This window comes from Podarcis raffonei, chromosome 4, assembly GCF_027172205.1.
Source record: "Podarcis raffonei isolate rPodRaf1 chromosome 4, rPodRaf1.pri, whole genome shotgun sequence".
Classification (NCBI taxonomy): domain Eukaryota; kingdom Metazoa; phylum Chordata; class Lepidosauria; order Squamata; family Lacertidae; genus Podarcis; species Podarcis raffonei.
In genome coordinates this window covers 13,826,892-13,897,270 of record NC_070605.1, presented here as the reverse complement: position 1 = coordinate 13,897,270, position 70,379 = coordinate 13,826,892, and the positions used below count along the sequence as shown (strand labels likewise).

At 45.0% G+C, this 70,379-nt stretch overlaps 3 protein-coding genes across 5 annotated transcripts; 1 reads left to right on the top strand and 2 right to left on the bottom strand.

Annotated features, from left to right (window-relative positions):
* Positions 1-9,957: 9,957 nt before the first annotated feature.
* On the top strand, positions 9,958-22,973 carry CCDC90B (coiled-coil domain containing 90B). Its single transcript, XM_053385474.1, has 9 exons — positions 9,958-10,104; positions 12,163-12,282; positions 12,737-12,840; positions 15,559-15,660; positions 18,519-18,560; positions 18,683-18,754; positions 18,862-18,915; positions 20,135-20,249; positions 21,456-22,973. The coding sequence occupies exons 1-9, from the start codon at positions 10,032-10,034 to the stop codon at positions 21,509-21,511; spliced, it is 738 nt and encodes a 245-aa protein (XP_053241449.1). The 5' UTR covers positions 9,958-10,031; the 3' UTR covers positions 21,512-22,973.
* Positions 22,974-24,676: 1,703 nt separating this feature from the next.
* Positions 24,677-45,114, bottom strand: ANKRD42 (ankyrin repeat domain 42). Its single transcript, XM_053385473.1, has 12 exons — positions 44,970-45,114; positions 43,118-43,284; positions 42,365-42,472; positions 40,531-40,650; positions 39,191-39,326; positions 37,270-37,470; positions 34,197-34,322; positions 33,453-33,558; positions 32,648-32,817; positions 30,349-30,475; positions 26,186-26,333; positions 24,677-24,900 (listed from the first exon to the last, which is right to left on the bottom strand). The coding sequence occupies exons 1-12, from the start codon at positions 44,992-44,994 to the stop codon at positions 24,751-24,753; spliced, it is 1,584 nt and encodes a 527-aa protein (XP_053241448.1). The 5' UTR covers positions 44,995-45,114; the 3' UTR covers positions 24,677-24,750.
* A 2,960-nt stretch (positions 45,115-48,074) lies between these two features.
* Positions 48,075-69,385, bottom strand: PCF11 (PCF11 cleavage and polyadenylation factor subunit). 3 transcript variants are annotated; one of them, XM_053385470.1, is made up of 16 exons: positions 68,746-69,385; positions 64,094-64,219; positions 62,219-62,407; positions 61,704-61,913; positions 59,187-60,244; positions 58,820-59,012; positions 58,282-58,732; positions 56,323-58,040; positions 55,167-55,290; positions 54,081-54,200; positions 53,048-53,162; positions 52,145-52,328; positions 50,984-51,139; positions 50,324-50,416; positions 49,619-49,654; positions 48,075-49,186 (listed from the first exon to the last, which is right to left on the bottom strand). In XM_053385470.1, exons 1-16 carry the CDS (start codon positions 68,989-68,991, stop codon positions 48,968-48,970), a joined length of 5,238 nt encoding a protein of 1,745 aa, XP_053241445.1. In that variant the 5' UTR covers positions 68,992-69,385; the 3' UTR covers positions 48,075-48,967. The 3 variants fall into 3 exon arrangements, with proteins under 3 accessions (XP_053241445.1, XP_053241446.1, XP_053241447.1); XM_053385471.1 differs by having other exon boundaries at positions 55,182-55,290; positions 68,746-69,384; XM_053385472.1 differs by lacking the exon at positions 61,704-61,913.
* Positions 69,386-70,379: the final 994 nt, after the last annotated feature.

Sequence of the window (70,379 nt, the reverse complement as noted above, 5' to 3'; positions counted from 1 at the left end):
CCCACATTTATTAGCCGATTCAAATGTCTTTTGTCTCATCTGCTTGATTTTCCATTCTACTTCCTGATTTATCATTTTCATGTATTGTACTTGATAGAATCTCTTGTGACTTTGGTTTCGCTCTTAATTTCTTCTCTCCTTCTTTTATTTTTCCCAAAATTTTGTCTTTTTTCTCATTTTGAATTCTCTTCTTTATTGCATTCTGTTGAATCAGAAACCCTCTTATGACCGCTTTACTTGCATCCCAGATTACTCTTTTTTCAACTGTAGTATTCAAATTTATCTCAAAATAGTCTCTCAAGGTTTTTTGGGCCTTCTTGATAACCTCTTGATCTCTAAATAAGGTGTCATTCATCCTCCATCTGAAGGAACCGGTTGATGTTAGTTTCATCTCCATCTTCACCGCATTATGGTCGGAGCAAGTCTTTGGGCAAATTTCCACTTTTCAAGTCTTAGGTGCCAGTCCTCTAGTTATCCATATTTGGTCAATTCTTGTCCATGTCACTTTGGCTTCAGAGAAGAATGTTCCCTCTCTTCCAAGGGGGTTCTTAGTTCTCCAGATGTCAATCAAGTCCATATTGTCAGTCAAGTTGAAAAAAGTTTTTGGTAGTCTGCCATCTTTAGTTACAACCTGTCTCTGCGACTTATCCATATTTGTAGATACCACTCCATTCATATCTCCCATCATAATAATGTTGCAGTCCATGTAATCTAACAATGTCTCATGCAATTTCTTAAAAAATTCAGATTTCCCCTCATTTGGTGCATAAACTCCTAAAATCAGAAATTTTTCTCCTTGTAATTGAATCTCAATTGCCACATATCTTCCTTGTTCATCTTTGAAAACAAATTTCGGTGATAGGCTCTCTTTGGCATAAATAACCACACCTCTCTTTTTAACCTTGTCCGATGAGGTAAACTCTTGACCCAGTCTTTTATTAATCAATAGTTTCCTATGTAGCCTTATCACATGTGTTTCTTGTAAACAAATTAAGTCCAATTGTTCCTTTTTTAATAAATGAAATACTTTATTCCTCTTCTCCGGGGAATTAAGTCCATGAATGTTCCAACTTAACAATTGCAGAGACATGGTGTGGTTGTTCTATTCTCCTCCAGCTGCTCCCAAAAGTTCTTCTTGTTCTAATGGTGGTATCACTTTTTGTAGTTTGTCCAGTCCCAAAGGTGGTGGTACTATGTCTAGTACTCCTGATCTTAAAGCTCTTAGCTCTTCTAGAGCTTCTTTTTGCAGGTCTTCTTCATGATCACTCAAGAATTTTTCCTTGTCTTCCACTGATCTTATTTTAAACTTTTTCCCTTTAAAGGTAAAGGATAGTCCCTGGGGGAATTCCCACCTAAAAACAATTATATTTCTTCTCAGTAGGGCCACCAGATCTCTGTAATTGGTTCTAAGATCCAATAGATGTTTCAGAATATCCTTAAAAATCTCCACTCTCGAATCGTTGATCTCCAAGGTCTTCTGGAAGTGCGCACTCAATATTTTGTCTCTCTCTTCTTTCGTTCGGAGGGTAACCAAACAGTCTCTCACCTTGTTTTTTTCCCCTCCTCTTCCAAGTCTGAACGCACTTACTATCCTAAAGTCTTGCTCCACCTCCAAATTCCAGAATTTCCCAAATTCCTGTGAAAGGTAGTCACCTAGGTTCTCTTTTTCAAGTTCCGGTACCGCCCTAATCCTCAGATTAGTCTGTTTCTCCCTCAGTTCAATCATAGACAAAAGTGACTGATGGTCCCCAATCTGCTTGCGCATCGGTTTTATTTCTTCCTCTACAGCCACTGCTTTTTCTTTTGCTTCCTCAGCTATTTTTCGATTAGACGCAGATTCTTCCAGTAGTTTTTCAATAGATTCTGTATTGGAGTTCACCTTCTGTCCCAAATTATTAATGCTGGCAGTGTTCCGGTCTATTTTAGTTGATTGTTCAGTAACTTGTCTACTTAGGCCATCCAATTTTTCATAAATTTTATTTAACATAGAAGTAAAATCCCCTTCTGAAGCCATTCCTTTTGACCCAGCTTGTGCAAAGTCTTCCCCCTGTGTCACAGGAGGGCCAGGAACAGATGGTCTGCGTTGCTGGGAAACTGTGCTGGGCTGCTGCACTCTAGCCTTGCCCGATCTTGTTGTTCTATCAGTCATCACACTTTTGTCTATGAGTCAAGGTCAATCCCACGGCCAAATCTTACCGTGGAAAATCCCCAGAGTCAAGAATGGAAAAATCCCCCAGCTGGATGTGCAATTTCAATGTTCCTCTAGGGGGACACTGTAACAGTCATTGAGGTTACAATAAAGAATTCTTTTCCAACTTTCCTGGACCCCCCTCAAGAAAGCAAGCAACAGTTTCAAATCCAGAGAAGATCTTCAACAAGTATCTCCTTTGCAGAGTTAGCTGTTAAAAAGTTACATTGTCTATAAATGGTACGACTCTCAGTGCAACAATTCTAATGGACCTAGCAGTCCGTTCCCAGGAGTAGGTAATTGTCTCTATTTTTTCCACGAGTGAAAGAATCACTTTTCCCTCTTCCCCCCCCCTCCAGTAGCCTGGGGGGGAGTTCTTTACTTTGATGTTCTGATTTGGAGCTTTTAACACACCGCTCTCTAGGTCTTTACCTTAAAGAGTCTTTGCTTTGAACTGTATACAAAGAACGGAAAGGCGGACTTCCTGTTTACACCTTTCCGCTTCAGTGCCAAATTTAATCCTTTTTTTCTCCTTTAAGTCCCAATTCTTAAAACTTCACCTACTCACGGGTAGTTGTTTAGCAGCCGAATTGTCACAGGAAAAAGGTCAGCGCTCTCCGGCAACAGCTGTGCGGCTTCACCCCATGGAAAGAGCGATCGACTCTCAGCACCGCGCCTTCCGTTGCGCTCCGGAGCCCCTTACGGGGTCCCTTCGCTAATCCGGGGGGCGCTACCGGTGCCCGCTGAGTTCCACGGTCACAGGCTTCTTCTGCCTGTGATTTCCACAAGGGTCTCTGCTTCGCCGTAGCGGACAGACCCGATTTCCGCGGAGCTTCCCCCTCCGAGCTAGAAGGAGACCGCCATTGCCATTGGCACCGCCTCCGGAAGTCCCCCTTCTAGGAATTTTGGATCGGAAGATGTGGGAGAGTCCCTCCTGTAGACAAATTGCTCATCAGTGGCAACCACTTCAGATTGCAGAGCAAGGGGAGTTGTATGACAGAATACTCAACCACTGGAGGTGAGGAGTGGAGAATCCTTGCTTATGCTTTCTGAACACAATTCAGAGTGTTGGTGCTGACCTTTAAAGCCTTAAACGGCCTCGGTCCTGTATACCTGAAGGAGTGTCTCCACCACCATCGCTCAGCCCGGACACTGAGGCTCAGGGCCGAGGGCCTTCTGGCGGTTCCCTCACTGCGAGAAGCCAGGTTACAGGGAACCAGGCAGAGGGCCTTCTCGGTAGTGGCACCCACCCTGTGAAACGCCCTCCAACCAGATGTCAAAGAGAACAACAACTACCAGACTTTTAGAAGACATCTGAAGGCAGCCCTGTTTAGGGAAGCTTTTAATGTTTAATAGGTTATTGTATTTTAATATTCTGTTGGAAGCCGCCCAGAGTGGCTGGGGAAACCCAGCCAGATGGGCGGGGTATAAATAAATGATGATGATGATGATGATGATGATGATGATGATGATGCAGAAACCTAGGGATCTGGGTAAGTCCCAGATCCAGTAGAATTAATCTGAACCTTGAAAAGCACTTAGACCTGAGGGGGAAGTGGGAAAGAACATCACTTTTCAAATTTCCTCCGTCAGATTCAAGAGAGAAAAAGATAACCATTCTCACCATTTCTTGGCCAAGCAGGCAGTGGGACTGGGACTCCACAAGCTCAAGGAGAATATCTTAGGGGGGTTGTTGCATCCATGGCCACTGAACTGGTGGCTCCTATCATAGAAAGTGCCCCCAAATACAGTGGTACCTCGGGTTACATACACTTCAGGTTACATACACTTCAGGTTACAGACTCCACTAACCCAGAAATATTACCTCGGGTTAAGAACTTTGCTTCAGGATGAGAACAGAAATCGTGCTCTGGCGGCACAGCGGCAGCGGGAGGCCCCATTAGCCAAAGTGGTGCTTCAGGTTAAGAACAGTTTCAGGTTAAGAACGGACCTCCAGAACGAATTAAGTACTTAACCCGAGGTACCACCGTAGTCAGGAATAGGCTCAGAAGGCTGCTGCAGAACAAAGTCTGGCGTAACATTTGCAAACGTTATAGAGGCACGTCACCGCAGACTGCAGGATGGGAGCTCAACTGTTTTGACAAGGATGAGTGGAATCAGACCAAGATCCCCGTAGAATTTTAGGCACACGTTCTACAAGCCTGTCATTGGCACACACAACATGCAAACAGAAGGTTTTGGCGGGCTTCGTTTTTTGCTGCAATGTGCAAAGGCAAGAGATAGGCTGTGTAAACATGCAATCCTGGCCTGCCTTGTCGAGCTGGGTTTTAATTTGTCAAGAACTCCTATGGGATGCTGTTTGCCAAGGAAGAGTAGGCACGTACTTTATCTGAACGACTTTTAAAAGTCTTCTGCTGTTGAGGACAAGTTATCCCAGGAACGTATAAATCAGGGGCCGCCAATCTTTTCGGGCCAGTGGGCACATGTCGAATTTTGAGAGCGCGCTGGGGGGCCCATTCACGAAATAGCAATGAGGGCGGGAGCAATGCAAAACGGTTGCCAGGGGGTGCATAGCACACCTACCCTGAAAAACCTTATGTTTACAATGGAAGTTAGTTATTTCTGACTGGTCCCAATGGTGGAGATCACACAATATTGATTTTACATGCACACACACGGATGCTGCTGCTGCAGTCCTCAGTTCCAGGAAAAATATACGTGGCGGTGACCACACCACACTCATTGAAATCACTTATGTTATGTACCGAGTTGAATAGCATCCGGAATGCAGCAGTCTGATTGGTCCTAGAACAATAGGATTCAGAATGCAGCAGTCTGATTGGTCCAAGAACAACAGGATCCAGAATGCAGCAGTCTGATTGGTCCTAGAACAATAGGATTCAGAATGCAGCAGTCTGATTGGTCCTAGAACAACAAGATCCAGAATGCAGCAGTCTGATTGGTCCCAGAACAACAGGATCCAGAATGGAGCAGTCTGATTGGTCCCAGAACAACAGGATCCAGAATGCAGCAGTCTGATTGGTCCGCAGGAGCCACCCAATCCAACTCCAGGTGGAAGTGAATCCACAACCTGATTGGCCTACAGGAGAATCCCAGAATTAGCCAATCACATGGGGCCCATTGTGTAAATAGTATATACAAAGCAGACTTTTCGGGGAAACTGGCATTCCTCACTACTATGAGCTGAATAAAGAGCATGAAATCCACACTTGACTCCGAGTATATTTCAACTTAGCAGATACCTGCATGTTTAGCCCCAGAGCTTTCTTTCTATGTATGAGGGCAACGTGAAGAATATGCCCATAGGCATGATTGCCACAGCTCTCTGCCCACTTTTGGTTCGCAGTCACTGGTGTTGACTGGCATACTGCATTCCCTAAGCAGTAATAATTTGGGGAACCTGTGGACTGGGTTCAGCTCCAAAAGTGGACAAGACCATCACATTTCCCTCCGGTCTCTCTCTTTCCTGCCACCCCACTCTCTCTTTTATCTCTCTCTCTCTCTCTCTCTCTCTCTCTCTCTCTCTCTTCTGCCACTCACTTCTCCCTTTCTCCTGACACCCCATCTCTTCTGCCACCTGCTTATTCTCTATCCTGCCACCCCTTTCTCCCTCCCTCCCCACTGCTGTGCCCCACCTCAGAACTTATCCTACGCTGAGGGATTCATCCCATTCCTGACCTCTGCCCTGTTTCAACTTCCCTCTCTCACATTTCCACACTCTCCTTCCCTGGCTTTTCCTGACAGAACAGAAATATGCCAAGGCCCGCTGAGGGCCACAGTTCCTCCGCTCCTGCTTTAAGTCATTGCCGCAGTCCTGTGCTGCCAGCCACAGCGGAGTTCAGTGGAAGGAGAAGCCAGCCAACCAGCCAGGTCTCAGGGGAGTCCTTGCCTAGAGGCAGAGTCCATATATATGGTATGGTCAGGTCCAGTCCAGTGCTAAGGCCAGGAGTATCTCAGTTCACGTAGTCAGACAATCCGGGGGTCAAGACAGCCAAGGGTCCAAGGCCACCAGAAACAAGAAGCAGTACTGTATGCTCAGGAATGATGAATGCTGTTTCCAGCAACTTCCTGAGGCTGGAAACCCTGTTTAAGAAAGCTGGACCAAGCTGCTTCTCATGAAGAGGAAGAAGGCTGATCAGCAGCAGGTGGAGTCTGTTCGTCTTCTGCTCCTTCAGGCTGCTGCTCGGCAGGTGAAGCCGACTCCTGGCCGGCTCATGACAGTCATCCTCTCGCCATGATTGGGAAGCAAATAAGAAGGGTAGGTAAAACGCAGGTTTGCACAGGAAGTTTGAAAAGCACTGTGCTGGTGTGGTGTAGTGGCTAGAGCAGGGGTCAGCAAACTTTTTCAGACCTTGTAGGGTGGCCAGACTATATTTGGGGGGGGGGGAATAGAACAAATTCCTATGCTCCACAAATAACCCAGAGATGCATTTTAAATAAAAGCACACATTCTGCTCATGTAAAAACACCAGGCAGGCCCTACAAATAACCCAGAGATGCATTTTAAATAAAAGCACACGTTCTACTCATGTAAAAACAAGTTGATTCCCTGACCGTCCGTGGGCTGGATTTAGAAGGCGATTGGGCCGCATTCGGCCCCCAGGCCTTAGTTTGCCTACCCATGCGTTAGAGCATTGGACCAAGACCTAGATTCTCACTGAATGAACTAGGGCCCAGCTACTGTCTCTCAGCCTAGCCTGCCTCCCAGGGCTGTTTTCAGGATAGAACGGGGATGTGGAGAACCACGTGTGCTACCTTGGGCTCCTTGAAAGAAAAGCTGGGATAAAAGTGTAACCAATAATAACAAATGCAGCACATGGATAACAGGAGAGACCGTCAGAAGATAGCGGCATGACCAGGAAATGTTCCAAGTGAGAATGCGCCTCCCTTGCCATTCGCTCCATTCCGGAGCATCCCTCTCTGTCAGTCTTAATGGCAAATTGCGCCTCTCTCTCCCCAGGCCCCTGAGATTTGTCAAATTAAATTTTTGAGAGGCGTTTGCGTGAACTTGTAAGGAAATCTATTCTCTGCATTTCAAGCTCATAAATAGTTGACCGGTTTGCAGGAGGGAGGGGTGGAGGAGTTCTTAATCCTGTTATAATCTATTCAGGCAAAGAAAAATCTGTGAAAGTAACAGCCAGCAAGCTGTTTCTGCAGTACATAGCTTGGGGCTGGGGGTGGGGGCAGGGAAGCGCAGAGATGGCTGCAGCTTGCATTAAAATTCACGGCGTCCCTGGGTTTCCAAGGCCGTTTTAGCAGTGGTGTTAAAGCAGTAGGTAGAGGGAGGTGAAGGAAATCTTCTCCGGCTCCCTGTTCAAAATTTTCTAGCAACTTTTTAGGCCACTCAGAACTCTTCCCATCTGCAAGAAACCAAACAACTGCGGCCATTTTGACGGGGTAAGTTGGATGCTGCAAAAAAAAAGTTGCAGCGGAGCCTGCTCCACTTCCGAGTTCCAGCCAGTCATAATCTTTTCCAGGATACCCCATTTCACTCCACCTCTTCTCATTACTCTCTCATTACTCCCTTCTCCTTTCTCAGCGTTCACTCAGTATTCTATAGTCACTGAGCATGCTCAGTCCAGCTGCCTTAAGGTTTTCCGTCTGTAATTGTTCCGTTTGGGTTTCCCTAGCCACTCTGGGCGGCTTACAGCACCTATAAAAACATAGTTATAGGTTGGTTGGTTGGTTGGTTGGGGGGGTGCTTATTCTTCTGTAAAGCTCAGAGTTCCCCCAAACCTACCTATGAAGAAAGTTTGCAGCGTTTGGGACTTCCTCGTTCAGAGAAAATGTTATGTACTGAAGTTCTCACCCCGGGCCAGCAGGGGGATACTGTAGATAGTTTTCACTCAGGTCTACGTATGCAAATAAGGAATTGAAAGTGACGTTCAGTGATTGGATAGTTACAGAAAGTTGTTACTGTTGCGTTGTAGTGGAGCTCTATATAAGCAGGCTGGCTGAACCTTTCAGCTCAGTTCTGTTCTGGCCTGTGAATAAACAAGAGCTGTCTGAAGAATCATTGTGTTGTCTGATATGTTCACCCACAACTTAACAGAGAAGGTGAGCAAGAGATGACATCACAGAAGTTTTAAAAAATTATACATGGCCCAGAGGATGTGGTTACAGAATGGGGCTCATCCACCTGAGAAGGTAGGCCATCCTAAACCTCTGCTGCCTTGCAGAATATCTTCGGTAGAAGAAAAGGCTAAGATCTGGAGCTAAATCCCTAAGATGGTTGGATGGCGCCTTGTACCCTTCCTTCCAGCAACTCCTGCAGCCAAGCTGGTGCCAAACGTCTTGCTCTGCTTTCCTTTGGGTTACAATAGCCAGGCCATCTGGGAAGCCCAGGACCTCCATACACACTTGCCCAGGCCTGCAACCCAGGGAGGCCACTTCTGGTGCTGCTAAGACAGCAAAAACAATGCTGGAGGCAGCAGTTAGGAGTTACCAGTTTCTGCAGCCACAGCAGGTGCTGTGATTCTCCAGTAGTCTCCCCAGTGGCACACTCCATTGTCTCTCAGGAAGGCTGTCAATAATCCCGACGTTGAAGAACAGCTCCTACCAGAGCCTGAGGGTAGGTGGATACAGGGCAGAGAAGGAAACGGAGCGTTATTCCTATAATTGCAAAAATGGATGGATGGGGAGACAAACCTTCATCCTGAGATACTAGGTTGTGTGCTCCCTCCTGCCCAGTGTCTTGACAAATCTAAAAGGCTAATATTTATTGCATGCGTTTGTCAGGTTTCTGCGGTAGACTGCTGCCCTCTGATGGCCACAGGCATAAATTATGACCTTGATCCTCTTTTAAAGCCAACCAAGTTTGTGGACTTTGTGGGAGCAAATTCCAGTTTAGCCATTTGTTTCTTTTTGTCTGTCCTGAGTCTTCCAACATTCTGCTTTGCTAGATATCCCTGAGCCCTAGTGTTAGAGAATAGGGAGAAAAACCTTTCCTCTTTCCATGTTCTCCTTGCCAATGCATAACTCCTGTTACGGAACCTCTTCCCTTTTCTAAACAAATGCAGCAACCTTTCGTCATAAGTGAGTCGCTCTATGTAACTGCACTGGGAAACAAAGGAGGAGATTGAAAAGGACGTGCTGAAAAGGTTTTCAGCAAATCCAAGAACACTTCTTTTAGTTTAGATTTTTTTTAAAAGATGGGAAAAGGCGTGTTCTTTGTCATTTTGCAAAATATACTTGCTATATACTTGCACACCCTGATCTTGATTTAAATTTAACTTCCTAGTTTCCAAAGGACTGAAGATTTTCTGAGCACTTGGGGTCAAAAGAAAGTAATTTGAAAGTTGAGACATCCCAAATTTGCTTGACAGAGCCAGGCAGGGGATGATAATATGGGGTCCTGCCCTCAGCCCAACATAAATCCTGGCTACACCCATGTATAGCCATGGGCGTCGCCAAGTTGCGGGGTGCAGGGGAGGCAGCTGCCCCCCTAAATCAGTAAAAATCAATACAAATCTGGGGTTCTGCCCTCTCTAACAAAAACCCTGGCTATGCCCATGTCCCCAAATGTGACCTTGTTGTTCTACTTTGCTTATTTGTTATGATTCTACGATTGACGGGCACTGCATAAGAAAGTCTGCGGTTAAAAAGAAAAGAAAGAAAGACAGTGCCCTCGTTCATTGGTTCATTCACTCTGCTCTGCAAGTGGCTTTCCACGCCCCAGGTTTAACCGCGCTGCATACATTTCCCAGAAGACTTTGAGGCAGCAGGAGGAGGAACAACTGAGGAGTTCCCATGTGCCCAGAAAAAACTACATTTCCCAGCAACCCGTTGGGCTCCAGGCCGGAAGTGGGAATCCCCAGTGCGGCTTCTCTTTCCATGAGTCGTGCGCGGAGACGCTAGGAAGATGTTGGGCTTTAGAGGGCGAGGTGCGAGGCTCCTGGTCCGGTGGAGCAATGGATCCTCGGCACCGCAGAGAGGTATTTGGGAGTAAGACCCAGGGGATCCAGTCGGGCTTGTTTCTGAGTGTTGCCCTGCGTCCTGTTCCCACGATCCGTTTTTCAACAGCGCACCCTCAAGTCGTTGTGTTTTTGAAGTGCTGTCCTAAAAAAGGAAAAGAGGCGATAGGAGCACAGGGAGCTGCCTGGCACAGAGTCAGGCCATGTAGTTCAGTGTTGCCTACACTGGCTGGCAGCTGCTCCCCAGGATCTCAGAAAGGGGTCTTCTTCATGCAAAGCAAATGAGCTATAACCCTTCCCCCGAAATACTTTGATTTGGAAACGTGTGTGCCTTGCACATTTGCTTTTATCGTGTTTTATATGTGGTTTTGTCTTGTATTTTTATGCTGTGAACCACCCCTGAGATCTGCGGTTGAAGGGCGGTTTACTAATTTAAAAAATAATAATACTACCCCACCGCTGTTTCCTTCTCTATTTTGCTGTGCTGCGTTTAATATTATATTGTAAGCTGCTTGGGGCAGGGGCTTGGCTGAAGTGCTATGCAGCTGCAGGTCAGCTGACGCCGACCAAGGACTCCCCACATCACTACCATCTTGCTCAGTATTTATCCAGAGGCCGCTACCTCTGGCCCTGACCCCATGAGCCATCACTGCATAGACCAGAGGTCGGCAAACTTTTTCAGCAGGGGGCCGGTCCACTGTCCCTCAGACCTTGTGGGGGGCCGGACTATATTTGGGGGGGAGGGAATGAACAAATTCCTATGCCCCACAAATAACCCAGAGATGCATTTTAAATAAAAGCACACATTCTACTCATGTAAAAACACCAGGCAGGCCCCACAAGTAACCCAGAGATGCCTTTTTTAAAAAAGGACACATCTACTCATGTAAAAACACACTGATTCCCAGACCGTCTGCAGGTCGGATTTAGAAGGTGATTGGGCCGGATCTGGCCCCCGGGCCTTAGTTTGCCTACCCATGGCATAGACCATACTATGCGAGGTGGGCAAATAATCTCCAGTACAAAGCATACTGTAGGGAAGGAGACATAGGCCCACCGGTAGAGCAATGTCATTTGCTTGCAGAAGGTTCAGTCCCCGGCATCTCCAACTAAGTCTGGCAAAGACACCAGTCTGAAGCCCTACCAGTCAGTGTAGGCAATAGCTGACATCCCTCTTTCTGGAGAGGCACACCTTTGTAGAATTACAGTGACTGGAGGAGAGGCAGTAGTGTGGTAAAACCGCTAGCACGTTTGCAAAGCTAAGCAGGGTCCAGTATGGTTTCAAATTGGATGGGGAAATGCATGTTAAGATTCCTGCATTGCAAGGGTTGGACTAGACCCTTGGGGTTCCCTTCCAACTCTGTGATTCTAGGAATACTGAGCTAAATGGACCAGTGGCCTGATGTTGCATAAGGCAGGTTCCTGTGTTGCTGCCTCACCCGCTAATTAACTGCTGGGAAATCATACTACTTCCTGCTCTTAAAAGTTCAGCTGTTTTGAATGCTGAAAGCAAGGTGGCCTCCAGTTTGTAGGCAACTCTCAGAAATTTTGGGAAGTTTGGGTTAAAGTATACTGACTTTTTTTTTAAAAGGATGTTGGAATTGATGCTTTGGTGTGTGTGCTTGGAAAATTCCTGGGGCTGAAAAGATTTAAGCTGTCATCTTATAGATGCTGTTTGGGAAGTACCGTATTTTTTGCTCTATAAGACTCACTTTTCCCCTCCTAAAAAGTAAGGGGAAATGTGTGTGCGTCTTATGGAGTGAATGCAGGCTGCGCAGCTATCCCAGGAGCCAGAACAGCAAGAGGGATTGCTGCTTTCACTGCATAGCGATCCCTCTTGCTATTCTAGCTTCTGAGATTCAGAAATATTTTTCTTCTTCTTTTCCTTCTCCAAAAACTAGGTGCGTCTTGTGGTCTGGTGCGTCTTATAGAGTGAAAAATACGGTAAGTCCTACCGAACACAGTAGGACTTGCTTTCAAGGCAAGATTGCACCACTGGGCTTTTTTAGGGGTACCATGGAATGCTCTTAAACTGTTTGGAAATATAAGCAGAGGTTTAAAACTCCTTGTTCTATTCAGGTTTTGCTGCCACTGCTCCAGTGAAGTCATACGACATGAGAAGAGTCGAAATAACACCACTGGAGCAAAGAAAACTCACTTTTGACACCCATAATCTAGTGCGTGATCTAGAGTCACACGGTAAGCAAAGGGCGTGATCGAACAACAGTGCAAATTGAACAATGCTGCTTGAACCTACAAGGATTCCTCAAATCAGTTTCCCTGAATGTCTAGCTTTCTGTGTGCAGGGATCTTTTGTGCATGAAGGAGCAATTGGTTTCACCAGCTGCTCCTTTTCTGCAGCCTGAATTGGTACAAACTTCTCAGTAGAAACTGAACCAAAGGCGCCAGCATGGAAGTCAGGTTTTGCCTCTACCCCAGGTTTATCTGAAGGCAGGAATATTTGATCTAGAGCTGAGATGGGGGAGCCTTTTGCAGCCTGGGGGACACATTTTCTTCTGGGAAGCCTTCAAGCCAACATGGCCCATGATCAGATGAGAGATGTAGTACAATGCCCAGAGGACCACTAGATTCCCCAACCTTTCCTTATGTAAAGTCCCCCTTTTACATGTTGTGCTTTTATCTACCCTTGCAGGGTTTGGGAAAGAACAGGCCGAAACCATTGTGGCGGCGTTAACGTCTTTGTCCACTCTCAGCTTGGATACAGTCTACAAAGATATGGTGACCCAGGCTCAGCAGGTGAGAAGAGGTCTTTGCCCCATTCCCTGCCCTGGCACTGAGAAGATGTCAGGGAAGATTCTGCAGGCAGACCTTGCTAGGGAAAAGGTGTTCTGCAAACAGGGAGCTGCAACAGAGAAGTCCCTCTCCCTTGTCATCAACACTCTCCAAGCCTCTTGCAATATATATAGATATAGATATGAATAAAATATAGTTTCTGGAAATCTTGCCTTCTTCCCAGTATAATAATAGGGGTTATAAAAGAAACAGGTCAGCGTTGTCCCTTTTTTGTTCAGATTTCACAGATTCCTACGGGACCGCCTCTCCTGGTATGTCCCACAGAGAAAATTACGGTCTTCAAATAAAAACATCTTGAAGGTCCCAGGCCACAGAGAGGTTAGGCTGGCCTTAACTAGAGCCAGGGTTTTTTTTGGCTGTGGCTCCAATCTGGTGGAACACTTTGTCACAAGAGACTAGGGCCCTGCGGGACTTGACATCTTTCTGCAGGGCCTGCAAGACAGAGCTGTTCCACCAGGCCTTTAGCCAGGACACAGCCTGACTCCCTCCTTCGGCAATCTTCGCGGAGCTCTGAATTAATTTTATAATGAATGATTTTAGAGTGTTGTGTTGTGTTGTGTTGTACTGTTTTAGTGTTGTTAGCCACCCTGAGCTCGGCTTCGGCTGGGGAGGGCGGGATATAAATAAAAAATTATTATTATTATTGTTATTATTATTATTATTATTATACATTGGGCACACTTAAATAAAAGCTTTCTAGGATCTGTCCAAATACATACATGGTAGAAGGATCTGGAAGTTTCCTTTCTGTTTGCAAACGCTTTTCTGTTTGTTTGCAAACTACTCCTAAGTGAACATGCCTTACTGGGTTCTGACACAGAGCAACAGTTTTGGAGGAAACTTCGCAAGAGCCCTGAACCAGGCGTGAATTCTTAAACATTGTTATTCCACAAGCATGAATTTATTTCTCAACCCAAACTAGGAAGCCCTGCAAGGTTGCAGTTCTAACAAGCTTTTACCAGGATTTTTAAAAATTCATGACAGAAAAAGGAATGCCGCACTCGTTTTGGAATTGTTGTTGTTATTTGAGAAGCAAAGGCCCAAAGCCAACAGTGAGACTTCTCTGTGCTTTTCCTTAGGCGGGGGAAGTGGAACATTTGGTAGAATTGAGAAGGCTACATTCACACTATAAAGCTGAAGCGGTCATAGCATTTAAGCTGTCATGGCTTCCTTGAAATAATTCTGGGAGCTGTAGTTTGCAAGGACGCTGAGGGTTGTTAGGAGACACCCTGTTCCCCCTCACAGAGCTACAATGCCCAGAGCGTCCTGTGAAAAGGAATAGATTGTTAAACTGCTTTGGGAACTGTAGCTCTGAGAGGAATAAGGGTCTGAGGGGAATTTGAGCAGCGAAGGTGGAAAGCTGACAGTGAGGCCTTGCTGTGCTTTTTCTTTTTTATATATAAAACCAACAAAGAAAGTAGGAATGCTTGAATTGACCAAGCTACATTCAAACTATACATTAAAGCCGTCATGGCGTCCCCAAAATAATTCTGGGAGTTGTAGTTTGCAAGGACGCTGAGGGTTGTTAGGAGACACCCTGTTCCCCCTCACAGAGCTACAGTTCCCAGAGCTCCCTGTGAAGAGGGACTGATTGTTAAACCGCTCTGGGAATCCTAGATCTGAGAGGAATAGGGGTCTGCTAGCAACTCTCAGCACCCTTAACAAACTACAGCTCCCAGAATTCTCTGGGGGAAGCCATGACTGTTCAAAGTAGTATCATGGTGCTTTACATGTGTGGCGTGACTGACCTAGACTTTCCTTCTCCCTTCAAGTGGAGTGGTGCTGTGTATCATTCTGCGACCTGCCTTTTGACACCCAGTAGTCTAGGCCTGAGGGACGCGGGCGCTGTGGGTTAAACCACAGAGCCTAGGGCTTGCCGATCAGAAGGTCGGCGGTTCGAATCCCCGCGACAGGGTGAGCTCCTGTTGCTCGGTCCCTGCTCCTGCCAACCTAGCAGTTCGAAAGCACGTCAAAAGTGCAAGTAGATAAATAGGTACCGCTCCGGTGGGAAGGTAAATGGTGTTTCCGTGCGCTGCTCTGGTTTGCCAGAAGCGGCTTAGTCATGCTGGCCACATGACCCGGAAGCTGTACGCTGGATCCCTCGGCAAATAAAGCAAGATGAGTGCCACAACAACATGTCGGCCACGACTGGACCTAATGGTCAGGGGTCCCTTTACCCTTTTAGTCTAGGCCTGAGATTTAAAGTCCTGCTTTCAGTGCATACTTTCAGCGCATAGCTCCAAACGTCTCCTTGGCAACAACTTTTGAAGGGTTTCCCAGTTTCCGGGGTAATTTCATACGAATGTGGGAAGCCGCCATGTCCTCAAGTCAGACCAATGGTCCCTCAAGCTCCATATTGTCTTACAGCAGGGGTAGCCAATGGGATGCCTTCCAGAGGTTGCTGGACTACAACTCACATCATGCTTTTAATGCTCACGGAGGGTGATGGGAGTTGTAGCACAACAAAGCCCTGGCCTCAAACGGAAATGCAGGCTGCCCACCCCCAAAGTTATAAACCGAGTTAATGGGTGATCTTTGCCGAGAAAACTCTGGGCCAAAGATCCCTACCCCTGAAATAAAATTTAATTTTCTACGAAAAGAATTGGAAGTGTTTCAAAAAGCCTTGGGTCATCTGTGTGGGTCTTATTTTTCTCTATTTAGGAAATAACTCTGCAGCAGTTAATGGCTCATCTCGACTCCATCCGAAAAGACATGGTCATTCTTGAGAAGAGTGAGTTTGCCAACTTGAGAGCAGAGAATGAGGTAATTTCCTCCAATAAACCAATTTACTCTGTCACCCTTCCTTTCTCTTCATTTACTTAAGGCTGCTCATCTGCAAAGAAAATGCAGCGATTCGCCTTGTTGTGTTTTAGTAGCAACATTTAGTTCTTCAGAAATCACAAATTATATGGGGAGCCCACAACTTACATTCTGGGGGTCATGCCTAAAGCCAAAATCGAATATAGTCAAAACCCAGAGGGTTTCAACCTTTCTGAGTCCACGGCTCCCTTGACCAACTACATTCTCTTTTTTTTTCTGTTATAAATTTTTATTGGTTTTTCACAATTTTATACATTTTAACTTTAACCATTTCAAACATTAAAATAAAAGCTTCTTTTGAACCTTCAGGCCTCCTCCCCTCCCTCCACGGGTTCTATATTTAAGATTAAATTTTCTGCATCTTTTACCATTATCCCTCTGTTGTCTATCCATAGTTACCATCATGAATACCACAAGTGTCACTACATCCCTGCCCATGATTTTAACTGTTTACAGTGGTCTTTTAAATAAAATTAATCCAGTCTTTTAAAAATACTTGATCTTCCTGGTTTCGGATCTTCCCGTCAGTTTCGCCATCTCTGCATACTCCATCAGTTTTGTCTGCCATTCTTCTTTTGTTGCTGCTTCTCCTTTCTTCCATCTCTGGGCCAACTACATTCTTTCTTTGGCACCCCTGTGGGGTTCAGGAGCCCAGTAATGTCTGTCCATTAAACTTTAATTAGTTTAATGTTAAGTAAACGTCCAGTGCGCTTCCAACGCCATAAATCTTATCTCAGCAGAGAATTTCGTGCAGCGGTTTAAGAAGGCAGGAGAGTCAGTACCTTTCAATGAAGAATCCTGGAGCAAGCACTTTGGAACTCAGGAAAAATCTTTATTTACAAAAGAAACCCTGGCGATAAAGCACACATGCTTTTATCTCCGGCATAAAGAAAACTTTACTCTAAACCTAACTCATATCAGCCCACTGGCCACAAACTGAGTGAACTGACTATTTATACAAACTAACTCACATTATTGGATGCTTAATGACTTCCAGCTGCTCAGTGATTAGAGCGACTTGTTACCTCTTAACCCTTTAGTACCAACAATGTCACCCCTTGCCTGCAGAGCTGGCAGCCTCTCACCCTTTTTCGGACGCCCTCCCTTGGGGAGTGTTCCCTCAGCCTCCTCTCCTCTCCCCTCTCCTTGGGAGTCCTCTGGGCAGCTGCTGCCGCCACCCCTGGTCACTGAGCTATCCTCCCCCCTCCCATTATTATTATTATTATTATTATTATTATTATTATTATTATTTATTATTTATACCCCTCCCATCTGGCTGAGTTTCCCCAGCCACTCTGGGCGGCTCCCAATCGAGTGTTAAAAACAATACAGCATTAAATATAAAAAAACTTCCCTAAACTGGGCTGCCTTCAGATGTCTTTTAAAGATAAGATAGCTGCTTATTTCCTTCACATCTGAAGGGTGTTCCACAGGGTGGGCGCCACTACCGAGAAGGCCCTCTGCCTGGTTCCCTGTAACCTCACTTTTTGCAATGAGGGAACCGTCAGAAGGCCCTCGGTGCTGGATCTCAGTGTCTGGGCTGAACGATGAGGGTGGAGACTGTTGCTATGGCAATGCTTCAGGAATGTCAACAACCAGACATTCAACAACCAGCTCCTTCAGATATACAGGACCGAGGCCTCTTCACCAAAGAGAGGTGCCTCTTCACACTGCCCCACAGGTGCCTGCTGTTGTCCATTCCCAACAGCAAGGGCTGGCGGACTGGCAACCAGCACCCCCTGGCAAGCCCCAGAGGCACCATTCGCCTTGACAGCTTGTAGCCAGAGCTGATGCAACAAACAGCCATGCAAGCCTTTGGGAGGCAGAGACGTGAGAGGGCATCAGTGGAGGGAGGGAGGGAAGGAAAGAGGAACAGAGGCCAGTGTTGCCTGCGGCACCCTAGGGTACCACGGCACACTGGTTAAAATCCACTGGTCAAACCTATTGGGTTCAATTGCCAAAGTCATTTTTCCCAGAACTCCACCTACTTTCCGACTCTTTTAAATTGGTTAAGGGGTTTTTTTTTTGCCATACACATAAAGCTGAATGTGCACAAGTTAAATTGGGGATTCCTGTTTAGCAAAAGACGTGTTATAAAATGCAACCTCTCCTTCTGCAGTGACAATTTTACGGATCCTTTTGCAAGTTACACACTTCTTGGTGAAGGGACTGGTCTTATGCTTTTACAGTCATATCTCAGGTTGAATATGCTTCATGTTGAGCGCATTCAAGTTGCGCTCCGCGGCAACCCGGAAGTAACATGCGCAGATGCTCAAAATGACATCATGCACAGAAGCAGCAAAAAGCGATGCGCATGTGCCGTCGCTAGTTACGTTTGCTTCTGGATGCGAACAGGGCTCCAGAACGGATCCTGTTCGCATCCCGAGGTACCACTGTATGGTGTTCCTAATAAGATGCATGGTTCGTCGTTTTCTGGTGTTTTCATCACACCAGTCCATAACAAACGGGGCCCTTTCCTTAATAGATTATCAATTTTGTCTCCCTTCTCTAAATCAGTTTTACCCTTTGGATGCTACCCCATATTCTTACGGTCACAAGAAGCCAGCCATCCTATATATACACTGTCATGGGAGTTAATTCCAATGAATTGCTTATGAGTTTTGCCTTTATGCTTTCATAATTTGATGTCTTCCACGCAACATGGAATGTTGTTGCCAAATCTTCACCCACACACACCCATTGCTATAAGCATTTTACTTTTCATTTTTCTTAATTAAGCATCTGCTGACCTGGGATGTTTTCTTCTCCCTCCCTCCACCCCAATCTTTCTTGATACCCAGAAAATGAAGATTGAATTGGATCAAGTTAAACAGCAGCTAATGGTAAGTGGGCAAGCTTCTGGAGTGGGAGGGAGGATAATATGCAATTTCTGAGACATTCTGGTCCCACGATCCCTCAGGACTTCTTCTTTTTAAGGGTGCTTTTTGGTGTCTTTCCTTTTAAGAATGAAACCAGTCATATCCGAGCTGAAAACAAGCTGGACATAAACTTGGAAAGAAGCAGAGTGACCGACATGGTGGGCAATTATTTTCATTATTGCACCCCTTCCTTCTTTCTTGGCTCCAGTTTTTTTGAGAATTGACAATTTCATATATTGCTCTTTTTCTTTTTAAAACGTTTCAGTTCACAGATCAGGAGAAAAAGCTCATGGAAGCCACAACAGAGTTTCATAAAAAGGCAAGTCTTTGAGGTCTCTTTCTCTTTCTCTTTCTCTCCCCCCCCCCTCTCTTTCTGTGTGTACACACTTAAATTGTGCCTTCCATTGAAATCTCTCAGGTTTCCAGAGGTCTCCCATCCAGACATTGATCTGAGCCACCTCAGCATAATTCCGGCATCAGAAGCTTGCAGACCATTCACTGAGCCATCTAAAAACCAGCCTGTGTGTTACCTTGGAGCCAGTGAAGGCTGGACCATTAGGACAAAGAAACCACTGCCCCACCAGTCTCAGTCTGCCCACAGCCATGACCCACTTTCCTGCTTTCTTACTCACATCCAGCCCAGAGGGTGGTCCTCACTGTCGGTTTCCTCCACCTTAAGTCTCAGTGTCACCCTTGAAGAACTCAGCAGGGAAGAGGATGTGGGGGGAGACAGAAGTTGGGTACCACCTACTTCTGACCCGACCTCCCTGCCTTACGCCAATAATAATAATAATAATAATAGTAATAATTTTTTATTTATAACCTGCCCTTCCCTGTTCAAAAACCGGGATCAGGGTGGCTAACAACAAATTTAAAACACTTAATTATAAAAGCAGCATAAAATACAGCATAAAAACATGAATAACAATAAAAATCAAAAATCAAGCATTAGATAATCCCCAGGGCTAGCTGGCTGAATTGGTCCTAACTTAGGCCAGCGAGGAGGCCTGGGGAGAATTAGCTGTGGGGTCTCAGAGTGGGTGATCTTCATAAAAGGGGAGGGGAAGGGAAATAAAAGATCAGGCTGAATTCAAATTAAAAGCCAGGTGGAATAGCTCTGTCTTACAGGCCCGACGGAAGGAGGTTAAATCCTGAAGGGCCCTAGTCTCATGGGACAGCGCATTCCACCAGGTCGGAGCCATCACTGAAAAGGCCCTGGCCCTGGTGCAGCTGCATTTTTGGAGCTCCTGAGACAACTTTTTATTTTCTGAAAGCAGTTGCAGGGGGGCAGTTTGCACCAGGGCGAGCACAGCCCAGAAGGGTAAAGGCCTGCCATGTTTTGTTTTGTTTTAATATATTTAAAAGACAAATACGATAAAAGTGGTTTTTTTGCCTGGCCCGAAAAGGATAACAAACGTTGGCACCAGGTGGGTTTCGCAGGGGAAAGAATTGTACAAATGGGGCCAACACTGAAAAGGCTCTCTCTCTCTCTGGCCTTATCTCCAATGGAAAGCATTGCTTGCCTTGTTCCCTTCTAGGATTCAAGCACCAACAGCTCCGTTACGGAAGTCAGCAATAAAATCGATGCCGAGATTGCAGCCCTGAAAACACTCATGGAATCGAACAAGCTAGAAACGATACGTTATTTGGCAGGTATGTGGCTGGGCTGTTGAAAAATCACGTTCCAGAAGAGTAAAACGTATAAAGCCAGGATGCCTAAAAGCCTTGTCCCACCCTTATGCACCCAGCCCAACACAGTTATTTTCTCAGGAGGCCGATCTTGCATGATGTAGGAACCGAGCCTTTCTTGTGGTGGCCCCTGCCTTTGGAGCTGCCTCCCATTACACCTCAAACAGGCACCTTCTCTGCTGCCTTTTTGGCACCCACTGAAGATCTTTTAGGTGGAGATCTTTGTCCTGGTCTCTATTGGGTTTGAAATTGCTTTTAACATACAAAATGTTCTTTTAATTGTTTTTTGTAAATGGAGTTGCTTTTCTTGTTGGTGTTTTTGCAGTAAAAGCACTTAGCTGTGATTCCTGCATTGCAGGGGTTGGACTAAATGGCCCTTGGGTGTCCCTTCCAGCTCTGCAGTTCCATGATTCTATTATTTTGCTTTCTGGGAAGCCAGCCAGCTACCTGTAGCCACTTGGAGCCTCTGCTTAAATCACTATGGAGGTTTCGAGATTCCTTTTTAAAGTTTTAAGTGGCGTTTACATTCAGTTAATCAATTAATTAATAGGAGATGTTGCGAGGAGTCGGACTATGAACCATTTACAGTTGAACCTCGGTTTTCGAACGTCTCAGAAGTTTAATGTTTCGGCTTTCTAACGCCGAAAACCCGGAAGTAACTGCTTCGGTTTTTGAACGCTTTTTGGAAGCCGAACGTGCCACACGGCTTCCGTATTGAGTTTCCCGTAAGCAAATGCTTCCGGAAATGCCTTCTTCGATTTTCAAATGTTTTGGAAGTCGAACGGTCTTCCAGAACGGATTACAGTGGTACCTCGGGTTACAAACACTTCTGGTTACAGACTCCACTAACCCGGAAGTAGTACCTCAGGTTAAGAACTTTACCTCAGGATGAGAACAGAAATCACGCAGTGGTGGCAGCAGCGGCAAGCCCCATTAGCTAAAGTGGTACCTCAGGTTAAGAACAGTTTCAGGTTAAGAATGAACCTCCGGAACGAATTAAGTTCTTAACCTGAGGTACCACTGTATGTCAAAAACGGAGGCTCCACTGTAATATTTTGGTGAGTAGCAAAAAACAGCAACTTGTGCATAGCTTAAAACCCTTTCAAGATGCTTGGCACAAACTTACTCTTTTCTTTTTCTCTGTGTGTGGCTTTTTGTATTTATTTACAGCCTCTGTATTCACTTGTCTTGCCATCGCCCTGGGATTCTACCGATTCTGGAAATGAAAAAGCCAGCCTCCGGGAACAAGGGACAGAACAAGCGCTTTTCTGATTTGAATCGACACCATGCTTGGCTGACACATCTCCGACAGACTCTTTCAAAGCCTTTTGTGTTGGGTATTGGTTTTTAAACACATAACCGGGGTGGGGGGAGTGTTTTCTACAGGCAGAGCAGTCTGAGCAAAACCTGACCTAGTTTGCATCTCTCAGGGCTGGTTTGGTGCTCCCACATACTGAAAGCCAAAAGATATATGGGTGGGGCATTTAAAAAAAAAAAAAGAAAACCAAAAAAGAAGACGCTTATTTGATGGAGAGATTGCTATGCCCCTTGTCATCATTATGTATGTTTTTCTGACACCCTCCCAGGTGGAAGGACTATAGCTCAGCGGTAGAGATTCCGCTTTGCATGCAGAAGGTTCCAGGTTCAATCCTCGACAGTTAGGGCTAGAAAAAGCTCCCCTGCCTGTAACTTTGAACAGCCACTGCCGGTCAGTGTGGGCAGTATTGGGCTACGGGGCCCAAACAGTCTGACTCAGTAGGTATAGCTTTCTGTGTTCCTATGAGGTGGCTCCCGCTAGTTCCTCTTGGCCTGAGCAGTAGAGAAACGATCTTGCAACCCAATTTGATGGGGAACCTACTGTCAGGAGCTGGAGTCAGGGGCAGGTCAGCAAAAATATTGGTGTGGTGTGAAGTTAACTCTTCATTCAAAGAAACCAAAACAGCACAGGCCTAGTGATGCTAGCAACTCTTCCCAGTAGCAACTCAATGAGGCAGTTGCGAGGACTAAAGGTCCCCACAGCTGCCTATGTCCCCTTCGCTCCTGGGTTTTTCCCCAAGCAACTGGAAATGGCGTCTGCGCACAACCAATCTCTCCTCTTTTCCTTTCTCTGTGTGTTCTGGGAGACCAAGGGAGAGGGGATCTGGTCAAAGCAGGAGGGGAAAAACCCCTGGATTCTTCAGCAGCCTGCCTCATCTCTGCCTCCTGCCCTCAGTCCTCTCCAACCTCTGCTTCGGCCTCTGAGCCCGGACTGCTCTCTGCCACAGCCTCTTCCTGCTCACTAAAGCCTGTGCCCCTTCAGCTTCCAACATTTGACACTCCCTCCAAGCCTTGCACTGCCTTCCCAAAGCCAAGTAAGCAAGGCGCTGGGCCAGGGGTCGGCAACCTAAGGTCCATTGGCCGCAAGCAGCCCATGGGGGTCATTTAACTGGCCCATGGACCCCTGCCACCCTCTCGGTCGGCTCCCGTGCACCGCGCTGAACCGGTGCGGAGCAGAGCAGGGACTGCCTTCCGTGCCGCTGGCTGGCTTCCCATTGGCTCACGGGCTCTGACAGGCAGCTAGAGTCTTCCCACCTCCTTCCCAAAGCATAGCTTTCAGTTTCTCATTTTGGATGTCGGAGGAGCGGGCCTGTATAAAGCTTTACTTTTTCTTCTAAATAACGGAAAAAATAAAGGCATACTCAACCGCAAGACATTGACTATTGCATTTTTTAGCTCTGTAAAACTCTCTCAGGCTGCATTTCCCCCTACGGAATGCTTGAAACCTTGTTGTGCTTTTGGTGTTAAACACCTCAAATTTATTGAGTTTGGGTTTGTGGTGCTCTCAAGAGACCACAGCTGGGATCACTTCCTGGCTAGAATTCTGCCAGCACTGAATGCTTGCATTTTGCAGTTATTTTTAAAGTCCTTTTCTGCTGGTGTGGGCTGCTGCATCCATAACTGTAAGTCAAAGGTTGGTGCAATGCAAATAGCAGCTTTGGGGAGGCATATGGGAGCTTCTAACTGCAGCTCTTGTGTTTTGGGGGAGGAAAGCTATTCTTTCCTAATACTGGGGTTGAATTATCATCCTAGGCCACACCAATGCATACTCAGAAGTGGGCTACACACACACAGCTTTGTACAAGAGCTTCAGGTGAGGCTGAGAACCATGTAGCCCTCCAGTTCTTGCTGGACTGCAACTCCCCATCCCCCCGTCTGTTGACCATGCTGACTGAGGCTGATGGGAACTGGAGTCCAGGAACATCTGGAGGGCCACAGGTTCCCCATTCCAATGTAAGGCATGGTGTAAGTGTGTGCCTACAGTGCAAGCATGGGCTTGAGTGTGTGCAAGGTGTGGAAGGGAGCCTGATGCTTGTCACATTCATTGGCTGTTGCTGGACTCCAACTCCCATCAGCACCAGCCAGCATGGCCAATGTTCGGGGAGGATGATGAAGAAGAGAAGAGTTTGGATTTGATATCCCGCTTTATCACTACCCGAAGGAGTCTCAAAGCAGCTAACATTCTCCTTTCCCTTCCTCCCCCACAAGGTGAGTGGGGCTGAGAGACTTCAGAGAAGTGTGACTAGCCCAAGGTCACCCAGCAGCTGCATGTGGAGGAGCAGGGAATCAAACCCAGTTCACCAGATTACGAGTCCACCGCTCTTAACCACTACACCACACTTGGAGTCCATCAACATCCAGGTTCCACATCCCTGATACAATGGTTCAAAAGAGCTGCCTGCATTTTGGGGGCTCTCTTGTGGGGGCATAGAGTCTTTGCAGGCTGTCTTGTTGAACTGCGATTCAAACATTTACCACTGCCAATGTCTGCTTTATTCAGCGATAGGCTAGCATTGATAACAGTTAACTGGAACTCCAGCAGTTGCAGGATGTGATGGGTACTTTTCTTAACGATCTCAGTCTGTTTAGCTGGCTTTATTGTGCATGTTATTACTGTGCATAACACTGAACCGCTTTCTGTGGTTGAGAGCCACTTTAGGAATCTTGGCTGAGAAATAAGGTGGATATTAGATTTATTTATATATATATATACACATATAAAGAGAGAGAGTTTAATGAAGTGCTAATGTCTCTTAATTAGCAATACATCTCAGTGGGGTCTTCTCCTGTAATGGCAACCTGCCTGCTACCACGTGCCTCTAGGGGAGACCTGTGCCCCTCCAGATATTGCTGGACTACAACTCCCATCACCCCGACTGAGATGCTGTTTGGGGAGGGCAGATGGGGAGTTGGAGTCCAAAGCTTGAGGAGGGGCATGGGGGTCTTCATCCCTGCTCTAAGCTTATATGAAAACTGGCATTTGTACCAGATGAATTGATGGAGAAGATATTTTCAGTTCAGTGAAGGAAGTGCATTTGCTTTGGGTAGCTGAGAGCCTAGATAGAGCACTGGCAGAACCTGCATTTTTCAGCCAAACTCTTTCCCCTCTCATTCCAGCAAGAGGCCAGGAAGACCCTTTGCTCTCCTGTTAGTACAGTCTCACAAACACTCCGCTGGAGCTGCAGAAGGGCTTTTTCTTCAATTTCTTTTTCTCCTTTGCGACTTCAGGGGCTGCTGTACTGGTGTCGGGGACTGCTTTATCATAATCGGAGGGCGCTTTGCTCAGATCACCATCCCCCTGCAGAAGCAACGTTGAAAGTGTTAACCCACTGCCATGCTAACTGAAGAGGGGGGGAATGGAAGGTCTTAAACATCAGGAAAGCACAGCGGTTTGCCTAGTTTGCACATAATACTAAACCATGGTTTACTAAAGCATGGCTTTGCACTACGGGTGAACCTGGCCCAGCAGCTCAGTTTATGGGTAAAGGTCATTCATTGACCAAGGTTGGCATATAAGCCTTTGTTAACATTATAGCTTAGCATTACCTGGTAACTTGGACTTCCTCCTTAACTATGGTTAAGGACCAGGCACCACCCAAAAGCTCCAGAACCACCAGTGAGAGCAGCAAAAAATTCAAGCCATTTATTAACTGTGGCTTATTTTCATGGGCGAAGGAGGCCAAGGTTGGGTATTGAACTAGGGATGTAAACAATAGTGCAATTGAAGCCTCCTCTATGTATGTAGCTTCCAGAGGAGCAATAGCCACTTGCTTTTCTAATATTTCTTTGGTGTGCTGGTTTATCACATCTGGCGTTGTCAAGTGTGGAAGCACTTCTTGACCTCTGCAGCTTCAGGCTGTGGATCAGGAAGTAATCTGCAAGGGGCTGGGCATGGTGGAAGAGATTAAAGGCTCCCTGTACACAGAAAGATCGCATTACTGCCGTATGCCATCAGCTACTGTGAAAGTCCTAGGCAGGGATGGGGGATCTGTAGTCCAGCTACACCCAGAGAGTCACAACTCCTACCATCCCTGGCTATGGTTGATAAGGCGTGAAGACCAACCACATATTAATGTTCCTCACCCTTCTTTCACCCAGGATAAATACAGTGGTACCTTGGTTTTCGGACATCTCCATCTCTTTGCTTTTCGAACGCCGAAAACCCGGAAGTAAATGCTCCGGTTTTTGAACATGCCTCGGAAGTCTAACTTCCTAGGCGGCCTCCTGTTTGAGTTTTCCATATTGAGTTTTTGGTTTTCAAACATTTCAGAAGTCGAGCGGTTTTCCAGAACAGATTGTGTTCAAAAACTGAGGTACCACTGTAGAGTTGTACCTTGGTTCTCAAACGTAATCCATTCCGGAAGTCCGTTCGACTTCCAAAAACATTGGATAACCAAGGCGCGGCTTCCAATTGGCTGCAGGAGCTTCCTGAACTCATGCAGAAACCACGTCGGACGTTCGGTCCAGGACAGGCGTCAGCTGTCAACGGTCCACTGTTTGAGTGTTTGGGGCTGCAGCATCTGCTTCCACTGGCCTTGCTTTGCATTATCTGAAGAAACTGTAAGCAGCACAAGGAGACTTACTGCTGTGATAGCGGGTGTGGGGATCTGGGTTTTCTCCTGCTGCTCTGTGAGTTTCCCAATCTCTTCCCGGCACTGATCCAGCTCTGCCTCCAGCTTCTCCCGTCGTAGCCGCTCGTACTCCAGCTGCTCCTGCAGATCACCAATGGTCCTGCAATCATAGGATTGTAGCGTTGGAAGGGGCGCCGGGGGTCATCATAATCCAACCCCTGGCAATGCAGGAATCTCAACTAAAGAATCCATGGCAGGTGGCTACTCAAACTCTGCTTTAAAACCTCCAAGGAAGGAGAAACCCACCAACTTCCGAGGGAGTCAGTTCCACCGTCTCCCACTTTTACCTGCAGAAAACCAAGACGGCGCTGAGAAGACTGGAGAGCAGGGTTTGAATCCCCACTCAGCCAGGAAGTTCACTGGGTGACCTTGAACCGATCACCATCTCTTAGCCAAACTACATCACAGGCTTGTTGTGAGGGTGCAATGGGGAGGAAGAGAAAAACCATGTACACCAGAAAAAGGTGGTATAGAAATGTAATTTTTAAACACCCTAATAAAGTCTGCTTCCACTCCACCCACTGAGAAGCACAAGGGCTGCCAAGGTTGTGCCCGAAGGTGCCCATGAAGTCTTCCCTGGTCCTCTGAAGTCTCTTAGCTCCACCTCTCTCATTTTCCCCTTGGTCATGAGTTGATGCAGGTGGTTTTCTTTTCTCTTTCTTGAAAAGTACATGGAGCTGGAGGAGGAAGTCAGAAGAGTGGCGCTCTTTCCCACTTCCTCTTTCAGCTCTATGGCCTTTTCAAGGCTCAGATTGATCCCACTGGGTCCTATTTTACCCAGCTCCATTGGAGGATTGAAGTTTGTTTGTGCGCATCAAATTCAAATTCAAAAATCCTTTATTAGGCATAGCACACCACACATTAACAAACCAACATCATATACAGACTGTATAAAATACGGGCTCAGCGAACACAATTTATCCCAGTCCTATTCTTAACTCCAAGAAATAGATCGATGTACATAGATAATATAATATAATACAACACAGCAACATCACCTACCATTAAAAACCACTAAGTCTCTTTATCATGGCCCATTCTTTCTTCATGGACAGCACTTAAAAATTCAGCCGCTATTAAAGTAATTTGATCATCGCTGTCCGCCAGCAGGTCCTGAACAGTTGGTTGTGTAAAAATCTATCTATTAAATTTTAGGGCCTCAAATGTTTGTGCACATCGTTGGAGGTTGATCTGTTAGAGCAAACAGGGCACTGCCCCACCAGCCTGCCCTCAGCCAGCCCCCATCTGCCTCTTTACAGCTTACAACCAGTCCGTAGGGTAGCACTGCCTATCCATGTAGAACAAAGCAAGGAAGAGAAGGATGGGGACAAAACCAGAATTGGTTGGCTCAACCTGTCACTGGCACTGACTCCATCTGCCGTTTGGGTTCCCTGCCTTCTGCCTTGCCAGTTCCAATGGGCACCAGCCACCACTGGTGCACAATGCATGCATACATACGCACTCTTTCTGACGCTTGGGGTAGGATTCTGATCCAAAGCAGGCCAGTGAAAAGGGACCAGAGTAGGTGGCACCTATGCACACTCTCATGAATCCAAACATGCCCTGGGAACTAAAAAGGTTGGTGACCCCTGGTATCAAAAACCCCAAATGACACCTATAAGCCACTGTTCTGGCTGCAGAAGACACGCAGCAATCTATGTGGCAAAGACCTTTGGCCACACGAACCAAATTAAACCCACTTTTGGTCGTCCAACAAAGCCTTGGCAGCTTATCAAGCGAGTGTTGTGTGTGGCTGGTCTCCCATGCACAACAGCCGGCAGAGGGCAGCAAAGCAACAAAGTTTTAAGCAAGATCTTAAAATTTCTATGGACAAGGGACAGGGCAGACGAATACCTGCAATCTACCAAACGGGGCCTTTCAGCACTGCCATCTCTCCAAAGTCCCGTTCCTCCAACACACACATTCATGCCCAGAGGTGCCAACATACTGGTTATTGTTTCTCATTTGTTTTTGAGTTATATATTGTCATTCCTTATGAATGTTGAGAGGCACTTTGGGCACCATTTTGTGGAAAAGGACCTTGACCATTAGGTCCAGTCGTGACCGACTCTGGGGTTGCAGCGCTCATCTCGCTTTACTGGCCGAGGGAGCATGTGGCCAGCATGACTAAGCCGATTCTGGCCAACCAGAGCAGTGCACAGAAATACCGTTTACCTTCCCGCCGGAGTGGTACCTATTTATCTACTTGCACTTTGACGTGCTTTCGAACTGCTAGGTTGGCAGGAGCAAGGACCGAGCAACAGGAACTCACCCCGTCATGGGGATTTGAACCGCCGACCTACTGATCGGCAAGCCCTAGGCTCTGTGGTTTAACCCACAGCGCCACCCGCGTCCATATAAATAGATGGTGGTGAAGCCACACGAGCCATTGATACATGTGGCAACTTGAGTGCTTAATACCCACTCTGCTTTTGCAAGACCTTCATCGTTTTGTGCAGCAGCACCTTAACTTTGGAACTCCCTGCCTATTGAGATCAAGCAGGCGCCTTCGCTATACTATTCTCAGTGCCTACTGAAAACATTCTTGTTTAGACAAGGCTACCCAGGTGCTTAGAAAGTCGAGTTGATTTTAACCAGCTTTAGTATTTTAACTTTTGCATGTTTTAAAATACAGCTGCATTTTTTTCCCCTCCTTGATTTTATTGTCTTATATTTGTGTAAATGGCGTTTGGGTGTCTTCTTTTTTAAAACGATCAAGAAGTGCATAAATTTTACAGGGTGGGGGAGTTGTTACAGCACCACTGTGGTGATCACACAGGATCCCTGGACGTTTAACAGTCTATTGAGCCCTGTGCCACCACTGTGCTCGCTTCCCCGCTACCACCAACCAGTTACTCTCTGGCACAACACTGAGTCCAGTCAGTTGTTAAAAGTGAACCAAAAAAAAACAAGTTTATTTTACAAACATTAACAAGTTTATGGTTTCTCAGATAATATTCCTGTCAGTATCTTAACTTTAGTTTCTTTACTGGCCTATACCTTCCTAATACCTTCTGACTGATTATCTCAGCTGTTTGACTGACTCCTCTTAACAGATTCTCTCACACCAGACTACCCCAGCCCACCGACTTATCTTCTCTCTCTCTTCTAACTCCAGACTGTCTTCTCAACAACTCTAACTCCCTAAAAAACCTCTGTGCTTAAACCTTATACACAGTTAACTCTGCCCCTTTGGTTCCCATTAGATAATCATTTTATAACTAGTTAACCCTTTCCCTATGAACCCAGTATGATGTCACACACCTAGGAGGGCAAACGCCACAACCACCTTCCCTCAGCACTGTGAACCCCGAGAGTTTCATGAAAACCAGAGTTTCACGTGTAGCAGGAACCCCCCCACCCCAATCATTCTGTTTGTACAAACTTCACACACACACACACACACACTCACACACTACATACGCCACATTTCTGTTATAAATTCATAGAAAATCAACCATACATCGGATTTGCACTGTTCCATTTTATTTTACTCCATATGACAAGAACTATCAAAGGGGGGTGGCTTGGTCCTGGTCAGCCATAATCCCTTCACCGTCTCAGCACATCCACAGGAGCCCTGCCCAGTTGCTATGCCAACCCTGATGATCCCAGACAGAAGACAATCAAGATCACAAAGAACTTGCATATGGGAGTGGATTCAGCATGGACTGAAACAAAGGACAATGATCAGATCTTCCCTCAGGGGGCAGGAAACTGCAAACTCCCCTTTGTCTCCTGGAAGTGACTCATGGGGAGGGGGGAAAGGAGGAACCAGCCAGGTGACAAGACACTCAGGTTACCACCAACTCCTCCCTCAACCCCTCCTTTCTGTAATGTATGCATGATGTTTCTGGGGGTGGGCTTGACCTAGAGGAGGGGAATTTCAAAAAGTTTTTATAAGACCTTGCACACTATTTTTCTGGGTCTTTCCTCTCACCTGCAAGTGAGGGGAGCACCCTGTCGCGACAGTCTTTCTTCAATAAAGACCAAGCCTACAGGCTGCTGATTTGCTTCAATTTACTCTGGTTGGTGTCTTTACTTTTTGTCCAAGGGAGCCCTCAGATTTTTCCGGTAACACACGAAAACCACAGGCCGTGTTGCAAAGCTCTTACCTGAGAAGCTGCCTCTCTTTAATCTTGATCTGCCTCTCCTCGGGGGTGATCCCTCCCAGCTGTTTGTAATCGCTGGTGGCGATTTCCAGGAGATTCTTCAGCTCTTCCATTTTCTGATAGGCTCTTTCTGCAAGAGATCACAGAACGTCAGCAGAGCCGGCTGGACCAGCCGAAACCCCATCTTGCCTAGCACTCTGTTCCCACAGCGTGTCCGAGGGGAAACTTCAAGCAACACCTGAGTGCAACAGCGCTCTCCCTCCACCCTTCTCCACAGCTGGTATCTGGAGGCTTTCTGCCTCCAACAGCAGAGGGAGAACTAAAAAGATGTTGAAATATACATTTATTAAGAAACCAGAAGCATTTTTACTTGGCATTGTAGGAGATGATATTAATAGACAGGATTGCAAGTTGTTTTTATATGCAATGACGGCAGCAAGAATATTATTGGCACAAAAATGGAAGCAAGAAGAATTACTGACGAAAGAAGAACGGCAGGTGAAATTAATGGACTATGCAGAATTGGATAAATTAACAGGAAGGATTCGAAACCTGCGGGACCAGAGATTCTTAGAAGACTGGAGTAAATATTTGAACTATTTGAAAAGCAATTGTAATGAACAGATTACGCTAGTAGGACTTGTGATAGGAATTTTATGGTCTTAGATATATGGCAATGTTCATAACCACACGTACATAGATCAGCACAGGAAAGCCAACCTGGAACCATTTTGATTCCTAAACTGAGCAAATGTTTCTCTGCATGGTCAAAATGGAAAAGCCTCCCCATTGTCTCTTCCTTCACAAATCCTGTCTTAATCTGTGTTTGAATAAGGGTGTGAGCCTTATCATTACAAAAGACTGCCCAGGCTCCCCAAGAAATCCAATCAAGTAACCTGCCAGACAGGAAATAAACAAAGCGACAGGAGAAAACAACATGCAAATGTTCTGTTTTAGACCGCCTTATCTGAGGGGTGGTCTTAGGTTACACCCCTTCTGTGATGAATGCATAATGTTTCTGGGGGTGGTCTTGATCTAGAGGATGGGAATTTCAAAAGTCTTTATAAGCCCTTGCGCAGCATTTTTGGGGGTCCTCTTCCTCTCCTGCGTGTGAGGGGAGTACCCTGTTGCAACAGATCAATAAAGATCAAGCTTACTAGCTGCTTTGCTTCTCAATATTCTCTGGTTGGCCTCTGTTATTTTCTCCTACCAATAGGGAACCTATGTAAGGACTCTAAATGGGCTCTTGGATACCCCATAAGGGAAAAGGGCATATTTTTATTTAAAACAGACTGCAAGAAGTTCTGTAAGGAGGACTATTGGAAATATTGCAAGAAAGACTATGAAGAGAATTGCTAGTTAACGATAATTAAGAGTAAGAGAGAAATTAAGAAATTCAGAATAAGTGATAAAGAACGGAAAATCATCAGAGGTTGTTGACGGAAGTCTAAAATGCTGTATAAGATAAGAAGTTATGTTAAATGATTGTTGGAAATGATATGTAAAAAACCAATAAAAATGTATTAAAAAAAACAGTGGAGGGAGAACTTTGATAGCCTTCATCTTCTTTTTAAAGCCATCCAAGTTGACAGCCATCACTGCTTCTGGTTGAAGCAAACCCCACAGCTTAACCGTGTACTGTGTGAAGGAATTGTTTTGTCTGTCCTGAACCTTCCGACACTGAGCTTCATTGGGTGGCCCCAAGTTCTAGTGATTTCTCTCTAGGTATCTGGCCCAAACCAGGAGGTATCGTCCCCGACGCCTGTTCGCTAGGAAAACCACCTCTGAAAGAGAAGGGTTATTAGGCAATGCAGGGAGAAGGGGTCTATCAGTGGCCGTTGGCTATTGTGACTATTTGGATCCAGCAAGGCTCTTCCTACACCATTTGGGCGGGGGGCTCCAGAACTTCCATCTGCGTGCAGCTGTCATGAACTGGCTGGATGCAGAGGAGTGGTGGCAGGCAACAGCTGGGGAACCCCCAGGGGAAGAAGGCTCAGAGCCAGGGAAGGTGGGATGATGATGAGTGGTCAGAGGGAGCAGACTGGGAGGAGGAGGTGTCGGAAGCTAAAGGGGCAACAGTGTTTAGTGAGCAGGAAGAGACTGTGGCAGAGAGCAGCCCAGAAGCAGAGGCAGAAGCAGAGGCTGGAGAGGAGAAGGCCCACAATCCTGGCTACAGGCCCATCAAATATGGCTGCCCACCTGCCAGCTGATGCCGGGCAGGTGTCCACCTGCTGGACTTCCTACCCTTCTGTCCTTAGCCCTTTCTTTCCCCTAAACAGAGAGAGGAGGGCCCACAACTCACCGCGACTATCTGCTCGGTCCTGTTTCTTGCTATACACGTCGCTCTTGCTGTCGGTGCTCCCTTCCACGCCATGACTTTCAAAGAACCGTGGGTCTTCGACATCAATCTCCTCATCAGAGTCGTTCCCCATCTTTTGCCTTAGGTACTCCACAGTGGCCAGCTGGGCAAACCTACGCGGATCAGATTCCCGTTAGGAGGTCATTGGGGAACGTGAGACGGCAACCGGGGTTTCCGCCACCGATGGCAATTTGTGTTCCCTCCAGTTTAGTGGCAGCTCCCACTTAGAATCACAGAATTGCAGTGATGACCCCAGGGGTTATGTGGTCCAGCTCCCTGCAATGCAGGAATCACAGGTGGCCACCCAAACTCTGTTCAAAAACCTCCAACAAAGGAGAGTTCACCACTTGGAGAACATCCTCCCCCCAGAGTCACGCAGTTAATTGATTGGAGGATTGGAGGATCATAAAGGGTTTAGACCCTTGGTTCTTCTGGCTGCACAGCACAGCCTACACTGGCTGGCAGTGACTCACATAACTTTCCCAGCCTTAGCTGAAGATGCCAGGCATGTCGCGTGCTGACAGCTTCTAGGAGCCACAAGTGAGAGCTGAGTGGAGGGTGGGGACCAAAAGTGTACAAGCTCCCCCAGAATATGTCTCCCAGCAGAGCTTTGCAAACTAGATCTTCAATGTGGCAGAGTTAAATCAACCCTGGCGCTTTGGCCTGAACGGAAGCCCAGTGAGATTTAGTCCAGATTAGCCAGGACAAATCCCAAGAGAATCCCCAGCCAAGTGTTATAAATGGACACCTCTTGGCAACGTCTTTGGGTGTTTCTCCGGCGTCGTTGGGAATGTTGCAGTCTGCTTCCCTGTTGATCAGCCACTCCAGGACATGCAAATGACCTTGTCCAGCAGCTACAGGGTAAAAGAGAAGGAAATAAAACGTTAAAGGCGGCCATTTCCATTGGGTGCAGCCATGTTCGTCTGCGTGGCAGCAAAGCAACAAAGAATGTTGTGGCACTTTGAATTTGCTGCATCGTAAGCTTTTTAGGGCCGTGGGTGGCGCTGTGTGCTAAACCACAGAGCCTAGGACTTGCTGATCAGAAGGTTGGCGGTTCGAATCCCTGCGACGGGGTGAGCTCTCGTTTCTCGGTCCCTGCTCTTGCCAACCTAGCAGTTCAAAAGCACATCAAAGTGCAAGTAGATAAATAGGTACCGCTCCAGCGGGAAGGTAAACGGCGTTTCCGTGCACTGCTCTGGTTCGCCAGAAGCGGTTTAGTCATCCTGGCCACATGACCCGGAAGCTGTACGCCGGCTCCCTCGGCCAGGTCCCCTTCACCTTTAAGCTTTTTGTAGACCACAAGCCCCTGTTACCAGATGCATGAAGCATTCTCCTATACTGGCAAGCATTTAATACACATAGAAGGATGTGAGCAAGTGGGAACAGAGGGAAATTAAATGCAAGAAGGGCAGAAAGGCAGCCGCTTTGAAAACAGGAGTGAATGATTTTGGTAGGAAGAGAATAGCAATATGAAAACACGACACTCACTAACCTTTGTGCAAGAGTGTGGATCCCTGATCGTCCCTTTCATTAACAGTGATGATACGGTTTTCCAGCAATGTTCTTAATGTGTCCACGTCCCCTCTGAAAGCAGCATCGTGGCCTGGAAATGCTAAATCTATGCAGAGAGACAACAGAAGGAGGTGTAGCAGCCCTCCGAATAGCAGTTTAAGAGCTCCACTAGGTAGGGGACGCGGGTGGCGCTGTGGGTTAAACCACAGAGCCCCTAGGGCTTGCCGATCAGAAGGTCGGCGGTTCGAATCCCCGTAACGGGGTGAGCTCCCGTTGCTCGGTCCCAGCTCCTGCCAACCTAGCAGTTCGAAAGCATGCCAGTGCAAGTAGATAAATAGGTACCGCTCCGGCAGGAAGGTAAACGGCGTTTCCATGCGATGCTCTGGTTCGCCAGAAGCGGCTTAGTCATGCTGGCCACATGACCCGGAAGCTGTACACCGGCTCCCTCGGCCAATAAAGCGAGATGAGTGCCGCAACCCCAGAGTCGGCCACGACTGTACCTAATGGTCGGGGGTCCCTTTACCTTTAGGTTGGGAAAAGGAGTTCTAGAAAGCCAAACATTTCAACCGAGAGTGATGGAGCCCGGGCAATCCATGAAAGGCTGGACTCTCTGATCTGTGCATAAGCAAGTTGATCAGTTTTCACTGGGAGGGTGTGATTTAGTCAGGCCTCCAAGGTGAATATGGCTTAGAATACCATCTGAATCAATGGCTGCTAGTCACAATTGCTATATTCTACCTCCATCGTCAGAGGTAGTGTGCCTCTGAATCCCACTTGCCAGAAATAAAAAAGTGGGGAGAGTTCCTGTGGAACTCAGGTCCTGTTTGAAGGCTTTCTTTAGCCCACATTATCAGGTCTTTCTTATGTTCTTAATATTCAGTCACCCTCAATGCAAACACACAGCAGTCTCAGAGGAGACTGTATTGCCACATCCCAGCATGAAACCACATTGCATACTTCCTCTTATTTTGCAGAACGTAATCAACAGTTTTCACTGTTTATTCTCAATTTGCTAATCACTGGGAGTCACTGAAGGACTTTGAAGACTTGACTCCTCCTGGTCAATGGATAAGCGACCCAGCTTGTGTCTTCAAGAGCATCACTCACCCACTTCCAAGTGCATCTTTGCATAAGGACTAGAAAAATGCTCCTCTTTTAAACTCCTTTGAAGACAGATTCCGAGCCTAGTATTCAAGCTCAGTCCCATGGAATCACAGCATGGCCCTGCTTATGGGACAGCCTTCTCATCTCCATGGGTAGAAAGGGCCCTTATTTCTGGTCACCTCTTGTTGAAGCATCCTTAACAAACTGCAATTTTCTGATTTGCCTCAGGTGGCAAAATGTCATGAACCAGCCCTGGGCTGCACTCAGGGCACTTCTGGTTCTTAAGACCAATTGAGGAAGATGATTCATAACAAGGACTAACAGTCTCGAGGATCCCTTCTCAGGGCTTTCAGCTAACCCTCTTTTCTCTTCCAAATGCATGGAAGGAATGGTTGATAAAAATTATTAGCTGAGAGGGCCAAATTAATGTGTTTAAGAGAAAAATTGTTGATATTTATTAAGGATTAGATACTTCAAATGGAGCTTTTACGTGGCAGAGAAAATGAGATTGAAAAAAGATTGGCTTATAGAAAATAGAATAGTTAATGTGTGAACACTGTATTTAGCTGACAGACAGAGAACCGAAAGCCTTTTTATCCTTTCCCCTTTTCTTTTCTTTTCTTTTCTTTTCTTTTCTTTTCTTTTCTTTTCTTTTCTTTTCTTTTCCTTTCCCCCCTTTCTTTTCCTTTTTCCTTCCCCCCTCTCTTTGTTCCTGCTCCTTTTTAGATTAGATTTTTAAAGTATTTGTTTTATTTTAGTGTATTATTTTAAAAAATACTTTGTATTTGGTATTGTATTGATAAGTACAGTTGTACCTTGGTTGTCGAACGGGATCCCTTCTGGAAGTCCGTTCGACTTCCAAAAATGTTCAACAACCAAGGCGTGGCTTTTGATTGGCTGCAGAAGCTTCCTGCACACAATCAGAAGCCACAGAAGCCGTGCCAGACGTTTGGGTTCCAAAGAATGTTTGCAAACCAGAACACCCACTTCTGGGTTTGTGGCATTTGGAAACCAAAACGTTCGAGTCGCAAGGCGTTTGGGATCCAAGGTACAACTGTATCAATAAAATAGGCCTAAAAATAATACAGTGGTACCTCAGGTTACATACGCTTCAGGTTACAGACTCTGCTAACCCAGAAATAGTACCTCAGGTTAAGAACTTTGCTTCAGGATGAGAACAGAAATCGCGCGGCGGCAACGGCGGGAGGCCCCATTAGCTAAAGTGATACCTCAGGTTAAGAACAGTTTCAGGTTAATAACAGACCTCCAGAACGAATTAAGTTCTTAACCCAAGGTACCACTGTAATTTTAAAAACCTCATGGTGGACTGGGACCAGAAAGAGAGACTTTTCAGTGTCCATTCAAAAACCCCCAAAAACTCTGAAACTCCATTTTAAAATACACTATACTATAGAAACCCCTTATGCTGCGTTTAGACCCAGAATTGCATTTGCGTAGAAACTATTTCTCAGGCGGCTAGTCCTGGCCTTTATAACCCTATACCTTCTCCCAGAAGGCAGAAGCTGAAAGAGATCATTTCCGGGGTGCGTACAATCCTGCGCTATCTCTGCCACTTTCTTATGGCACCTGGCAGCATTTGATCTAGGGTGGGAAAAGTGCACCCAGTTATTCTCTCTGCAGTCTTTACAACCCTGGATAGCATTGTTTTTTCCCTGGCCGTGCAGCTCCCAAACCACACACACAGACCATAAGTTAATATGCTCTCCACAGTGCAATGGTAAAATGCCATCAACAGGTCCTTTGAGAGATTGTTTTTCCGGAGGATTCTCAGAAAATATAACCTCTGCTGTGCTGTCTTATGACCTTACATATAATGATTATCTAAAGTGTGTGTGTTGGCTGTCAGGGATTGAACCTGGAACCTTGTGCATACAAGGCAAATGCTCCACCACTGAGCTATGGCCCATCCCTCGCAACCAGGTACTCACAGTCCCCCTTTTGCAATTCGCCTTTCTGTTTCTCCAGATCATCAATGTAGTTGACCACGCTGTCCTTGTAGAACCTCTCTGCCAGGTCTCCTGGGGTGTCCCCATGGTCGTTTTTGGCTTTCAAGGCATGGAGGAGTGTGGGCATGTTGCTCACCAGGAACTTGAAGCAATGCAAGTGACCCTCCACTGCCGCCAGGTGAACTATTAGGAAGATTGTTTTGACTGTTAATATACTTCACACAAAAATACTTCTTTTGTACTGCTTTTCTGAGCAGCGAGGCTTCTCAAGGTGCTTTACAAGTTAAAAACCCGCAGATTTTTTTTAAAATGCAGTCAACTAAATAGCAACGTTAAACGTTCTCTTTCAACACAAACAAATAAAAAAAACCCCACCTCTGTGACAGTAACAACTACAATTAGCACTGTTACACAGTGGAAAGTAGAATGAGGAACATATTGGTGCAGAGTTCTGCAGATTAGATGCAAAAATGCATTTAACCTTATGTGTAGTTTGTCCCACACACCAGCAAACTAACAATATTCAAACAGAAAATTTCTTCTCCAGCACCTGGATACAATTTATGGGATTTTTCCCAGTGGCAGCAATAACATCCACCTATAAATTGAATGGGGTGTTAGGGGAAGGATAGTATCCTGGTGGGGGGACACATCATGCTCCTTCTGGGGTAGTTTGTCCACCTTTGGTCCCCACCCTGCACTCAGATCTCACCTGTGGCCCCTAGATGCTATCAGCATGCGACAATAACCACACCCCAGGAAACGGCTCTGACTGGCCGGCTAAACCAGGTGAGGGTAGCCGATGGGTCTCAAACACTCGGGGAGTTAGGGGGTTCCCCTGCATGCAAAGATAGGCTCTGGTGGGTTGAGTTGACAAGACCAATAGTAGGTTCAACGGTTATGAAGCCAGTTTCTGCACAAGCAGAAATGAGGGGCAGGTGAGGCTCATCAACCTGGGAAGGGACTCCATCTAGGAGAAGGAAAACTGATCCTAAACCTCTGCTGCCTTGTGGGGTGGGGTATCTTCAGGAAAAGAAAAGGCTAAGGATCAAACCCTGCACAAATCCAGAGCCAAGTCCCTAAGACGGTTGGTTAGTGTCAGTGCTTGTAAAAAGCAAAAAAAGGTTCTGACCTCCCTTTGTTGCCTCAGCCTGGTCCTCGGACCCTTGTCAGCATAAAAGAGTCCACGAGAAGAGTATCCTTGCAGAGTACTTTCTGCTTTTATTCTTAAAAGTCTTTCTGCAAAAGTGACTGACCAACTGCACACACATCAACACTACCAGCTTTCACTAAACAACCAACCAACCCCAAAACCAAACTAACATTTCTCACTCTATATATACAACCAGGCTGCTGACTCATGCTGACCCAGCTTTTTTAAGCATTAAAGAAACAGCAGCCAATTTTTAGCCTTGTATGCCTCCTTCCAGCAACTCCTGCATCCCAGCTGATGCCAAATATCTGGATCTGCTTTCCTTTGGACCACATCAGCAAGGCTGAAATGGGATTCTTGTCATCTGGGCAGCCCAGGACCTCCCTACACACTGGCCAGGCTTGTTGCCCCGGGGAGATCACTTCAGTACTGCTAATGCAGCAGTTTGACTTCACCCCCAGAAGGGCACTCCATTGTCTCTCGAGACCGATGGATGCAAACAACAAGAAAATGAATTGTTGTGGGTTGTTGAGAAGAGAAGGAGAAATATTATTACCCAAATGGAATTCTGCTGCACAAGTGGAGGGGCAGCATTGGATATGACCCAAATTTTGCAAAAAAAGTACACATAGAAACATTGCACCATCACTGACCCAGGTTATTCTCGCTATCTGTCTCTCTGTAACAAAGAGATTCCCCTCTTATCATTATTCCCCAGTCCATTACAATGATCCCCCCCCCCTTCTGTACCTGGAAGATTTCCATTGTTGTCCACATCATCTAAAGTAGCTCCCCATCTAAGAAGAAGCTGGACGCAGCCCAGCCGGCCGTGAAAAGCAGCCTTGTGAATTGGCTTCCAATCGTGCCTGTCAGAAACGTTGACGTCCTGGTTTCAAAGAGGAAAAGCAGATTTGTTAAATCTCCAGATTTTAAGTTGGGGAAGTGGATGTTGGTAGACCTCAAAGAACTGGGCATGGAAGATGCCACCATTCCCAGAAATGGGAAATTTCAGCCTGACATCTAAGCCTCCGGAGGAAGGCCTGCCCCCAAAATGGGGGTCAGGCCCCTGCAGACCCCAAACCATTGAGTTTCCCATAATATTGTAGTAGAGTGGAGCTTGTTACAGCCCATTCCCCCATGAGGTCAGAGCATGAGACCATAAAAGAGTCCTGCTAGATCGGACAAAAAGCCCCCTAAAAAAAGGCTTGCTAGATGTGCCTAAAATTACTATGCAGGCCACTAGCCCTCTTCCCATATTGGCCAACCAAATGCCTTCAGGAAGTCCCAAAGCAAGACGTCCCAATTTCATGCTGCGATGCCCCACACACCCACCCAAAAAAGCGCCTTCTACAAGGCAGCAATCTTAAGTGGCACCCCAAAATGCACATTTTTGGACGCTGTGCTTGAAAAAGCACTTTTTTCCAAGGGGAAACCACAGCGTGAAATCGTGTGAGATCACGGCATCCAAAATGGCCGCCGTTCTCTTGCAAGAAAAAAATGGGAAGATGGCTTCTTGGAAGACTGTGTCCTGAATTTGGCCGTTTAGATGTTGGAGGGTGTGTTATTATTAATCACAAAGGAGGAGCAGGATTTTCACCAGGACTGCAAGTTAGGTAAAGCAGGCTTAACCCTTTCCTCCTCTTCACCTCCACCTTCCAAGGTCCCAGCAAAAATTTCCAGTAGCACCTTTTAGCCCCAAGACGAGATTATTTTCATTGGGGCCACAGTAGCAGGCAGAACACTTAACTCTTTCCTCTCCTTGAGTGACAATCAGGTCTCCCGTTTGGTGGCTATTAAAATGTTTAAAACAACCATGGCATTTGACATGGCATGGTTAGCATCATGTTGACTTTGGCCCCCTGCCATGAAGACCAACGAGTGGCCTTTGGCCAGTCATGATCTCTCAGCCTAATCTACCTCACAGGGTTGTTTTGAAGATAACTTGGGGGAAAGGATTGACCTTTTCGGGTGCTTTGAGATCCATTTAGAGGAAGGGCATGCTAGAAAGGCATAAATGAGTCAATGGAAATAGAAGCATGCCAATCCTCAGGAGAGGAGCGGGGGAAGGGCAAGAGGAGTGTTTTTCTTACTACTCCGCTCCGCAGAATCGTTTGCAAAGTGTATGACTGCCCGTGGGTCGCTGCCAGATGGGCGGGAGTGCAGCCTCGGTCATCTTGAGTTCCAAGATCTACTCCATGAAGAAGAAGGGACTGTGAATTCACAAAGCAAAGTTCCTAGTCTCAAATTTGATCCTGAAACACAAATTCCTTAACCTGAATTATAGCATTTAGTAGAGACACTTTGATGTTATACAGTAGTAACCAAAGAATACCCCTCTTGTGGGCTTCCCATAAGCATCCTATTGGCCACTCTGAGAACAAGTTGCTGGACTAGATGGGCCATTGGCCTGTTCCAGCATAAAGTAAAGGTAAAGGGACCCCTGACCATTAGGTCCAGTCGTGGCCGACTCTGGGGTTGCGGCGCTCATCTCGCTTTATTGGCCGAGGGAGCCGGCGTACAGCTTCCGGGTCATGTGGCCAGCATGACTAAGCCGCTTCTGGCGAACCAGAGCAGCGCATGGAAACGCCGTTTACCTTCCCGCCGGAGCGGTACCTATTTATCTACTTGCACTTTGACGTGCTTTCGAACTGCTAGGTTGGCAGGAGCAGGGACTGAGCAACGGGAGCTCACCCCGTTACGGGGATTCGAACTGCTGACCTAGAGCCTAGAGTCCTAGGCTCTGTGGTTTAACCCACAGCGCCACCCGCGTCCCTGCCTGATCCAGCATAGTGCTTCTTATTGTCTTATACTTTGTCCATTTTACAACGTAAGATAGCAAGATAGGTAGCTGTATATATATTTTTTCTTTTCTTTTTTTGATAATTAATTTTCCAAATTTTGTTCTGTTGCACAGCCTTCCTCTGGGCCCTGACCTGCTCTCTTGGAGCACTACCCGCTGTGGCATAGGCTCAGGTCGGGCCTGGGCTCAGCCACGTGTCCTTGCCCTCGCGGTGCTCTCCTACCGCTTGTCCTCAGTGGCACGGCAAGGTCAGGGCTCCCCTCATTTTCCTCCTTCCTCTTTCTCTCTCTTCCTTCTCCTCCTCTCCTCCTTCCCCCTGTGTCAGCTCCGGAGCAGAGCTGGGCAGTCGGCTGGGTGGCTGGGTGCTCCTGCTCCTGGCTCGATTTGGGTCACGGGGGGGCAGCGGTTCCCCCAGCTGACGCGGCGGGCGTCCCCGGTTCCCCCTTGGCAGTGGCGGTGGCAGTAGCAGTCTCAGCAGCCTGGAGCCAGCCTGGTAGCACAGCTGGCTCTGGCTGGTTTCAGGAGCTGCTCGCTGCCGTGGCAGCCGCCATTTCGCCTCGCCAGAAGTACCCATATGACGTGTCTTGTGCTGCTGAACCAATCATGCACCATTCATTCCCTACTAATAAATCTACAACACTTAAAATATAAATCCGGGGACATTAAATGAAATCTGGGGACATTCCGGGGACAGATTCTGTCCAGGGACAGATTTGTAAATCCGGGGACTGTCCCCAGGAAACGGAGACGTCTGGTAACCATTGGCTAGGGAGAGTACCAAGGGCCAGATAGACAGACTTGGAGGGCCACATTTGGTCCTGAGATTCCCCACTCCCAATCGAATCCACTTACAAAGCCATCAAATCTACTGGCCACCACCACATCCTATGGCAGGCAATTCCATGTGTGAATTGTGTGAAGCCATCCTCTCTTTAATCTCCCTCGAATCTTCTGCTATCCATCGTCACAGTCTTATATTTTGAGAAAGGGAGATGTGTTTCTCTCTATCCACCCACCCGAGACCAAAACCCCAGAGCTTACAACAATGGCAAATGTGAAACGAGAAGGGGTTTATAAACCCCGTCTGAATCCAGCCTAAATCATGAGTGAACGAAGACACTTACCTGCATACAGGCATCCTGACCTTTGATGGCAGCAAGGTGAGCCGCTGTCCAGCCTCTGCCTGTCACCGCCGTCTTATCAGCTCCATTCCAGAGCAGCCACTGAAAGCACTGCAAGGGCAACAGATTTGCAACCCTTGTAAGGGATGCTGGGTATTGCAGCTTTGCAAAGGACTAAACTACAGTGCCCAGAATTCTTTGAGGGAAATAATGTGTTCTGACTGTGCCTTAAAGGGATGCGGGTGGTGCTGTGGTCTAAACCAGTGAGCCTCTTGGGCTTGCCGATCAGAAGGTCGGCCATTCGAATCCCCGTGATGAAGTGAGCGCCCATTGCTCTGCCCCAGCTCCTGCCAACCTAGCAGTTCAAAAGCATGCCAGTGCAAGAAGATAAATAGGTACCGCTGCGGTAAATGGCGTTTCTATGCGCCCTGGTTTCCGTCACAGTGTCCTGTTGCGCCAGAAGCGGTTTAGTCATGCTGGCCACATGACCCAGAAAGCTGTCTGTGGACAAACGCCGGCTCCCTCGGCCTGAAAACGAGATAAGCGCCGCAACCCCATAGTCGCCTTTGACTGGACTTAACCGTCCAGGGGTCCTTGACCTTTTACCTTAAAGGCATAATGTGTATGCAGCCTCAGTCTTTACCCTGGCAAAGCCATAGGTCTCTTTGTTGTTTTCTCAGACATTTAGTAGGGTCAATAGAGACTGCATAATGATATCCCTTCTTCCCTTCACAGCAATCTGGGACAATCTCTTACCTCCAGGCTCCCAGAATGGGCCGCCCAATGCAAGGGTGTAAAATTGTAGACCGGATCCACTTCATTAATGCTTGTTCCACATTTCACCATCTCCTGAAGTTGTTCTACGTTCCCAGCTCTGACTGCATCATGAATGCTCCTGAACCTGGGCTTCTTCTTCGGAGCTTCTGGAGAAGAGCAACAGACCCCCTACTCACTTAGTAGCACAGTTGGGGGGTGGGGGAGAGACAGTAGAATGGGGCAAAATTCAGCGGCGGCCGTTGTCAAGCCATGACGAATGCCCAACTTTCCTTTGACTCAATCCTTCACCAGAATTCATGGAAGTGGTGGTGGTGACTGATATTGATATGAACACAGAGATCCAGCGGTGAGGGCCTTCTGGCAGTTCCCTTATTACAAGAAGCCAGGTTACAGGGAACCAGACAGAGGGCCTTCTCGGTAGTAGCAACCGCCCTGTGGAACGCCCTCCCATCAGATGTCAAGGAAATAAGCAACTATCTTGTTTTTAAAAGAAATCTGAAGGCAGCCCTGTTTAGGGAAGTTTTTAATATATAATGCTGTACTGTTTTTAACACTTGATTGGAAGACGCCCAGAGTGGCTGGGGAAACTCAGCCAGATGGGCGGGGTATAAATACAGTGGTACCTCGGGTTACATACGCTTCAGGTTACAGACTCCGCTAACCCAGAAATATTACCTTGGGTTAAGAACTTTGCTTCAGGATGAGAACAGAAATAGTGCTCCGGTGGCGCGGCAGCAGCAGGAGGCCCCATTAGCTAAAGTGGTTCTTCAGGTTAAGAACTGATTCAGGTTAAGAACGGACCTCCGGAACGAATTAAGTACTTAACCTGAGGTACCACTGTAATAAATATTATTATTATTATTATTATTATTATTATTATTATTATTATTATTTTAAGTAGCAGTAGTAGTAGCAGTAGTCAGACCTACAACTAAGGATATAAAATCATAGCACCGTAGAGTTGGAAGGGACCCTGAAGGTTATCTATCCCAACCCCGTGCAATGCAGGAATCTCAACTAAAGCATCCATGGCAGACGACCATCCAACCTCTGGTTAAAAACCTACAAGGAAGGAGACTCCACCAGCGGAGAGTCCATATCAGTGGTGTGGAATTGCAGTGAAGAGGAGAACAGTGTTTTTGTTGTTTCCTGGATTTCTTTCTTCTTTCTAATACTAGGGAATTTAAAGGAAAGTGTATGCCCTACTGGGATACACTCTGTACATGCTCAAGGCACACATAGTTTCCTGCTGGAAGGCGCAGGTTCTGGAGATCCATTGGCACACTTTGTCCAATGGCACATTTTAAAAAAACACATTATTATTCACTCACATAACACACCCCATTTTATTTTGTTAATGAATTTTTTTGTTAATTATTTTTTTTGTTAATGAATTTTTAATTTTGTTAATGAATTTCTCCACCGCCCTTCAGCATCAAGGGGTTCTAGGGTCACTTAACAAAGACAATAAGAAAAGCAAGGAGTGGATCCAGGGTTTGTCCTTCTCAGCACTGAAATTAATGGACACGGCTAACTTCAATGGGCCTCCTCTGAGTAGGAAGAACATTGTATACAACCTACCGTAACAGAGCCAACAAAGCAATAATTAATAGCAGGGTTTGTTTTGAGGGGGGGGGAGAGACATAGCGAACCAATCAATCCACAGAGGGGGGAACGCACTCTGAATATGCTCAGAGGAGCTTGACAGGAGGAGGTGGAATTTTTTTTGGAAACCAAAAGGGGGTAGCCCTCTACAGAGTAGAAAAACAGGAGGTGGAGGAGGAGATCTACACCCACACCCCAAAATATAGGAAGACAAGGCAGGTCTCACCCGTTGGGGTACACTCATCAGGCATGGTGCTTTGTTCAGGGCAGAGCCCCCCAGCCCTCAGTTATCTCAGCCTCCTCCTTCCTCCTCTTTCTGGCTCCTTTGCGGTTGCTGCTGCAGGAGCGTTGCCATGGAGACAGTGTACACTTCCTGCGATGCTCCCTCGGCCTGCTGCCTGGGCTCAAGGGAGCTGTGGGGTGTGTGTGTGTGCGTGTGAAGATGTGGGGAGCCAGAAAGGGAATCAGTTGGCACCAGCTAAGCCTCAGGCAAAGCAAAAGCATAGCTTTCTCTAGTCAAGGGACAGGAAGTCGATTTCCTCGCCTCAACCCCTACAGGGAAAAGCCAAAATGATCACAGGTGACTCACCTGTACAGGGCTTCCTTTCTCCATTAGTCCTTAGTACAAGCTCCGCAGGTGCATAGCTGTCAACCTTCCCTTTTTTGTGGGAAATTCCCTTATTCCATTGCCATTTCCCGCTGCTATTCCAGATTGTTAGATATCTCGTAGACTGTCCCCAGGACAAGTGAGGCTGCTGATCCCTTATTTTTGAGGCTGCTGATCCCTTATTTTCAAATCTGAAAGTTGACAGCTATGCGCAGGTGGGTTGCGGTTTTTTTGCACCTGTGCCAAAATTCAGGGGGCCCTCTGAAGTCGATTAGTTTTGCTTTGTTTCAGTCAGATAATTGTTCTTGCAAATGTTGTCAGCGTCATAAACACACACTCACACAACTCCTCCCCTATACTCTATCTGGACAAATAAGTGGCTTTATCACGGTTCAAAGACACCTTTCAGCCCAGGCCAAAACAAAACGTGTAGTTTTGCTTGCTCTCCTCCCACAGAATTGTTGTTTATATGATTCCCCCCCCCCCACATTGTCTTTTTCTGCTTATTTTCATTACTTCATTCCCAACTCTGAGATTGAAAACGCTGTTAGTACTGCAAATAACACCCTGTTTTATTTATTCACATCCCCACCTTTCTCTCCCCCCACCACCCATTTGATTTTCAAAATAAGCCTGTGAGAGTGAGTGCTCTGCCTAGGGTTCATGGCTGATTTGAACCCGGATCTTGGCAGTCCTAGCCCAACACACTCTTAACTACTACACCCCACAAGACTGTGTCCTTTTTGGTGTCAGTTGATGGGAGACTTTGAAGGCTAACTCTACTGGGACAGTTTGGAGAGCTTCCCTTAAGTCCAATGTTTCTCTTAAGTCATCTCTAAGACCTTTTTTGGTGTTGAGCTCTGTAGTCGGCACCCCAAACAAGTCCAGCTTTTTAAAATAAATAGGTTCCTAGTCCTTATTGCTGTGATGGGCACCTCCAACACACAAGAGTCGAGACTTGGCGAAAACTTAAACCTGAGAGGGGGTTGCCAGTTGCCCAAGGCCAATGGCAGAACCCCACTGGTAGCATCATAGAATTGTAGAGTTGGAAGGTCATCAGTCCAATCCCCTACAGTGCAGGAATCTTTTGCCCAGCGTAGGACTCAAACTCGCCACCCCAGGATTAAAAATCTCATGCTGTACTGAGTCTGCTTCTTCCCCATGTGTGCTAAGAATATAAAGTGGCCTGCATGTATTCTCAACAACTTGGGTCCAAGAAACTTTAAGAGGAACGCTGTTAGCGGTCTTACAGAGGCCCTACTTGCCTCAGCCAGAAGTCGGGCATTTAGTGTCGCTGGTCCATGCCGTTGGAACGCTTCCAGCAGAGGTTCAGCTGCCAAACTTTGCTTTTGACTTTCAGGCGCGCCTTGAAGACCTCTTTTATGCCAACAGGACTTTGCAGTTTAGCTGTTTTTCATTAACCAGTCACCTTAATGATCTGTAATTTTATTATTTTATTTTTATATACCACCCTGATGTTTTCACCGTATAGCAGCATGAAAACACTTTTATATGTAAATAAAAGAAAACCAGGAACCAATTTTGGCTTTTACTACTGAAGCTTCTGAGCAAGGCGTGTTCAGGAAACAGGATTCAGCTTTTACATTGAGAATTGTGGCTTGAGAAGAAAAACAAAAGCCTTTATCGTTCACCCTTGGCAAAGTGGGTCAGCAAGAATTTTTGGGGTTAGATAAGGCTTAATCTGATTTCAGTGGGTCCCTGTTGAGATTTCCTCCAATCCTTGTGCGATGTGTTTTATCTCGCTTCCAAATTTTCCCTCTGAAGGTTGACAGTCCAGCTGTGTATGGGGAGAGCATGCCTTTTTTAGCATGGTGGCTGCCCATTGCCATTTTTATATGCAGTGGTGCCAGAAATGTTTAAAGATCTAAACTGCTAGATTATTCCAGTACATCTCCTTAGTGAATTGAATTTAACCAGTCTAGAGCACTGCAAGATTTAGTGCACGGGTAGGCAACGTAAGGCCCGGGGGCCGGATGCGGCCCAATTGCCTTCTCAATCCGGCCCATGGACGGTCCAGGAATCAGCGTGTTTTTACATGAGTAAAATGTGCCCTTTTATTTAAAATGCATCTCTGGGGTATTTGTGGGGCATAGGAATTCATTCCCCCTCCCAAAAAAATAGTCCCGCCCACCACATGGTCTGAGGGACGGTGGACTGGCCCACAGCTGAAAAAGGTTGCTGACCCCTGATTTAGGGGCTATCTGAAACAGCTGCATTCAAAGGTGCTTTCACAAAGCACTGACTAGCTTTGCCCATTCCTGGGGGTTTAAAACGCTTAACTGACAACACAGAACTGAACTATTTGCATAAAGCAGTGGGAATTTAATTTCTTCAGTCACTGGGACAATTCAAAGCTAAGATCTTGCAAAGTAAAAAGCAAGTTATGTGGCTGAAACTGTACATCCCTCTTTCCTTCAGCAACAACGTACCAATCAAATTCTTCCCTGTGTCCCCTAGGCTACTTCCAAGTTTTTGTTTCATTAAAAAAAAGAGAGACAGGAGTTCCTGACTTCCAGGAGCTTTTACATCATGTTGTTGGCCTTGAGGCTTTGAAACTTGGAAGTGTTTCTATGTTCAAAACAGCGGAGGTTAAAATACATCCAGTGAATTTGGCACACACCTGTTCACATTCAGTGTGTCGTTATAGGCATGTTTACAATCTTTCCCAAAGCAACCCATGAAATAAAGAGATTCACACCGGTATATGCTTCATTCTAATTTATTACACGAAATAAATATTAACATCTCATGGCAATTCTTTACTATCTAGACCCAAGTTATAAACCAACAAAAAATGTTAACCATGTTGCAACCGAGCAATCGTACATTAATTTTTTTTTCCTCTGTAAAATCCATAGAAAATTGGTTTGGTTTGTACTGCGCACTTGTATATTTGATGACTTGAAAAAATTAGGAAAATCTGAATCTGTTTTTGCTCCCAAGCTGACCCTGGGTTTTGCTGTGAAATCTTGGCACGTGTCCGAAGTCAAGAACGTTATTTTGTTATGTATCCTTCCTAAGCTTTCATTTTAAACATATGGATGTGAATGCAGGTTAAGAAAAGCAATCCAATGTTTGCAGGAACATCCTCTGGAACAGCAGTTTTCTCCTTAACAAACTTTCTTCCAACACCAAGAAAAAAGAAAGAAGAAAACACATCTCCAATTTCCACTGAAAAGTCAATTTAATTAAGCACAAGGCTTACACTGAAGCCTAAGTTCGATTCCATCTAAAACACGTTCGAAACCGAAATACTTTTATTATTATTGGATGGTGTGCATAAACATTACACTCCATAGATAGCAAAAATATCTTTTATTTATAATTTACATTTCCACAAATGAAAAAATCATACAATTTTCCTTACATATACAGTCTATTCCTGTTAAATTTTGTATGCCTTCTACAGAACTTCCACACAATAGACACCTGACACTGTGCAGGCAATAAGAAATTCAAATACAAAAATGTATTTATTAACCAAATAAGCAGCTGGGGCCCTGCCCCAATTGAACACTTTATTCATATAAAAATTATTTGCCTTCTAGAGTCAGCTAGAACACAGCAGCTCTTCCCTGGAATAGAAAAAAATTAGTTTAAACTGACTCAACCTTTTCAGGCTCTGTTTTAATTTCGGCCAATGTGGGTGAGCTCCCCTCCATACAATCATCAGCAGGCGTATCCTCAGGCTCTTCTTTTACCTTGGGACTGTTACAGGAGTCCTGTACTTCTTGCTTAACAATATTCAACATAATATTTAGCGGGTTCTCTACAGGTGTCTTGCTAGGAGATGGCGTTGAATCAAATGACGAGGTCTGTAAGTAAAAATTAACACCATATATGTTAATTTGCACTACCAAAACATTTGCACTACCAAAACATTTCAATGGTAGCTTTTAAAACGTGATTTGAAGGTGGCAGGTGTAAAATGTTGCTTCCACAATAGGCTTGCTTTTTTGTGATGATACATCTAACTCAAGCAAGGCAAAGTTTTTAAAAAGCAACCTAAAGCCATCAAACCCAACTTCATTGTTATTGTTAAGTAATATTATTTTGAAGAGCTGGTTTATTATTTGCCACACTTTGGAAATAATGATGCCTGTCTGAATATCCTCCTCTTTACATGAATGAATGTGCTTTACAGCACATTTAAAACACAACATTCTATTTTTTTCAATCTATAGACTAACCTAACCAACACATTTAGCAGATCTGATACATAAACCTACAGAAAATAATGCACTTACATTTTGATAATCTTCGTAGCATGACGGATGGTATATCTGGAGAGAGAAGACAATCAATCTTAATATCTACATAATTTAAAAGGCATAGAAGAATACACTGCAAAGCAAATGCAACTTTCTTTTTCATACAATCATAAATTTCACTAAAGTCACTGTATACAATACTGTATAGTTCTTCTGCACAAACTCAAGTCTTCGGCCTCCATTTGCTAATACAGTGGTACCTCGAGTTATGAACAGTCCTGCTTACAAACGCTTTGGGTTATGAACTCCACAAAACCTGGAAGTAGGTGTTCCAGGTTGCGAACTTTGCCCCGGGATACGAATGCAATCTGCTTCTAGGCCGCGAGAGGCCTATGTAGGGAATGTTAAGTTAAGAAAGGACTTCCAGGTAACCTGAGGTACCACTATATTTTACTGTGTTTGGCACAGCATGTTTTAAAAGTGCAGTCATTTAACCATTTCTAGAGGGGCAGCTATGTTAGTTTGTTGCAGCAAAAGCAAGAGTGTGTCTTGGGCATATGAAGGACTAACAAATTTATTGTGGCATAAGCTTAGTGGACTAGTCCATTTAATCGTATGCGCAAAAGCTTACGCTTTAATAAATTCATTAAGTCACAAAACCAAAGATTATTTAGCCAAAACCTGGTAATCAAAGTCATTGTTTTTCCTCTGTGCTGCCACCAAATATATATTCAACATTACCTTCTCGTCTACTCGAATGGCATTTTTTAGGTGCCACTCCTCCTCTTCCTCATCCCAATATTGCTCAAATTGCTCCTGGCAGATTTCACAGCTCTGAAATGTAGGAAAGCCGTTAAAAGAGCAGTATTTACATAAACAGCGCACTTGTCTTTTTACTCTCAGTTCACCAGAGAAGTAATTTCATTTAGCTATGACAAGTAAAAGGTAGGTACAGTATAACTGCAACAATTCTGGGTCCTGCTATTATCAATATATTAAGACTGCGAAATTCTGCTCTTTAAATGTATGAAGTGGTATCAACCCATAGTGGCCATGCTTTTGAAATTACTGCTACAACCAAATTCCTTAAGAGGAATAAATAGGAGTGTTTTAAAAGGGATTCTCAAGAACAGGAGGGGGGGAGAGAGAGAGAGAATCAGGAAGTTTGGGTGAATTCACATTTAGCTTATAGAGCTTTGCTGTCAACTCATCCTTCTTACCATAAACCTGCATCTACAAAGAAAGATTTATTTCCGCAGTAGATTTTTTAAAATAAAATACACTTGCGCGCTTCATATCTTTATCTAGTGCAGAATGTTGGAAATATAGTTAGGAAGAAAAGTAAGAATTTCTACAGAGTCAAGCCAGTCTCAAGAAGCAAGTTTACTGAGGGCAGCTTACCTCATCTGCTCCAGCTGGGCCAGCAGGGACACTCTGAAACTCCTTCTCCTTAGCAGCTTCTTGTGTTTTCAACACAACTTCTTCATGCACTTTCTCAAAGAACTGGCTCTTTGCACGTTCCTCTAAATCAGCTATTTCTTCGAACTCTATCCAGTCCTAAAGAAAAAAAAATTGAGAAAGCCAATTTAAGATCCTACGAGTTCTATCTTTTACTCTGCTCACGCAACTTTCCGCAATACAGTTCTGCACAAATCTTTAATTATCCTCTCTGGTTCTGTTTCTTAGGATCAGGATCACAGCATATAGGGCACAGTCTTCCGAATCCTTACTCTTGTAAGAAAACAAAAAACCACTAATCCATCACCATTTAAAAAATCCTCAATCCGTTAGAGCTTCTTGAGCAATACGCTAAACTTGAAGGGCGTGCACCATTCACCTAGTAACACATCGGTGACAGGTTTTTCATAAATCTCACGTGCAGCACAGATATCAGAATCCACCCACTCATGTTTGTTTAAGCCAAAGTCTACCAGTAGTACAACACCTGCGCACAATTAATTCAGGCATGCAAGGGAAGAATATTTATCTCTGTATGACTATTTCCTTAGTCACAGGAATCTCAGATTTTCATTTTTTGTTTTGTTTTAATATTTAACCCCTGCAAGTGCAAAGAGGTTCCTGAAAACTCATCTGCAAACACGACATTTTAAGAAGCAGACACTGTGACATCTGACCACCAGAGGGCAAACTTGTGACGCTGCTCCCACACTAGCCGATATAGGGAGAAAAGTGTGTGAAGCCAAGCAGGAAGCTACAGAAGCAGAGCACAGGCAGCCAACTACTATAAAACAGGAAGTAGGTGCCCTCAAGGATCTAAGAGGGGAAGGTTTATAAAAAGGATCAAAACTACAATCTGCGAGGGATCTAGTGACTTTTCGAGGCAGAGGCACTGCCCAAATGGAACTCGGTGCCTCCAGAAAGCTGAGCTTTCAGAAGCAGAGAGGGAATTTAAGATGGCGTTTGAAGGCTCGTGCTGTTTTAAGTGCATATTATCTTGGTAGTTTGTTTTACTGTTATGCACCTGAATCCTTTGGAACAGGGCAGGCAATAAATTTAACATTAATTCTCTACCGAGGTGAAACAGACTGAGCCGCCACTTACCGTTAAGCTGTAGTACCATCTTCGGTGAGTGACTTTCCGGCTGACGTCCTTTTCCGTGCGGTTCTGACGATAGTGCCAATCCAAATGGTCTGCATATACATCTGTCTGTGAAGTTGTGAACCTCATTCCACAAGAGTAACACTGAATGCCAGTATAGAGCCGGTTTATAATGCTATCGTATCGCCTGAAAACAAGTCGGAAACTAGTTAGCAGCAGATTATGGCAATTAGTTTATGGAGAAAAAGTCATGTAAGCTTCAAATAATTCTGTTAAGCAAATACAAGACAAAACACGTTTCAAGTTGGAAGACTGCGAAAAAAATTGTAATTTAACAAGCACCAATCAGTAACTTGCACACCAAGGAACAGGCTCTAGAGCAGGAGGACTATAACTCTGCCGCCTAAGTTAAGAAAAAACTTGGGACACCTTTCCCATTCAAGAATTAAGAGGTCTTGTTCATTTAGCTGGAGCAGGGAGCTCATGAAAATAAGGCAGGTTATGCACGTCCATGAATGAGAAAATAAATGTGTCAGGAGGAAGCCAGCCAGCACTTTCAGTATGTGGAACTGCATTGGGAATCAAGACGCTGCCACACAACTTTAAAAAGGCCCACAATAAACCTTGAAACCTTTTTATCTAGATCAGAGACCTATAAATCCCAAGATACTATCAGTGGTTAATTCTGAATTCTTTAATATGCTTGACATACCAAAGTGATATTTAATACTTATCACACACATATAGCACTCTCACTGTCCTTAAAACAGCAATTACTTGACTTTCACAGTTAAATTCAAGTTAGATCAACAGTTTGATCTAAAACTGTTAAATGGCTTACTTAAGTCAACATGACATGCCTAGGTACATTATGTGTTACCCACCCACCCCAACAAATGTACTTACTGTTTTAGTTCTTCTATAACGAAGTTAGTTAGGTCTGGGACATCTTGATCCTCAGTCTGGTCTTGATCCTCCTCATCCTCCTCTGGAGCTGGTTGGGCAGAAACTTCACTGACTTCTAAACAAATGAGGTACGTTGTCAGTACTGGGCCAAAGCGTGTCCTTTCAAAACTGCATCATTGTCAAATTAAAGCAGGCAGGTCTAAAACACGACAGTACTCCTCTGTCCCTAGTGATTACTGTATTGTTAACAGGTGAGGGGGACGTGCAAAGTGCTCCACAGAAAACAGCAATCAGCTGACATCAGGTGCCAAGCAGGGAGGCCGGGATGAAATGGTCTGGCAGGCCGAACCAGACCCGCAGGTCAGAGGTTCCCCATCCCTGTATTATAGCAAGGTTCAGAGTCTCCACCCCCATCACTCAGCCCGGACACTGAGGTCCAGCTCCGAGGGCCTTCTGGCGGTTCCCACACTGCGAGAAGTGAAGCTACAGGGAATCAGGGAGAGCCTTCTCAGTAGTGGTGCCCACCCTGTGGAATGCCTTCCCATCAGATGTTAAAGAGATGAGTAATTATATAAAATTTAGGAAACATCTGAAGGCAGGAAAGCTTTTCAAGGTTTAATGTTTTACTATGTATTTATATATGCTGGAAGCTGCCCAGAGTGGCTGGCACAACCCAGTCAGATGTGCGGGGTACAAATAAATTATTATTTTTATTAGTAACACACGTGGCAAACTTCTTTCAATTCCTCCAACTTTGTATCTTGACTTTAAAAAGCAAAACACAAAAGCTATTCCCAATTATATGCCTTTAAAACAGGATACACTGGATCTATTTCTCAATCTAGCCAGTTCTGAGTAGCAAAGGAGGAGGTCAATACTGCTGATTTTGAACAGCAGCTGCTATTAAACCCATTAACTGTTGCAAGATGCTTACACAAAACATATGTAGTATCATACATACCAGCTTCTGTCATAACAGCCTTTAACATTTTAACTATTCCTCACAGAACAAAAAGGTAAAAGTTATACTTACGAGCTGAAGTTGAATCAGTCTGTAAAACTTTGAGAATCCCTGTAGAAAGTAGTTTTGAGAATAATTCATTTACATCAAGTTGTCCAAGATGATTATCAGGATAGGAAAGTGGAGCGTTCCCTAAAAATGGGACAAAAAATGACACTACTTTCAAATAGCTCTAAGACTTAAACAAGATCATATGGTTCACAGTCCAAAACATTTTACGTTCCCTTTCCTTATCTTCACTTTTCCTTTATTCTAAAGCTCATTTTCAATTTCAGTTGCTTCTATCCTGCTCACAGTTCTCTATACAGTGGTACCTCTACCCTGATTGTTAGGTCCAGTCATGGACAACTCTGGGATTGTGGTGCTCATCTCACTCTAGAGGCTGATGAGCTGGCGTTTGTCCGCAGACAGCTTCTGGGTCATGTGGCAGTGCATGGAAACGCTGTTTACCTTCCCGCCAGAGCAGTACCTATTTATCTACTTGCACTTTTGACGTGCTTTCAAACTGCTAGATGGGCAGGAGCTGGGACCGAGCAACGGGAGCTCACCCCATCACGGGGATTTGAACCGCCGACCTTCTGATCGGCAAGTCCTAGGCTCTGTGGTTTAGACCACAGCGCCACCTGCGTGAAATTATTGTTTTATAGCAACAATTAAAAGAGTTCTTTTCTTGCTAAATTATGCTGTTGGGAGTGCAGATGAGGATTTTTGCTTACATATCCATTATTTCAGGATATAGCTCATGAGATACAGTAGATAACATTCCCTAACCAAGTGGCAACTGTTCTGCACCTGGTTCCCCCTCAACTCCAACCATTATTTTGACATGGCTCTAGTTGAGTAACTTTGGGATTATAGTAAATAGGGAAGTAGCCCTGGCAAATCTGAGGTTTGTTCAGGATTGATGCAAAATCTCCTTTATTTGGCTCTCCAGATATTGGTGGACTACAGCATTCATTAGCCCCGGCAAGCATGGCCAATGGTCAGGAATGATGAGAGCTGTAGCTCAAGAACATCTGGAATGTCAAAGGTTCTCCACAGCTGCCTCGTTGGTAGCTGATAAACGTTTTAGTAAAAGGACAAAAAACAACAACTCACCCTTTAAATACTGACCTGGTTGATTTTGGACAAAGCTTCCAGGATTTTGTGCATGAGCTGCTAAGAGAGGCTGCCCTGGATTGTAAGGTACAGGTTGAGTAGATGCTACCGACATAACAGGAACCTGCCAAGAGGCAAATGCTGTTTTAGTCAGAATATTCAGCTATTTCACTGTTAAATTACAAATCAATGAATGGTGTTTGGTTTTGCATTCATTTACAACACAGCACGACTCTATTTTACAGAAGTAAAATATCAATGAAGTGAACAGTATAAAAATAAAATTTTAAGCATTAATACTAAAACCAGATTAAATCAACCCACTTTCTGGGACAAAGTGCTCCATCTATATTAATATTACATATTTCTTTCAAAACTGCTCATTTTATCTTTATTTGGTAAATTTTAGTACATCTACTTATTTTTAAAGTTTGATTTGATCTGTATTTTTAATTAAAACTTTGTACTACTTTATGTAAACCATTTAACAGCTTTTTCTATTAAGTGGTATATTCTATTATATACATATATTGTATATGTTATTATATACATATTGTTAAATATGTTAGCAAAATATTGGCTTTCGTTGTGCTTCCAAGAAGTACCTCAAATTCCAAGAGCTATACAAGCACGCTGGTGCTTAAGAGTGTTGGACTAGGGCATGGGAGACCATGATTCAAATTCCCAGTCTGCTATGAAGATCACTGGGCGACTTAAGTTAAGCTGAGCCTAAGTGTCAGGCAAGAGTTGCTTGTGAGGATAAGATGGCAAGGGGGATTATGTCACCCATAGCTCCTTAGAGGAAACCTAAGATATACATGTAATAATAACTAATTTGACTATCATTATTTGATTTCCCCCCTTACTTTCTCTCTCTCTCTCTCTCTCTCTCTCTCTCTCTCTCTCTCAATAACTTTGGCCAAAAACAACAATAACTCAACTCCCCCCCCGCAAACCCCCCCAACTTTTGAGTCCACATTTTCACCTTCTAAAATATGGCAACCCTAACTTAGCCCTACCTGCCATGAACAAATATCTATATCTACACACACATATACACGAGACACTCTCCTGTTACTGAGAATGCAGAAAAGAACAAGCATATGATTATATATGAACAAGTATATCATCAATTTAAGTCTAGAAAGCCCCTTACCTGCTGAGGCTGCTGAACATTTCCCGTCATACCACTGAAGTTTCCATACTGAAGATTCTTGTCATCATAGTAAGGTCCAGGTGCCCTGTTAATAGTGTTAGGAAAGTTCTGTGCTCCAGAACCAGGTGGCCCATTGAAGTTTGGTCCTTGCGGGTTATCAAATATTTGCTCAGTTCTCTGGAATTGCATTCCTTGTGATGGCGCATTATAGGGTGGCTGATTGGGAGGTTCATTGTAAGGGCCAGTTTGTCCATAAGGTGGTGTTTCAAGTCTTGAGGCAGGATGATTAGCTACATTTTCCATTCTTTGACCTTGATGACCAAGAGGAATATCAAATCGTGTTGCCTGCTGGTGTTTAGGATCTTCAAACCGTTGAGGTATTGGTGCATCAAATCTTGGGGGTATCTGCTGACCCGGAGGACCATCAAACCGAGGTTGTGTCTGCTGAGCAGGGCCCATTTCAAACCTTGGACCAGGTTGCACATGTAATCCATCCATTCTTTGCATAAGTGATGGCTGACCAGGTTGACCATCAAATCTTGAATGACAGCCATCAAACCTTGGCCCTGTTTGGTTAATAGGTCCTTCAAACCTAAGTCCACCTCCAGCCTGGCCTGAAGGCCCGTCAAACCTGGGACCAATCCCAGACTGACCATGAGGCCCCTCAAATCTGGGACCAACACCTGGTTGACCATGTGGCCCTAAAGGCTGCCCATGTGGCCCCATAGGCTGTCCATGAGGACCTTCAAATCTTGCTGGCTGCCCATGCGGACCCATAGGCTGTCCATGTGGACCTTCAAAGCGCAAATTGCCTCCTGGCTGGCCAAGAGGTCCCATCGGCTGCATATGAGGTCCTTCAAATCGCATGCCAGCCGCTGGCTGACCATGAGGCCCCATAGGTTGGCCATGGGGGCCTTCAAACCTCATTCCACCTCCTGGGGGACCATGAGGCCCCACAGGACGGTCATGAGGCCCTTCAAACCTTATCCCACTTGAAGGTTGGCCATGTGGACCTTCAAACCTCATTCCACCAGAAGGCTGGCCATCAAACCTCATAGTACCTGAAGGCTGATCGTGTGGCCCCTCGAACCTGATCCCAGATGACTGACCATGTGGTCCCTCAAACCTAATCCCAGCAGATGGCTGACCATGAGGTCCTTCAAACCTTATCCCACCTGAGGGCTGACCATGGTTCCCTTCAAATCTTATACCACTCATTGACTGGCCTGCGGGCCCCTCAAATCTCAATGCTCCCCCTGGCTGTCCCATAGGATTCTCAAACCGTATAGCAGTCCCTGCACCAACTTGCCCTGAGGGCCCTTCAAATCTCAAGGGACCACCACCCATCTGTGCTGGTCCATCGAACAGAGAACTTTTTCCTCCAGATTGTCCTGGGGGCCCTTCAAACTGAGATGCTGGCTGGCCTAGGGACCCCTCAAACCTTAAAGTAGTCTGTGGTTGTGGTCCTTCAATTCTAGAACTTGCATTAGCCAGCCCTTCAAAGTGAGTTCCTTGTCCATCTCCACTTGCCCTTGTTCCAGGATGTCTAGGGGAGCCCTCAAAATGAGATCTTTCCTCCATCAGTGAACTAAATCTTTGCTTCCCATCCGAAACCCCAAATCGTGATCCTGTATTCTCAGTAAATTGTTTCTCTGGTTCTTCGTATCTTGCTCTCTTATAATGTTCATTGAACGGAGACCTCCGCTCATCTCGAATACCTTTAAAACAAAACAAAACAGCACTGTTACTGCCTGAAGGCAGTAGTATAGTAAAGAAAGCGTAGTATACAAAGCAAATCTACAGCACTGTGAGAAGTATTTCCCCAAAATTATCAAACCTGAAAACTCCAGTATATTTTTGCTGCACTTCTACTGATAACCAAGAAAATATTTACAGTCTCTTGATTTTCCCTAACTATAATACAGATAATGGAGGTATTTTCCCCAAAGCTCCTTGTACCTTTGGAGGAGCTGGACTCATCGTGTCTTCTCCGGCTGTCATGAGGTGAATTTTCAGAATATGGTCTGTTACTACCAACAGGGGAATGCCGCCTTGATCTTTCACTGAACTGACTCCCCGATTTGCTTTTTGTTTGTTCGCAATCCATTCCAGAAAGAAATGTCTCATTCAAGTGTCTCTCGAGTAAAATATCTTCAGGATCCATCATGTTGAGTCTCGGAAACGAATGCTGAACTTGCGTTCTTTTTAGCTTAGCTTTATGTTCATGATATATTAAATCCGCATCAGACAACAGGGGCTTCTTTTTCGAAATTCCCTTTTCACCTGTGGGACTATCCCAAACATTGCACCTGTGTTTTCCTTCCTGATACTGGATAATTTGGCGAATCTGATGGCACAGAACAAGAAACTCATCTTGTGTTATTTCTCCAGATGACAGTTGTTCATTAGCCTGTGACAAGAGAAAACGTTAAAGAGTTAAATTTGGAAGGCTGTTAGGAAAGAATATGTGAATCTATAAAAAGTTAATACATGTTACCTTCTTAAGTAACTCTCTCTTGTTCGCCAAGTCCAGTTCTTTCGGAATCTGCAAATTCGCATCCACACTTAATCTATGTTGCTGCTTTGGTGTGCGAGGTGATGTAACTCCTTTACTACTGGTTGCCCAGGTGTCCCTGTGCCTCTGATGAGGTGATTTAGAAAGTCCTTGGTGTTCTTCAGTTGGCTGGGGGCTGAAATCCACAGAAGCAAGAATGTTAACTTGACACAATCTCCCAACATAGTGTGATAAAAACAACTATTTCACTTTTGCTTTAGCATCATACCAACACGGTTATTCTTTGGCAGTAACTTCAGATCTATACCTACGATGGCAAATTAAATTTGCCTCATAAATGCCAACTTACTTTTTATTTTCTTGCCAACCAGATTTCCACCTTTTATTTGACTTGGAACTTGACCAGTTCTCCACATTCTCCTTAGGTTCCGAGTTTGCTTTTGAAGAATGCAAGTTCATTCCTTCCTGCGGTCGGTCTTCATGAGTTTTCTTCGGCCTCCTTGAATCTCTCACTTCCTGCTTCCTTTTGTTAGAGCTCCTTTCTTCCCGTATTCCCTGCCCAAAGTCCTCTGCGTGGGATTGCTTTGGTCCCGACACACGAGACTTTGCAGTTTTAGGTCCAGGAGAGAGACTTCTGAGCCGTCTTTTGGGTGACCTCCTGTCTCTTCGTTTTGGAGAATGGGAAGATGGTGACCGAGATCTAGGGGAACGTGACCTTTTCCTGGTACCCGACCTTCCTAGCTTTCCAACCTGTTTCTCTGACTCTTCAGTATTGGGATCTTGCTTTTGGACAATGCCATTAATTATTTTGGTTCTACCACTGACTGGTCTATGCTCTTCTTTGTCTTTTCTCTCCATACATCTCCTCTTTTCTTTCAGATCATCATCTTTACCATCTGGCTTCTCTAGAAGATGTTTTTTCAATCTTGGATCTCTCTTGCTTATTTCAGATACCCTGGTGTTCTCACTTTCTTGGTTTCTAGTATCTTTAGCATGAAGCAGCTTGTTCTGCAAGGGAGATGGAGACTTCAATTTTGAATCAAATTGATCAAACTCTTTCTTTTGAGATTTCTCATTCTGTTTTTGTCTTTCTTGCTTTGATGTACTTTGTTTTTCAGCCTGTAGTGTTTTGCTGACCTTTGGATCAGCCTGATTGACTGGACTAACTGTAAAATCTTTCCTATGACTTTGATCTTTAGAATGGGAAGAATGTTGACTTGTTCTATTAAGACGAGGATCTCTGTTGGCCGTTTTGACATCATGGAGTGGAGAGAGACGGCTTTTTTCAGGTGGCAGACAAACTTGATGAGGAGCTTTAACTGGCATGTGAGATGGTTGTGGAACATGTGGCTTCACAGATGCTTGACTCAAGCTGGATCCACTTTGCTGACCACTAAGAGAAACCGCCTGAAACAAAAGGTAATAAAAAGAAGCAAGTATTTACAACACTAGCACTTAAAAAACCTTAAGTGTTTCTCTTACCTACTGTACAGCATAAAAATTCAAGGATAGGTTTGAAAGTATGGACTAATTCTTGAGTTCTAATTATATATAAGAATGCACCTACATATTAGAAAAGAGAACTTGCAATAAAAGGCATGTAAGTTACTAGCTCTTTGGATAAGCCTCTCTATTTTAGAATTTTCTTGGAATACTCATGATGTCTGTGAATGTGTCAAAGAATATACTAATCATTTCCTATCTCAGATTGTAAGGGAATTTTAGGTTCCTTCACTGAAGGTCAATAATTACAAGGTATGTCAATAAACGTTCATTGCCTTATAAGATGATGGAAAATTATGCAATATTTACAATATACGTATTTTTAAACCATTTTAGTTTTTTGATAAATTATACTTAAAGGGCATAAACGGTATTTCTGTAGCCGACATAAACATAGTGTAGAAACCTCTTGACATTAGAACATGCTCTGCAATCCTGTCTTCAAAACAGGGATGGCAGGGAACATGTGGCCCTCCAGATATTGAGACTACAACTCCTACCATTCCTGAGCATTGGCCATGCTGGCTTGAGGCTGATGAGACTTGGAGTCCAACAACATCTGGAGGGCTGCAGGTTTACACCGCAAGCAAACCATGAAAGATTAACACATCACAAAATATGACACCACACACAAATTGATTCCGGAAGAAAACCCTTTGTGGTTACTTGTGAGCTAGTCTATACGTGACACTTGCTACGGTAATAAATACCTGTGGGGTATCAAACCTCTCCCTTGGTCATGTATTTGATGTCAATGCCTTTTGCTTTCATGGAAGAAAACTCGCAATGTGATGGTGCCAATCTCAAGCCCTGGGTTCTACTAAACAACAGCCAGGGGTGTGGAATTTGCTATACACGGAAGTGCGATTCACGGACCAAGTGCAACATATAGGTTTTACCATGACACTAGAGGTAGTAAACATTGTGCCCTCAAGGTTGAATGGCTATCTGTCATGGATGCTTTAACTGAGATTCCTGAATTGCAGGGGGTTGGACTAGATGACCCTTGGGTACCTTCCAACCCTTATGATTCCATGAAGGTGTTGCTACACTACACTACTTGCCATTGGCTATGCTGGCTGGGACTGATGTGAATTTTGTGGAGGGCGCTAAACCATGTGTCCAAATTAATGATAACCTCAAAACATGGTAGAAAAACCTATTCCTATTTTTATTAACTTGTTGAGCGTATGAAAGAAAGGTTACAATCTGTATTGCGGCTTGCCCCACAGATCAATCAAATTTAATAGTCTTAACAAAGGCTCCACCAAATAAAGACAACTGAAATGGGCTAGTGACAAACACTGGTCATGTTTTGCTTTGCTTGCCGACATGCTACAGCAGTCATTTCTATCCTACTCACCAGCTGTGCTTTAGTCTGCTCTAGTTCCAGTTCTAATTTTTTCTGTTGAAGTTCTAACAACTGTTTTTGTTTTGCTAGTAGCTGTTGTCTTATTAGCTGCTCTTGAGTCAAATTCTTTTGTATTTCAGGAACAACTGGAGTAGAGGACACAGCAGAACAGGACACAGGAGGAGGACAGACTGCAGGGCTAGGTGCAGGTGGTTCCTCAGGCTACCAAGAAAATGGTAAAGAACACGATTCTTATTTGTGGGGCAAAGCAACCAGCAGTTAACTCAAAGCTAAAAATGTTCCATTGTTTTAAAATTCTTCATTTTTGTACATTTAAATTAGAATGCATAAGCAATGTCAGACTTTTAACACAAGTTTAATGCTTTCACCTCATTTATGTTTTGAAGTACAATCCCTACCATAACTACTAGTCCTTTCTTGTCACCTCAAAGCATGCGAAATTCAAAGGCCTGAACACAAACTCATATAAACATAGTTTAAAGCAGCATTTAGTTGTCGAAACTTACCGATTTATTTAAAAACTTAGGATTCACATGGATGCTAGAAGTATTCACATTAGGGGGTAGCGGTTTAATTGGCCAAGCAGGGTCTACTGAATTCACCCGGACATCAAGGGCATAGAGTTTCTTCAAAGGGAAAATTTCATCCCACGTGGAACGCAATTTAAATAAACTTTTCCTAGTATTTTCATCCACCTAAGAAGAACAGAACAATTCTATGGCTTGTTAAGTTAATAAAACATTTGTTATGCTTCTTTCTACAACTCAAGACCAGATACTGTGTTCTAAAGCTGTACTCCTGCTCATTTGTGTGTACTGAAGTGCCACTGAAATTAGTAGAAATCAGGTGCACACAGCTGAACGATGGACTCCACGTAATGGGATGGATTAAGAGATAAGCACACATAACAGAACTAGCAGCAGCCGATTTCCCTAAAATGCTATGGGTTAGGGAATCACGCTGAATGAGGTGGGCTTCACCATATTTCTTCAATCCCCTGTGCACAACCTATCCCATTCAGCAGGGTTCCTTGACCCTCATTGGAGTATTTTCTCGACGTAGAAGTCAGCTTCTGCCAGTACCGTGATGTACTTGCCCCCAGGTCCAACATTTTGTGATTTGCACAGTACCATATACATTTGAAAACAGTAAACCCTCCACATGTGTTATACACACAGCCATGGTATCTTTTTATTTTTACATTTTATATTATCTCAACTCAACCATCAAGGCCGTTCACAGAACAAGTTCAATATCATAATATGCAGATAATTTTCATTTCCCAATGTTTTCATACTGCATCTACTATTCCTGGTAAAGATATAAACCCAATACAGGCAATTCAGTGACTACTGCATTGATACTACAATCTTATGCACTTACTCCCAAGCAAATCCCGAAGCTGAGATATACTGAGCAAAAATGCCTAAGATTAGGCTGTTAAATAGCTCAATCTTGTCTCAAAATATATTAATTCTTCTCCAGCTAAAGCTCCATACTACCAGTCAGAAAGTATGTATGGCTTAAACAGGCTCACAAGGGTTTGTCTCAATTTTTATTAATATCATTAAGAGATTTAAGATTAAACAAAACTTGATAAAGGGAGGCAAGCACTAATCCAATTGTTTTGAGCAATTCCAACCCTTTATTAAACAGCACTGGGGAACGCTAATTAATTCAAGTGGCATATTCTTATTTCCTTTAATGATTTATGTAAAACTGTTCACATAAAAATTATAAATATGCATTCTGTATTTTTTTATTTTTAAAAATCACCCCAATCCTCTGGCCAACCCAGTTTGAGAAATCCCAGCCACAAGCAATTGCTCGGAAATTAAAGTGAAACAAAAAAAAACTGCAGAAGTGAAAAGCTTGGGAGTCAGATAATGAAAGGTGCTCATTATCAAAATATAAACTTTCAGAATTCTTGGCAGGCAGGTTCCATTTAAGTATCTAATGTTTGCATACACTACTATAAATGAATGAAAACATAACATATTGTATAATCAAAACGAGAAGTGTTCAGAGTGTATGCAAACACACACAAGGTCACTGATTTCTCTGCAAGGCTAAAATATCTTATGCATGAAAAGTTCAGCACTGTAATAAATGGCACAGCTAAAGATCAAACAGTTTTCTAATACAGGCCTTCTCACTCTGGATATGCTCTACACATTTCCAACTATGTACTGCTACACTTTTTTAAAACCTTGTTTTCTTAATATAACTGGAGTGTGAATAGTCTAAATATGAAAGGTCCTACTGCATTCTTTGCACTTAGTACCCAAGAAAACCCAAGACTGAGTGTCAAGTTATTTATTTATACAGCAAAGCAACAAGTTTGAAAACGATTATGAAAGCACATATATATGTATATATACCTTTTCAAACACATTAACAAATGTTGCAACTAGGTTTTTAGTAAACGCAGCAAGATATTCTCTCCCAACATTCTTGACAATGGAGTCCATAAGGTACATAACAGGAAGTTTCTCATTAGAAGGAGCCTGGAGTAATAAGAAGAAAACTTGAGACTTTTAGTTATAACAAAAACATGTTGATTTCTCTTTTAATTTAGAAGTTACCATTCCCCAACCCACCATATCTTTATTTTGGAACAATTATTATGTAAAAGGTTGTTTTCATAAGCTAACATGCTCAACACCGCCCCCCCCCAAAAAAAGAGTTTAGCTCTATTTGGTAGAGTGTTTTTCTTTAAGAGGAGGGGGTACTCAACCTCTGCAATGGCAGAAAGAACTGGCCCATGTTATGGTTAGGGGTATCCAAACCAACCATACTATACTCTATTTAAACACACACTAGCTTCTGCTGGGATTTCTAGAAGGAAGGACATGGAATAACTTAAAAGATTTGCAAGTCCCATAAAGAGGGGGGATTCCAAGCGCATGGACCAATGGTGAATACCGATGTCTGAGTGAGCCATATTTGGAATAGTTACTTTGCTGCAATCCAGAAAAAATGCTATGTCACCAAGTCTGACCAGTTGAAGCAATTCGACTCAGATGTTCTCAAAGCTATATTCAAACCATCCAACCCGAGCAAAAAAAAGAAGAGTATAAATCCATAATGAAGCTATGGTGTTGAACAGTCGGGATTATAACTGGAACCAAAGACTGGCACGGAAGGCAGTCTTCAAGTCTGGACACTCTTCAATGCCCAAGGAGCCAAGTTGGATTTTTTCGCCATACATAAGACGGGCCCCAAGTCCGTGCAGCGCAAACTGTGTGCCGTTGTGGCTGCATATCCAAAGAAAATAGAAGCCTTCTCAAGTTCTGTTCAAAATGAATGTTAATGTCTCGTCCATATCAGGAAATGGCAGCAAGCTTCCAGAAAGCATCAACGTGTATTTATAAAGACTTGTTGGGAAGGATAATTGCTTATTAACTGTCTTCCGTTTCAACAGGGGTAACTTAATTCCCATTTACCACCCAACAACTCTTAAGAAAAAAAGCTAGTATTTCTGTGCAGTTTAACATCTGGCAACTCACAGGGTCTGCAATAACTGTAAAAATTCCATTGTCCAAATGATATTGTCCTTGACTGTCCTTAAAACTAGTTTTTCCCCCACTAAATTGTGAAGAAATTTGCAGAAAACTCTGGCAACTTATTTTTTAAATTGTGAGAAAACCTGAACCACCCTTGATTTATCTGCACCCTTAAAATGTGTGGCTTTGAGTTTTTTATGCACAAAGATATGCAAACCATTTCATCTGAAATTTGCTTCAAGGGAGAATTATACCAGTAAGTCTTCAACCAGGTGGGGCCTCTACCAAATTGCATATAGTGACAAAATAATAATGGAGGGAAGTATGCCTTCATATGAAACACAAGACCACCAGACAAGGCATACAGGGAATGTAAGGATTAACTCCCCAACAGCTTGGAAATGAAAACTGGGCTATGTACATAGAGATCTGATTTTACGCGCTACAATAGGGCTTGGGAAAGCACATGGGACACCTGTATCCTTTTTTAAACCCCGTATGTGTTATCCTCAGACTTCCAAGGACAGCTGGCAAGGAAACACAGCTGACTTTAAAGTTCTTATTCCCAAAAGTTATGTTCTATTTTCCATCTTTAAATATGAACAGCAAAACTGCTGCATCTGTATAATATGTCATCATATGCTCACACGAGATGTGAAAACAACATGTGAAGCTATAGTGAAATAAGGCAGCAAGCCTGTAACAGGATCTGGTTTTAGGAATTAGGAAGCAACCCCCACCTTTTAACGAATGGAATGCCACTTTTGCGAACCATACTTCAGTTACCATACTTCCCCATTAGTCTCTAAAAGAAAGCGCAGTGGGATGTTGGAGGTCCACCCCTCAAGTAGAGACAAACCCAAGTTAGAGATTATCCAGCAGTTGCAGAAGGCAGGAAGGCAACACAAACCACTAAGAAACTGAAGGTAAATTAACCTCAAGCCTATCTGCAGTGAAACCATGCCCAGAGTTTGCAACAGAATGCTTGCTGCACTCCTTCAAACGTCATAAATGAGTGTTGATAATGTGTGGGTCTGTGTATTTTTGATGGACTTCACCAAAGGTTGAGCCTTCCTCATAACTCCATTGTACCCAGGCCGTAGAATAATTTAACACTTGGAAACAGATTCTGCACTACACCCGGTAAATAAAAAGACAAATACATATTTCATACATTTTATTTACATTTTAGGAATACCAGTCACACATTTCAAAGTCATTTATTTAAAAATATAATAAAAACCACTCTGGTTTACACTAAATAGAAACTGTCCCCAGACAACACTTTCCTTCAAAAGTGGTTTTCAGAGAACTCAAATCTCTTGTTTCATCCTGGCCACTAATGACAGCTAGGCAAATCTAATTAGAAGCACAGGTTGTAGATATCTTTAAATACACTTAAGGGGTATGTAACCACCCTCACCCCACTCTAAGATAACAGTACTGGAATTGATAGTGTGTTACGTAGTTCCAGTCATGAACAGAGAAACTGAAAACATTAAGAATAAGTATGGGAAAGTGTCTGGAGAATATGATGTAGATAACCAACCTACATTTTAAACAGCCTTCCCTATTAGACCTTTAAATTTTACTTTACTTTTAAATCATCTTAAACCCCTGATTAAATTAGCAATTAAAAAGCCCAGTAACCTAGAAGAAGCCAAGGGAGGTGGGAGGGAGAGGAAGATGAGCAATAATTGAGATTATTAACTGGAATAGGGATGTTACTCTATCGCTATTTAAAATAAGGTTTGAAAGCCCCCCCCCCCCCGGAAAAGGTGTTATAAAACCTAAACTACATGTAGCCAGCTGACTTCTATCAGAAAATGACTGGATTGGGAGTCTACTCTTTCTTTTTGTATCATATGCCTCACCGGCGCCATGTTGGGATTGTACAGGCAGCTGCGGTTCCTTCAGACAGGGTGGAACACTTGTTTCCCTGCCTTAATGAATGAGCTGCTCTAACAAGGAGTGGATCATACACACAGGCACATGCATCCTTCTAATTTGGTACACCTCTATTACTCAGAGCAATTCAGGAGCACCCCAACATCTTCTATTTCACAGAAAAAAATAAAGAAGGGGGCTTATGTGATATAAAGGAATCCTTGATTGTAACACCTTATATCTCCTTTAGCCTGATTACTGCTAAACGATTAAGAAAAATGACAAAATATTATGGTACAGCTAACTTGAACTAAGATTGAAACATGTTACTTGTGGAGGCACAAACTGCAGGGCAAAGCACTGCTATTGCTGCACAGTCACTGCCAGGCCGCCATGTTGTACGCCTCGTTTATGCATGCTTGTGAAACCCAACAAACATTTCCTGAATTGCTTGAGGTGGATAGGGAAGGGAATCAGGCCTTACATTCAAATTTGCTGTGCTCTTCCAGATTTCCTTGCACTCTCTGCTACTGCCAATAAACAGCTGGCACTCCCCCCCCCACACACACACCTGACTTCGCTACCAGACTGTTTCATTTCCCCATATTCCAAAGAAGGCTATTCCGTATGCTTCACTGTCTTTTCACATCCCTATGCCCCCATTTATCAATATTCCTCTTTACGTTCAGCTAATATTTCCTTCTGTTTCAATCCCGCTCCACCTAGATCTTTTCCTACCTCTCTAATGCTGCCTTCCTCAAAACCCATGCCCTATCTTTATTCCCAAAACTGGGAGGGATTCCCCTTGCCACAATTTCAAAATGCCTAGACTGTCCACTATCTGTTCCTAATCCCAAAGCCACCTTCTTGTTACCCCAAGCACTTCCCTGCAGCTCCCCCGATCCGACTAGATCAAGAGCTCTCCCCACCATAACCCAACCCCCAAGACCTACGGCTGACAAGTTCACCTGCTTTTAGCCTACACTAGCGTGGGTTTTCCCCTCTCCGACCCGACTTTCTAACATGCAGCTTTTTCTATTGGCTTTCTTATTTGTAAAAAATTTCGAGCCGATTTTTTATTTACTGCAGCCTCTTTTCGAAGGAGGTACTTGGACTAAGTAAACACCACGGGATCGTCATATGCTCTTAAAATGCGCGTGAGTAAATAAACTCACCCTCCCGCAAAAAAACAAAAAAAAAACAACCCTTCCTCTGACCTTTCCTTTTCTAAGGTATAATAAATAATACTATTAAGGTTGGCTGTACCCCCCAACCGCCAAAGACCGTTGCCTTCCTTCCCCTCCCGCAACATACCCAACCCCCCTTCCCCCACTGCTTTTCCTTCCTAGGCCTGATCCCTAGTATGCCTTCCCCTTCCCATTCTCGCCACTAACCCCAGGGGAAAAAAATCCCTGAACTCTTTCCTCTCATACACACGACACACACACACACACACGAGGTCTAGAAAAATAATATGGCGGTGTGTTTGTTTGCGGGGTGGGGGGGGGGGTTGGGTTTTTTGCTGAGATCTGGCCCTAGAGCTATGGCAGGAGCCTGGGTAGGTAGGTTAAGTAGCTAGGTAGGTAGAGGGGGTGGGGGGTAGGTAGAGAGAGCGTATTCGGCGTAGAGTGTATAAAAACCTTGGCGACTTGCGCCTCGATCAGCGAGACGATGTCCTTGGCGTGTTGCACGTTCTCCTCGGCCAGGATGGTCAGCATGTTGATGTGCGGCTTGCTGTTGAAGGTCAGGTCCTCGAGCGAAGACTGGTAGTCGCGGCAGGCGTCTTCCCCGCTGCTGCCGCCGCCGCCGCCGCCCACGGGCCCCTCCGAGGCCGCGCTGGAGCTGCTGCTGGAGCTGCTGCTACTGGAGCCGCCGCCGCCCGACATTATTCTCTCGTCCCCCACACGCCAGAGGCCGCGCGGGGGGAACGGACGGCCGAGCCCCTCCGGAGAAGAGAAAAAGGAAGGGGGGAACACAGGCCGACCCCCTCACTCTCTCTTTGCTTTTTCTCCCCCCCTCTCTCACACACTAAGCGCCTCTCTCCCGCCCCTACGGCTGTCGATGTCGCCGGTGCCCGCTGCTACTCCCTTGCCGGCCTCTTCTGGCTCATCCTCCGCGCCGCCGCGTCCTCGTCAAGCGGGAAGCTTCGCAGGCCGCCGCCGTTTTCCTCCGCCAAGCCGCTTTCCTCCGTCTATTTTTCTCTCAGCCCACCCGCTTCGCCTCACAAACGCACGCACAAAATGGCGGCGGCTCCCGCGGCTCGCGAACGCCTTCTTCCTCCGGCTCCAACCGTTGCGTCATGCGAAAAACTGCGCCGGAGGGGGGCGGGGGCGGGCAAAAGCGCCGGGGAAGCGCCTTTTGTTCGCTGGCCGAGCCGCCATTGGCCGCCGCTGCCTCCCGAGCCTGATCCTGATTGGAGCAGAAGGGACTCTCCCTTCTGATTGGGCCCCGCCTCCCTCGGCTCGCCGCTTGATTGAGCGGCGTCCAGGCGAGACGCGATTGGCCCGGCTCTCCACGCGCGCCGCGGATTCGCTGAGGGCCCGGCGGTCCCGCCTCTCTATCTCTTTTGACGTCTGGTTGGGCCTTCCGAATACAGCCCCCGCCTCCTCGTAGTAGTGTGACGTTGGAAATGGTTTGTTCTTCTCCGTCTGCATGTCGACGGGTTCGCTCACCCCTCCCGCTCGGCGTCCCTTAAACTTGTTTGGTCAAAGGCCGCGCAGGAGACCTCGTTTCCTATTGGTCCGTTCGGTTGCTCAACTGTTGCTATGGGAATGAAGGCCTTTTGGGGCCTACCTAAAAGTCACAAGGCTACATTCCGCACTACTGTATAGAAAACACCACACTAGGGACCGTTACTGGCATTTGCTGAGGTTTTGTCAATGCTGCTTAATATTTTGGATGCCTTTTGCTGATAGCCAATGTAAATTCATTACACATACAAATGTAAAACCAGTGAATTAAAGTAATTTCAAATAGGCCCAAGTAGGCTTTCCATAAAGTCCAAATTATTTCACGGAATATTGATTTCTGAATTAGATGAATGCTGCCATCTTACTGTTGACATTCATGCGTCCTGGTAATGTGATAACTCCCTTGGATACACAAATACATTTCATTTTCCCCTAAGGACAAGCGGTTTCGTCTCTCTGGCATGGCATGTGATGAAACCTCCAGGAATACGTCTAGCTAGGCACACCAGTCTTTATTTAAAATTCAACCGAAACAAACTAATGACCTTTCCCAGACACGATGAAAACCCACACGGGACCCATCT

Bases quoted from the DNA above. Each gene is read 5' to 3' on its own strand.
- CCDC90B (XM_053385474.1), top strand. From the start codon at position 10,032: ATGTTGGGCTTTAGAGGGCGAGGTGCGAGGCTCCTGGTCCGGTGGAGC. The intron at 12,841-15,558 runs GTGAGAAGAGGT...TTCTCTATTTAG, and splicing joins TGGTGACCCAGGCTCAGCAG to GAAATAACTCTGCAGCAGTT. The intron at 18,755-18,861 runs GTGGGCAATTAT...AAAACGTTTCAG, and splicing joins GAAGCAGAGTGACCGACATG to TTCACAGATCAGGAGAAAAA.
- ANKRD42 (XM_053385473.1), bottom strand. From the start codon at position 44,994: ATGCCTGATGAGTGTACCCCAACGG. The intron at 43,285-44,969 runs GTGAGACCTGCC...GCTCTTCTCCAG, and splicing joins TGATGAGTGTACCCCAACGG to AAGCTCCGAAGAAGAAGCCC. The intron at 42,473-43,117 runs GTAAGAGATTGT...TTGCCCTTGCAG, and splicing joins CCCATTCTGGGAGCCTGGAG to TGCTTTCAGTGGCTGCTCTG.
- PCF11 (XM_053385470.1), bottom strand. From the start codon at position 68,991: ATGTCGGGCGGCGGCGGCTCCAGTAGCAGCAGCTCCAGCAGCAGCTCC. The intron at 64,220-68,745 runs GTTTTTATACAC...TTATTACTCCAG, and splicing joins TCGAGGCGCAAGTCGCCAAG to GCTCCTTCTAATGAGAAACT. The intron at 61,914-62,218 runs GTAAGTTTCGAC...TTTTCTTGGTAG, and splicing joins CTAAGTTTTTAAATAAATCG to CCTGAGGAACCACCTGCACC.